This window comes from Neolamprologus multifasciatus, chromosome 2 (assembly GCF_963576455.1).
Source record: "Neolamprologus multifasciatus chromosome 2, fNeoMul1.2, whole genome shotgun sequence".
NCBI lineage: Eukaryota > Metazoa > Chordata > Actinopteri > Cichliformes > Cichlidae > Neolamprologus > Neolamprologus multifasciatus.
The window spans coordinates 2,019,123-2,091,211 of NC_140440.1; the positions used below are offsets into that span (position 1 = coordinate 2,019,123).

Genomic DNA, 72,089 nt, shown 5'->3' on the forward strand with positions numbered 1-72,089 from the left:
TCAGCAATAAATAAATATGTTAGTGATGAGGCTGAAGCTGAGGAGGAAGAAGATGAAGTTTTTCCAGATGCCAGCGTGTTATCTCTAACTTCATGTTTTCATTTCAGTGGCAAAGGAACCTGTTCTGCAATGATGAAACATACGTATGATCCCTCATATCTTAAGTCTGAAGGTCCAGACAATTAAAATTTGTCTCAGTGGCACACAAATGCCACTGTTTATTTGGTTTTGTTAGGCTTCCAATACTACAAACACGTCATTTACACTCTGAAAGATCTCAAAATGATTCTGTCTCTACTTTTATTATTTTTCCAAATTAAAAGGCCTTATATGTTCATTTTTGGCTTATTACTTACACATAAATGTCAATGAAGATTTGAAGATCATATGCCACTGAAACCATTTGACACCCTGTGAAGAGAATTAATATGGACTTTTTCATTCTTGTGGACTTGAACACAAGAATGAAAATTTGTCTCAGTGGCACACAAATGCCACTGAGACAAATTTTGGGATGTCATTGCAGAGACAATGACATCCCTGATAACCATGGACAAATCAACCTGAAGCGAAAGGTCATGTTGCTATTATAGAGAGTGTGGTTCTTCTTTTCTCTCTCTCTCTCTCTCTCTCACACACACACACACACACACACACACACACACACAGTGACACCACTGTCACTCCTCATATTAAACTGGTGTGAAACTTTCCCACGTCTGTCACCTTGTTATTTTCTTGCCTGCTCACTGTTTACTCAGCAATAAGGGAGGTTCACATACCCACACACATTTGTACATACATACATGCACATCTGGTTAAATGTAATCTTTAAATCGTTAAATGTAAACATTAGGCCAAGCCTCCCTGTGGCTCCCTGACCTTTACGTGCCGTCAGAGCGGGGAGACCAAAGCTGTAATTAAAAGCATGAAGTTTCTTTGTGGCCTTCAACTCGCTCTCAGGCCTTTCAGAATTGAACATCTCCATTCACTTCTCAACATTGTCTAATTCTTCCTCTAATCTGTTTTGATTCTATCTTACATCTTTCATTTATTTATCCATCTAGCATCAGTGGTGCAGAGGTAGAATGAAATAGTTTCTAGATATAAATAGTGTCTATATGACAGAATTACGACTTCTGTAGTTAAGTCATACAAACAAATGTTCAAATCCAGACTGTAACTGTGCACCATATAGGGACTGGCTGAGATGACATCTTGGACCTTACTGGAAGTATATGTTTGTGCACCAACAAAGAACCTTCATATGTAGCCCTAACATATATTCGCATTAAAACAAAGTATTTTTCCTCTCTCTGCCAGTCTAAACTTAAACTGCATCAGCAATCCATTTTCCATTGGCCAAGAAGATTAGTCTTTTGTCAAACTGCTTCTCTACATTTGAAGTCTTGTCCCTCGGCAACAAAATGTTTTCTCAGGTCACTCTGACCGTGACCTTTGACAACTCAAACTGAATCATTCTTGTGTACAAGAATTGTTTTTATGTTTTTGAGACACACAAATAGGAGGCCTTTACATTGTGTTCACACAGATGGATGGATGTAGTTGTCACCTACAAATAATGATAAAAAAAACCTGGTGACTACACTGGAATGTAATGGTGGCAGGCTTTTACTGTGAAAAATGAAGGAATGCATTTAAAACTTGATGCTCTGGTTATCAGAGTAATTTTTCAAAATGCCTTAATAGCATCATTGATCTTACTGTGTTGCAGTGATGCTTTTGATTGCTACTTTTCTTTCTTCCTAGAGAGGTTTTTATTTTTTGCTAATTCTTTACTACTTTGGTGATGCAACCTACCCTGTAGATGTGCTGGTTCTTTGTGTGACAGATAGTTTTTACCAAAAAGCACAGGCACGGATCAAACAAAGGCAGGAGTTTCACTCACAAGACTCAGGTTTACATCCCATGTGTTTGGTTTAAGAAAACATTGTGGGTTTTTGTTTGAAATATATCCTTTGATATCGTTACCTATTTGTCCAGGAGGACTAGTGGTACTGGCTCAGTCTTTGTCTGTGGGTGGCTTATCTTGGTGGCTGGCACCCCTGTGATCAATCTCCACTCACCTCCAGTTTAGAAGCACCACTTCATCCTCCTGCTCTTACAGAGATCATTCTGTCTACTGCTGCCACTGCTGTGGTAGTGGTGCTGAGGCTCCCTAGTTTTTTGAAGTACCTGTGTGTTTCCATGCACAAGACTGACACTGTTCCTCTCCTTCTCCGTCTCAGATTCCTTCCTTGAGTGCCAACCAGCATCTAAGAGCTCCCTAATGGCTTTTGAATTCCCTGTCTGCCCATTGTCACAGCCACACATGGATCCCAGTACTCTGACAAGAGGGCAGCAAGGATTCAGTGGAGGAAAAACTCCACTAAATCCTTGCTACCCTATTGTTACGTTATTTCCAGTTCTGTAATAAAATCCTAAAACATTGCCTCAATTTTAAAGCTCTGAATTTGGGTCCACTGGCTTAGGTAAAGTTAATTGGCTGATCTAATTAATTTCAGTGACTGAATTCAACACCAGTGCCTTTCATAAAAGGGTTGAGGATTTTATATGCACAGTGCTTTGACAAAAGTGTTTGCCCTCTTGCTTTTTTGTTTTTTGTATATTTGTCACACTTAAATGTTTCAGATCAAACTAGTTTTAATATTATACACAGATTACTAGAGTAAATATGCATCATCCAGGTCCTGATGCAGCAAAACAACCCCAGACCATCGCACTCCCACCACCATGTTTGGTTCTTTGTATAATGCTCTACGAATGAAATGCTGTTAGTTTTGCATCGGGTGTAAAATGACACAGAGCTTCCAAAAAGTTCACCTATCTCATCAGTCCACAAAATAGTTTCCCAGACAATAAGACAATATAGCTGGAGACTATGCCATGTGCCCATGTAATGGAAGCAATGCATCATTCGTTTTTGCTACACTAATTGGAAACTGTTCTCTATCCACCTGGCTATCATACTAGCCATTATTGGGGAAAGGTTTGGTACTCTATAGACTGCGTAAGACTTTAGTGCTGTCAGTATGTTGGCCTGCTGCCTTATGTCCGTTGGTCAATGTTGCAGAGAGATAGAAAGCAAATTGGCAGGGGGCTGAGATTGAAACTTTTTCCAGCTTACTCAGCACAACAGTAAAAAAAAAACTTGGTCAAAAATCAGTGTATCGGGAGCTAAAGAAACAACCTAACCTGTTTGAATGACTATCGCCCCATCACACTCACTTCAATTGTAATGAACTGTTTTTAGAGGATAGTCATATCCCATATCAAAGAAGCCATCCCGGACACATTAGACCTTCTACAATTTGCATATTGGAAGAATTGTTCTACCGAAGAGGCCAATACTGCAGCCATCCGCACAGCCCTCTCACACCTCGAAAATAAGGACACCTATGTTCGCTGGGTCCTGGACTTCTTCACAGGCAGACCTCAGGCAGTTAGAGTTTGGACCAGGACATCAGGTAAAAAGATAGTGAGCACAGGGACTCCCCAAGGCTGTGTGCTCAGTCCACTCCTATACACCCTCTTCACCCATGACTGTGTCCCCTCCCAGAGCAACACCTCAGCTCGTGTTCTTGTGCCTGGGAAATAATCTCTCCTTAAATGCTGAAAGACTAAGGAGATGATTATTGACCTGAGGATGAGGAGAGACAAACACACCCCACTATACATCAACGGGACACAGGTGGAGAGGGTGAAGACCTTCAAATTCCTCAGCAACCACATCAATGAGGATCTCACCTGGACCCATAAAACTTGGCACATCATCAAGAAGGCTCAACAACAACTTTTCTTCCTAAGGAAGCTGAGAAAATTTGGATTAACCTCCAAATATCTCAGCGACTTTTACAGATGCACAGTGGAGAGTATCCTGATAAACTCCATCATAATGTGGTACGGAAATACTCCAGTGTGTCATTAAAACAGCACAATTCATCTATGGAGTACCCTTCCTACCACTACAACACTCGGGTCAGGAAAAAGGCACACAACGTCATCAAGGACTGCACCCACAGCACGCACTGTTCACACTTTTCCCACTTCTGCCATCTGGCAGACGCCACAGGAGTGTGAAAGCAAGGACAACTTCTATCCACAGGCCATCAGGCTACTAATAAGTAACTGTCAAACTGTAATTATCTTTAACCTAACCTGTAAATTTGCAATTTTGTACATTTATATACAACATAACACAACTTCATACAATATAAACATTTTAATATTGCATACTCTGTATATATTAGCACTGTGACAGTGTTGCAACTACTTGCACTTTAGATTCTGGCTACACCCACACATAAGCTACAAGTGCTACAAAGGGAACCTGCAAAGTAAGAATTTCATTGCTCTGTGTAACCACTTGTGTTTTGCGGTGTATTTGACAATAAGCTTCTTTAATTTTCTTGAATCTTGAATCTAACAGTCACATGACCTTTAGTCTTTATGGTAGGTCAAGCTGCAAAATCTAGTCCACAAGAACTGTTCTAATCTATTCATTGATGCACAATGTACATTATTAAAGTTTTCTTACTTATCACATGAGTAGTATTTTTCCTAAACACAATCACTAGAAAACAATGGCTGCAAAATGACAATTTTATTTTTCTGAGTGTATCTCATTGCAAGCTCGATTCTTTTGGTTATCCAGTCAGCCCATTAACATTTGGATAGTTCTGACAAAGTTTTGGTAATTCTCTTGAAATGTGTGCAAGTGCGCAAGAAATCAACAGAAAATCACTTGCACAAAATGAAAGCCTTACGGTGTGTTCATACCGAACACAATAGACGCGAGCGAAAACGCCCCAGACGCCCCTAATTTGACGCGTGCACATTCGCACCTTGACGCGTGTCCAACAGAAATCAATCGCGCCTCAAAATTGCATATTTTGACGCGGGTGAACCGGAAATGTGGGAGGAATGTGGGAGGAAGTTGTGCCTGACGGTATCTTTGCAAGATGGCAGCTGTCGAGCTAGCGCTTGAAGAGAGAGTCTCCCTTCTATATTTACTGTGGAGAGCAGAGCAGCAGCGTAAAAGACGTCCCCGCCGTACCTGGGTCCATCAAGTCCTCCAGAGGGGTGAGCAGTTTGGTGAGTTTCACCACTTGCTCCAGGAGCTGCGCCTGGATGACAGCCGATTTCAGCGATACCACCGTCTTTCACTCGGCCAGTTTGAGGACCTGCTGTCCTGCGTCGGTCCCAGCATCACCTGCCTAGACACCAACTACAGGCGCTCAATCCCACCTGCGGAGCGCCTGTCCGTCTGCCTGAGGTTAGTAAAAGTATTTAATACGGTAGTCCTTTATTGATACCTGTGCTAATATATGCTAAACTATCCGTTTATACACTGCTAACATGGATGTGGTATGCTAACAGTGAATGCCGTCGTGTTTACTGATAGCAAACTGTGGTACGGAGACGACTGTGTATAATATTTCTAGTGATACTCGAAAGGTCTCATCAAGTCCCGATTTAATTCGATTTATGCTGTTATCAGTGTTTGCAATGACAGCATGGCTGTGGTGTAGGGTTGCCAACTCCCTGAGAAATAAATAAGGGACACCTCGTGGCCAGGGCCGGGCAACCCAGTTGTTTTCACCCTTCCCAGTGTGGTGAATTTTTTAGCTCTTTTTTTGTGTGTGAAATTATTTTTTTAACCATTTGACTTGAATTTGATTTAAGTAGATGCGTATTCTTTGTGATATCAAGACATGGGAAACAAAAATCATTTAGGCATTTATTTTTAGCTCAAAATGACAACATTAACACAATAAAACAGGTCTCTTTCTTAAACAGAAGCCTGTCATGCTTAACTTTTGAGAACAAAAGTAAATCTTTCTTTAAAAGAACTCTGTCCTGCTTAACTTAAAATTATATAAATTGATAGAAAACAATAGAAAGAAAAATATTCTTGTAACAGTGCACATTTAGTGCATTTAGTGCAATTGGCTTCAGTAGAGGCATTATTTCAGCTTTTGCTCCCGTTTGTAAACCCACTTGTTCCCATGATTACGCATCATAACTCATCATCATTATTCATATATGTATTACTTTTATGTATTACTCATCTATTTGTTGTAATCTATCCTTGCAGTTGTTTATTACACAAAATTAATTATATTATCACACTTCTGGCCACATAGCGCTGATATTCACTGCACATGCCCATTTTAACCTTAACCAGAGGGTTTAAAAACAAACAAACCAGTGTTTACCATATCTGCTTCTGCCGTGGCCTGGTGGACAAAAATTGGTTAAGGGTTCCCCGAGCTTTCACGCCCCTCATGTTCTTCATGTGCCCACCATTAGAAGCACGCCTATGGAAAAAGTGCGCCAGCACACAGTGCAGTGCGCTTTATAGGTGTTATCGTGCACTTTTCCAGCCAGGTGTTTTCCTTTTCCCATTCTTCCCTGTACTTTTGCAGCCTGTTTTTCTTTTTCTGAGAGGAACAAACATTGCTGGTCTAATGCTGGGCTTACACTCTGCGATTAACACCTCACGACCAGCTCCCGATCATCAATCGCTCGTGAGGGTGTCACTGCAGCCGCTCACACTGCTCACGCGCAAACACGTAAACGTCGGGGAAAAAGACGGAGCAGCACGGCTGTGCAGCGTGTGATCTGGACACAAGCGATGGAGGCACAACTTGTAGAACTTTGGAAAGCTCATCCGAGCCTTTTTGATGTGGCATCACCAAATTATCACGACCACAACAACCGTGAAAATTGTTGGATTTACATTGCTGCTCAATCACAGCTGATCATGTTTTTCATTAGCAATTTAGCAAAGTTGATGGTGGTGTGTGTCTGTGTGAGTGAAAGACAGAGAGGGAGAGCGAGCCGCAGATTTTCTGTTATAACCTTCATTTTATCGCATCAGAGCATCGGGCGGTATAGTGTGAGACCTGCATCGTGACCTACGAACTTATAACCCATGCGAGCCAATCGTGCAGTTTGAAAATCACACAGTCTTTGCCCAGCTTCAGGTGTACTGTCGTCTGAGACTTGCACCGCAGTGTCGGCGTTTGTTTCCCCGTTGGCCATGCTTTTTGTTGTGGTCATCTGTTGTCTTCCGGTATTTTCTCCGCAAGCAACCTTTCCTCAACCAATGAGATGAGCGGTAATCTGAATTGTCATACTCGAATTGTCATAAGTGTGCTGTCAGCTCATTGGTCACAAAGCAGGAGCGGGGCTGGGAATTATGTTTTCAAACAAAGCGTTAATTACATTAAAACTTATAGACTACTTTTGAATCTCACTGTGTTACGGGACAAAGTGCGTCCCTTTTCAGCTCAATACGGGACGTGTACTTTTGTTTCTAAATACGGGACGATTCCGTTTTTTAAGGGACGGTTGGCAACCCTACTGTGGTGTCATATCAATGTATGCTCTCGGTGTTTGCTGATATCAAACTGTGGTGGGACCACTGTGGGTTAATCTTTGTAGTGATACTCACTCCTTTTCTTAATTTAGACCTGGTTTAAATCTGGTATAGTTGAATATTTGTATATAATCCCCGCAGACTGTTTTATATTATATCTAATATATATTATGTAATTATCCTTATAATTACAAAATGTTTTATGTAAGATTTTGTAATTTAAATCTGACATCACAAAAGTGTTTTGGAATTGGAATGATGTATTTTGTAACTGCAGTACACATAATACTAATTTTAAACAATTTTGTACGGGTTCCTTGCCACTGGGGACTCCTTCAGGACCATCGCATTCAGTTTTAGAGGTGGTGTGTCCACGGAGAGCCAGATCATCCCCCAGGTAGCAACGGCCATCTGGGATTGTCTAGTGCAGGGGTTGGCAACCTGCGGCTCTTTTGTCCTTATACTGCGGCTCCGGGTGGTTTGGGAGTAGTATTTAGCTGAAGTGTATTTTATTTGTGTTTAGTTCTTTTTTTTTAACTTGTAGTTCTAAATTGGAAGATTAGTGTGATTTTGAAATATAAAAATAAAATTATATTATATTATTTTTTCACCGCTCAAAATACCCACCGAAACGCTGTGCATTTATCGAGACTTTCGACCCCAGATAGGCCAGTTATGGATCTTCGGATCCACATTATGTCAGCAGTTCCACCATGAACTATGTTAAAACAAACACCGCTCACGCCTCACAGATGACAGCTTACAGTCCTGCGTAAAGATGAAAGCCCTGATTTGCAGATGCTGTGCGCAGAGGTTCGGGACCATAAGTGTTATTGTAAACATATCAGGGCAGACCCGACGATGTTTGCATGAACACGCTTTTCAGCATCTCTTTATTGACCACTTTTCACACACGGTTGCTGTACGCATACAGCCGGCTGTAGCTTTTCAGCTCACAGCCCGACAACACAACAGGAGAGAGAGCACAGACTTTAAGGTGGCGAGGCGTGATTGCGGGTGCCGCTCAGGTGCGTCCGCCTCCCCTGCAGCGGCGCTGCAGACCACGCCCCGCCACACACATTAACCAGGTAAAATACATATTTAGGCAGAATTTTGCAAATATCTATTTTTCCTTTTTTAGCAGCATATTGCTTTTTTCCAATTACTTTTTAAAAGTCAGGTCAAGGCTCCAAAAGCCCAAAGGCGATATAAGGGTGGTTCACAACAGTTTTTGTTTGCTGGATCATTTTAGTTCAGCTTTCCTTTTGTTATATTTCTTTAAGAGTTCAAAATGTGTTAATTACATAAATAAAATGTAATTTTCTCTGTAGCACTTCATGGATTTCATAAGCAACACACCTTAGTTGCTCTGTGGATTCTTTTAAAAAGCTTTTCTGTTCAAACAAGGCTTTTGTTGATCTACATAAAAGTAAAAGTAAAAAACAATATATTCAGTGTTATCTTCATTTTAGATTTCAAAAAGTATTTGCGGCTCCCAGTGTTTTCTTTTGCGTGGAAACCGGGTCCAAGTGGCTCTTTGGGTGTTAAAGGTTGCAGACCCCTGGTCTAGTGGATGATTTCATGGCTGTGCCTTCAACTGCAGACTGGCGGTCCACTGCAGAGGGATTCCAGGAGCGCTGGAACTTCCCTCTCTGCTGTGGAGCTCTGGATGGGAAGCACTTCCAGATGAAGGCACCCCCCAACTCAGGATCCATGTTCCACAACCACAAGGGAACTTTTTCCATTGTTCTCCTTGCGCTTGTGGATGCAAGGTATCGCTTCCGCGTTATTGATGTTGGGGGGTACGGGAGGACCAGCGACGGTGGTATTCTGTGTGTGTCTCCTATATGATATGTTTAACTGACATTTTTTATTGTAACAACCAACGATTTATACAGGAAAATGACTTTTAACAAGGTTGCCCAAACTTTTGCAACCCACTGTATTAGTATATTTCGTCATTAGTATAATATGAAATAAATTCTCCATGTGTAAAGTTGGGTGCCAATATTTGCTGTGTAGTAGAACAGAGACATTAGTCATTACAAATGTTTATTGGAAAAAAATATATAAATTCACTAACAAAAACATTAAACATAAATGTATAAATTGTAACTATTTACAGAGAGAAAAGAATAAAAAGGACCCAGTTTGGAGTGGAAGAGGCTCAGAAAAATAACAACAACATTGTTTCCGCCCTGGAGAGCCTGCTGCATCAACAGAAAACTACTGATCATTAGGGTCTAATGTTTCCAAATTTAACACAGCTGTGCTGTTTTCAAAAACTAATTTATACATTTGAAATTTCACGAATTCTCGTGTCTGAGGTGGCATGCTCTCCAGAGCAGGAACAAGGCCGAGGAGGAAATGCTCCATTGGAGACTGGCGTGGCCTCTTCAGGGACTCCAGGATGGCCAGCTCCACCACCGATGGACCGTCCTGGGACCTGTCCCTCGACCGCCTTTGAGCTGTCCTCCTCTGTGGGCCTGTAAAACACAGCACAAAACAACACAAAGTAATGAGAAGGCTGCTACTAGATTTTCATTTTCAAAATTGAAAAAATAAATAAATAAACAGATTGGTTGTAAATATTTAGTAAAGGTAATCACAAGGGAATCCAAGCGAGTAAAAAGCTATCAGTGCTTGATGTTCATACCTGTGGGTGCAGCAGCAGGAGCGGAGGGACCAGGGACTGGGGAGCCAGGAGAAGGGAGTTCTCCACGGTCAGCACCATATTGCCGCTTGTCTCCCGCGGGGTGAGGAAAGGGTCCAGAAACCCCATGACCGCGAAGAACTTCCATCTCTTCCCCGATCCTGCTGCAGACCCACTCCTCTTCTCCTTCTCCATCCTCTTCTCCTTATTATATGTGTCCCTGAGGCTCTTCCACTTTCTCCTGCAGATGTCCTCTGAATAAACACATTATCTTGTTAGCGGAAAGGTATTTGTACATCAGTGGGAAAATAGCGGGACAGTAGGCGGGCTTGCTAGCTTTTGCGCGGCTTCATCGGGTCAGTCTGAAAATTCAAAAGAAGAATGAATGAACTTACCAGGTTGCCCGATCTCCTCACTTATGTGCCTCCAAGCTAGGTCCTTTTTATTCCTGTCTCGGTAGAAGTAGCAGCTAGCAATCATATAGCTCTGGATGATTAGCCACGACACTGATGAGCTTTTCCTCCATGTGACAAAGTTGCTAGAACAGAATTCATTTGCCATTTGTCACTTGCATATATTGTTATTTTGTGTTCTGTTATCCTATAGTCTATCATAATGCTTTAATGTAAACACAGTAGTGATGTGTTGGTCGTGAAAAAAACGGCTCTTAGAGCCGGATCTTCGACGTGAGCCGGCTCCTTATCGCGAGCCGTGTTTTTTTTTGTTTTTTTTTTCTCTCACCCTCTCTCTCGCACTTTTTTTTCGCTTCACTCCGCATGCGAGCCTTGTACTTTGCGCTGGGAAGAGGGGGGAGGGGCGGTAGTTACACTCGCAGTAGCACAGGAACAGAGCAGGAGGGAGAGACAGAGAATGAGAGCCAGGGACAACAACATTACCTTAGAAAGGTATAGTAATCACCCACAACTATTCTCAGTTGCGAATGATAAAGGATTCAGAAAGTTTATTCATGCAGGTCCATATGACAGAGAATGTGCATCTTCTTTTTGTTTTCATATTTTAATTTATATTTAATTGTGTTGTGGTTTGCAGTGTTTTGTGTTGTTTCACTTTAAATTTGTGTAAAAGGAAAAAGCTGAAAATTTAAATAGTTAAAAGTTGAACTGTGAATAGTTGGTTTTTGTATTATATGATTTATTTATTACATTTTATGTGGAGTGAATAAATGAAAGTATATATAAGTATATAAGCACGTACAAACTCCAAAACATGTAAAAACTCCATAGCACCTAAAAACTCAGAACCATGTACAAACTCCAAAACACATACAAAAGACAACAGAAGTGCTCCAGGATGCTAGGCACAGTGTTGAGCTTTTGTTACCTAGTGGCTACACAAGCCAGCAAGTACCAACGACCGGATTTGGTGTGTGGTAGTAACAGGTAAATAAACATTTTTGTTTAATTATTTGAATATATATGAGTGCTTGTGTATGAATACACAAACCATGCACATATGCTTTCAATGGTGTAATTTAAGTGATCTAGGTAGCTCTGTTTTGAAAGTTCAGTTAACGCTAGAAATGTGTTTTGTAGTTTATACGTGCTTTGTCTCTAGGGGCCACCGCATATATTTATATATAAACATATATAAATAAAAACACTTTTTTTACATTAGTAATTCCTTTTGTGTATAATTTTATATTATTGTTAATAATAAATTAATTAAAGCAACAAAACAACCTGAAGAGCTGGTTCGGTGCCGAAAGAGCTCTTTTTAGTGAGGCGAGCCGAAAGAGCCGGTTCTCTAAAAAGAGCCGGAAATCCCATCACTATAACACAGCACATGTAACCTTGGCTCTACATACTATCCCGGGTCTGTTTGTGGTAGCATTGGTTATATTCATTTCATCTGTGCAAATGTACTTAAACTAAATGTCACTTCATCATTAATTGATTTGGATCTTTCATTTTTTTATGTAGTTTGGTTATACTTACCTTTGTCTGTTCCTTTGAGCAGGTCCTATGTGTAAAACAGGTATGTGGGAAGGGCCGCCCCAGTACTTCCTGATTTTATAGGATATGATGTCACTGATCATGTCAATTGGGTGTAACCAAATGAAGGGGTATTTCTTTTGAGTAAAATTGTTTATTTCATTTAAAATAACCTCATGAGTCAGAGTAAGTGAATAGATTGACTTTTCAAACTGTTTAGTTGGGTGAAAGAGTTTGTTAAGTGGAAAAATGATTTTATTCCTGTTTCTTTGTCTAGACTGTGTTATTTAGTCTACCCTGTTTTCCCAATGGTAGAGGTTAATAAGATCCAGGTGTGAGTGGAATTCTATATAAAGCAGGTGAGATTTTGACTGACTGGTTCTTATGTTTTCGTGATACAAATTGTTGAAAGGCGACGCCAGAAAATAAAGAACACTGAAAAGAAACTTGAACAGTCTGCAGATGCTGTCTTCCTATCAATTTCCATGCTGCTCATGTTACGCTACTTCACACTCCATACTGAATGAAGAATAAAGGGCTTTGGCTGGATCTGCCCCTTTGACCTAGGTCAGAGCCACGTCACCAGGCTCCTGATTGGTTGTCGCGGCGCAAATTGACGCTGGAGTTCAGATTTTTCCAACTCGAGTGGTAGATGCGAAATGCGCGTTTGCACAAAATGCAACACAAAAACTGACGCGCGTGGTTTTATTCGTGAGTCAAACGCACCAGATGCACTGCTGTGACGTGCGTTTCTCACGTTTTCGCGATGCAAATCTGCTTCCGAATTTTTGCGGGTCATTGCGCTTCTACATTAACTTTACATGTAAACCTGACGCTCTGGTCGCGTCTATCTATCTGCTTCATTTGCTATGTTTGTTGTTGTTATTGCTTGTGTACAGTGTCCTTGAGTGTTTTGAAAGGCGCTTTCTTAAATAAAATTTATTATTATTATTTATTTCTACAACACAACTCCCAAACACAAGCTAAACAACATAGTGTAGGAGTATAGGAGAACCCAAACAGCCACTCCTGAAAGCTCACATGGCACAACAGAGAAGAACCACCTCAACAGGACTGCGCCTAAAGTTAAAAGGGCACTATTTCAAGGATGTCATCAAGGTCCACCGTGAACAACCGCTATTGAATAGAGGTGGAAGCTTACAACACCACCTACAATGCAGTCAGTAGGCCACCTAATGGATGGGGCTCTTAATCCCTGGTGATGGTAATGACATTTTTTTTGTTTGTTTTTTTGCATTTTGGCTCATGTGATGACTCACATGATCAATAGCTGGTCAATGGACAAAAGACTCTTGGATGAGAGGTGAGTTAATTTCACAAACTTCGAGAACTCTAGTTCCCTTTTTTTTCAAGCTCTCTACACTAAAAAGACCTGCATGACTGAGAACCTACACAGACACATTGCACACGGAATTAAAAAAATCAAATAAAACGCACTCTACTCTGAATAGCATGCATTAATTAGTATCACCATGTAAAGAGCAGGATGAATTGTATGAATGAACAAACAGAATAACTGATATTGTTTTTCCAAGAAAGCTGAAACTCTTGCAGTTAATGTCCATGCATAAAGTGACACACTACATTGAACATGTAATGTATACAGCTCAGAATTTGGTATTGATCTGCCAAGAACTTACAGTTTGCAATTAATTCTAATAATTCAATTCAGTTCATTTTTATTTATATAGCGCCAAATCACAACAAAGGTCGCCTCAAGGCGCTTCATAGATACAGAGAAAAACCCAACAATCATATGACCCCCTATGACCAAGCACTTTGGCGACAGTGGGAAGGAAAAACTCCCTTTTAACAGGAAGAAACCTCCAGCAGAACCAGGCTCAGGGAGGGGCGGGGCCATCTGCTGCGACCGGTTGGGGTGAGAGAAGGAAGACAGGATAAAGACATGCTGTGGAAGAGAGACAGAGGTTAATAACAGATATGATTCAATGCAGAGAAGTCTATTAATACATAGTGAGTGAGAAAGGTGACTGGAAAGGAAAAACTCAATGCATCATGGGAATCCCCCGGCAGCCTACGTCTATTGCAGCATAACTAAGGGAGGATTCAGGGTCACCTGGTCCAGCCCTAACTATATGTTTTAGCAAAAAGGAAAGTTTTAAGCCTAATCTTAAAAGTAGAGATAGTGTCTGTCTCCCGAATCCAAACTGGAAGCTGGTTCCACAGAAGAGGGGCCTGAAAACTGAAGGCTCTCCCTCCCATTCTACTTTTAAATACTCTAGGAACAACAAGTAGGCCTGCAGAGCGAGAGCGAAGTGCTCTAATAGGGTGATATGGTACTACAAGGTCATTAAGATAAGATGGGGCCTGATTATTTAAGACCTTGTATGTGAGGAGCAGGATTTTGAATTCAATTCTGGATTTAACAGGAAGCCAATGAAGGGAAGCCAAAACAGGAGAAATATGCTCTCTCTTTCTAGTCCCTGTCAGTACTCTTGCTGCAGCATTTTGGATTAGCTGAAGGCTTTTCAGTGAGTTTTTTGGACATCCTGATAATAATGAATTGCAGTAGTCCAGCCTGGAAGTAATAAATGCATGAAATAGTTTTTCAGCGTCACTCTGAGACAGGATATTTCTAATTTTAGAGATGTTGCGCAAATGGAAGAACGCAGTCTTACATATTTGTTTAATATGTGCGTTGAAGGACATATCCTGGTCAAAAATGACTCCAAGGTTCCTCACAGTGTTACTGGAGGCCAAGGTAATGCCATCCAGAGTAAGAATCTGGTTAGATACCATATTTCTAAGCTTTTCAGCGCCGAGTACAATAACCTCAGTTTTATCTGAATTAAGAAGCAGAAAGTTAGCAGCCATCCAGGTCTTTATGTCTTTAAGATATTCCTGCAGTTTAACTAATTGGTGTGTGTTATCTGGCTTCATGGACAGATAGAGCTGGGTGTCATCTGCATAGCAGTGAAAATTTATGCTATGGTTCTAATGATGCTGCCTATGGGAAGCATGTATAATGTAAACAGAATTGGTCCTAGCACCGAACCCTGTGGAACTCCATAATTAACCTCAGTGTATGAAGAGGACTCTCCATTTACATGCACAAACTGGAGTCTATTAGATAGATACAGTGTTGGGACTAACGCGTTATTAAGTAACGCGTTACAGTAACTACGTTATTATTGTGGTAACGAGAACGGTAACTAGTTATTATGCCAAAATCAGGAACGCGTTAGTCGTTACTGGGATTTAGATAGGGTCGTTACTCGTTACTTTGTGTGGTGGCTATCGCGGAGCTTCCACAGATTCTGTAACATTAGCAAGTGGTGGAGGCAGCAGGTGGAGGAGGGAAAGGGGACGCAGAAGGAAAAGAGACCTGAGGCGGCCGCCGGTCCAAGTGTGAACTGAACTTCAGGTAAGAAGTTATGACCTGCAGTCTATCTGGGTCAGATATAAACCAAGTTTAGGTGTAGTTTATTTTCGTTATTCTGACTTTTTCCGTACTGCGTACTAGCTAGCATGACGGAGTTTCTATACAGCTGGGTGGGTGCTATGAAGTTAATGATGTTGAACTTTATTTTGTTCATAAGTTATTAGAGTTGCCAACCGTCTGATATTCAGAGAAAATATTACGCGTTTCTTATTGAGGTGAAAAGGAACAGTTTGTCCCGTAATTCAGCTACAATGAAAAAGACACAAAGCTGGAGTTATTCTGTCTTTGCTGCACAGCTGCCTCTTCTTCTCTCATTCTCCCCCCCTCCCTCTCCCGTTTCTACTTCAATCATGAAAACTCATCAATGATCAGCTGATCGGCTTTTCTCTCTTGTTTGTTTATCGCCCACTTTGCGCCAGAAACAGGAAACCAGCCGATGTGCGTTAAACAACAGCAGCACGTTTAAGCTTGATCAGCTGTTGTTAGAATTTATTTAATAATATTTTCTAGTATCAGCTGATGTTTGCTGGAGCCACAGCTGCAAAAAAGCTGCTGGTCATGATATCGGTTTGGTTATCTGGTGAGAGGGAAACATGAAGATGAAACCAGGAGATGTCCTTACTGAATCATCAGAGCTGAACAGGTGATGGAGAAACAGGTTTACCTTTTAGGTGACATAAATGAGTTGAAGGGAAGTTATGAACTGTTTCTGAGAGACAGATAACCCCAGGATCCTTTTTTAGGTAGCTGACAGCTGGTAACTGTGCAGGTGCGGATCTAGCTAAGTTTTGCCAGGGGGGCCAGGTAGGGCATTAACAAGGAGACGGGGGCACAAAGAAATACTTTTCTTTCTTATTCTCATTTAAAATGTCTAGCTTTTAAAAAACAATTATCTGAATCTTACAACAAAGGATTGATAGATTGATGCATATATACCATCAGAACAGTGTACATCACTGTCACAACAGCGTTTGTTTTCATTCAAAGGCTTTATGATTTTTCCTATAATGGCCAGTCTCTAGCCAAAATGCCCGGGCCGATTTTTTGTCCCAGTCCAGCCCTGTATGCAGCTCATCTGCAGTCTGGTGTTACCTACATCTTCCTATTCAGAAGGCAGAATTTCTGAGTTCTGAGTACAATCAAAGCACCACGACTGCAGTTTTTGTGTTGGATGTAAAAGGCGCACATGACGCTGTGACATAGGCTAGAATCATGGCAGCAGTCAATGATGGTCCAGGCGTGGGATTTCACTCGTGGAAATATGCACATTATCTTTTCCTTTCTATTGGTAGGTGGCACAGTGCACTTGTGGCAAGTAAGCAAGCTAGAAGACTGGCAAAGTTATGGAAGCAACACATTAACAAGAGAATTCTGAGTAAAACCAAAGTTACTTTCCCTAGTAACTAGTTACTTTGAAAGTAACGAGTAACTTGAAGTAACTGAGTTACTTTTGATAGAAGTAACTAGTAATGTAACTAAGTTACTATTTTAAAGTAACTTACCCAACACTGGATAGATATGATACAAACCACTGCAGTGCAATACCTGTAATACCTACAGCATGTTCTAATCGCTCTAATAAGATATTATGGTCAACAGTATCGAATGCTGCACTAAGGTCAAGAAGGACAAGCACAGAGATGAGTCCACTGTCAGAGGCCATAAGAAGATCATTTGTAACCTTCACTAAAGCTGTTTCTGTGCTGTGATGAACTCTGAAACCTGACTGAAACTCTTCAAATAAACCATTCCTCTGCAGATGATCTGTTAGCTGTTTGACAACTACTCTTTCAAGGATTTTTGATATGAAAGGAAGGTTGGAGATTGGCCTATAATTAGCTAAGACTGCTGGGTCTAGAGATGGATTTTTGAGTAAAGGTTTAACTACAGCCAGCTTGAAGGCCTGTGGTACATAGCCGATTATTAGAGATAGGTTGATCATATTTAAGATCGAAGAATTAATTAATGGCAGGACTTCTTTGAGCAGTTTTGTAGGAATGGGGTCTAAAAGACACGTTGATGGTTTGGAGGAAGTAATTATTGAAGTTAACTCAGAAAGATCAATTGGAGAAAAAGAGTCTAACTTAACATCAATGGTACTAAGAGTAGCTGTAGATAATATTACATCTGTGGGATGATTATTGGTAATTTTTTCTCTAATGATAAAAATTTTATTTGTGAAGAAGTTCATGAAGTCATTACTAGTTAATGTTAAAGGGATGGTTGGCTCAAAAGAGCTCTGACTTTTTGTCAGCCTGGCTACACTGCTGAAGGGAAACCTGGGGTTGTTCTTATTTTCTTCAATCAGTGATGAATAGTAAGATGTTCTGGCTTTGCGGAGGGCTTTCTTATAAAGCAACAAACTATTTCTCCAGGCTAAATGATGATCCTCTAAATTTGTGACACGCCATTTCCTCTCCAGATTACGAGTCATCTGCTTTAGGGTACGTGTTTGAGAATTATACCACGGGGTCAGGTACTTCTGATTAGAGACCTTAGTTTTCACTGGAGCTACAGTATCCAGAGTCGTACGTAGTGAGGAGGTGACATTATTAACAAGATAATCGACCTCTGTTGGGTAGCATTCAGATAGCTGCTCTGCTCTGTGTTGGTTTAGGGCATTGACGATGATAACAGTGGGTGGATTATATTCTTAAACTTAGTTACAGCGCTTTCAGAAAGACATCTACTGTGATAAAGTCCACTCTCCACTGCTGTGTAATCAATTATTGTAAATGTAAATGTTATCAGGAAATGATCAGACAGGAGAGGGTTTTCAGGAAACACTGTTAAATGTTCAGTTTCTATGCCATATGTTAAAACAAGATCTAGAGTGTGATTAAAGTGGTGGGTGGGTTCTTTTACATTTTGAGAGAAACCAATTGAGTCTAACAACAGATTAAATGCCATGTTGAGGCTGTCATTTTTAGCATCTACATGGATGTTAAAATCACCCACAATAATTATTTTATCTGAGCTCAGAACTAAATCAGATATAAAGTCTGAGAAATCAGACAGAAACTCTGTGTAAGGCCCAGGTGGATGATAGATGATAACAAGTAAGACTGGTTTCTGAGTTTCACAGCTGGGGTGGACAATGTTAAGCATCAGGCTTTCAAATGAATTAAAAGTCTGTCTTGGTCTTTCATTAATTAATAGACTGGTGTGAAAAATTGCTGCCACACCGCCCCCTCGGCCTGTGCTTCGAGATTTCTGGTAGTTAGAATGACTTGGGGGTGTTGATTCATTTAAACTAACATAATCATCCAGCTGCAACCAGGTTTCTGTAAGGCAGAGTAAATCAATTTGTTGATCAATTATTAAGTCATGTACTAACAGAGACTTGGAGGAGAGAGACCTAATATTTAATAATCCACATTTCACTGTTTTACTCTTTGGTTCAGATGTGGATACTGTATTATTCTTTCTTTGTAATTGTTTATGTTTAAGTTGTTTGTTGCTGGTTTTTAGTTTGTTTTTTGTCTTTTTGGAAGATGGGTTTTTAGGGGGGTAGCAGGAGGAGAGAAGCTGCAGAGAGGCATGTAAGACTGCAACTCTGCTTCCTGGTCCCAACTCTGGATAGTCATATTTTGGGGAGTTTAAAAAATTTGTCGATATTTCTAGAAATGAGAGCTGCTCCATCCAAAGTGGGATGGATGCCATCTCTCCTAACAAGACCAGGTTTCCTCCAGAAGGTTTGCCAATTATCTATGAAGCCCACATCGTTTCTGGGACACCACTCAGACAGCCAGCAATTTAAGGAGAACATGCGGCTAAACATGTCACTCCTGGTCTGATTGGGGAGGGGACCAGAGAAAACTACAGAGTCCGACACTGTTTTGGCAAAGTTGCACACCGATTCAATATTGATTTTAGTGACCTCCGATTGGCGTAACCGGGTGTCATTACTGCCGATGTGAATTATGATTTTACTGAATTTACGTTTACCCTTAGCCAGCAGTTTTAAATTTCCTTCAATGTCGCCTGCTCTGGCCCCTGGAAGACAATTGACTATGGTTGCCGGTGTCTCTAGCTTCACATGTCTGAGAACAGAATCACCAATTACCAGAGTTTGACCCCCGGCGGGTGTGTCGCCGAGTGGGGAAAAACGGTTAGACACATGAACGGGTTGGTGGTGTACCTGGGGCTTCTGTTTAGGACTATGCTTCCTCCTCACGGTCACCCAGCCGCCCTCTTTCCCCAGCTGCTTGGGGTCTGCCGGGGAACAGCTGGCGGGGCCTATGCTATCTTCGGCTGCACCAGCTACAGGGGCCTGGCTAGCTAAGGGTGAATGAAGGGTGCAAAGCCGAGTCTCCAATTCAGTAATCCTGGCCTCCAGAGCTGCAAATATGCTACATTTGTTACAGATGTCATTACTGCTAAAGGAGGCCGAGGAGTAACTAAACATCTGACACAATGAGCAAGAAAGTGCAGGAGGGACAAGTGAAGTAGCCATAATAATAATAATGGATTGGATTTATATAGCGCTTTTCAAGGCACCCAAAGCGCTTTACAATTCCACTATTCATTCACTCTCACATTCACACACTGGTGGAGGCAAGCTACGGTTGTAGCCACAGCTGCCCTGGGGCAGACTGACAGAAGCGAGGCTGCCATATCGCGCCATCGGCCCCTCTGGCCAACACCAGTAGGCGGTAGGTGAAGTGTCTTGCCCAAGGACACAACGACCAGGACAGAGAGCCCGGGGATCGAACCGGCGACCTTCCGGTTACAGATATGCTTCCCAACCCCCTGAGCCACGGTCGCCCAACGAGTCGGCTACGAGCTAAGCTAAGCTGGCAAAACAGTACAGAGACAGTGAGTGAATACTTTGGCTATAAATTAGGTAGTAAGTACACAGAAAGTGTGCTTCGGATGAAGCACGTGAAGATTATACTCTGAAAAAAGAATGTATTTAAAAGTTGTTAATTAAATTGCTAAGCAAATAAGGTACTCAGAAACACCACTGTGTTTGAGCAGGAACAGGAAGTGATACTCTACTGCAGAGCGAGCGAACACCAAGTGTTCCCATAACAATCCCAACCTTCAGCACATGGGAAAAAGACAAAGATTATGGGCTCAAATTGTGGTCATAAATGTTTTGTACTTGTAAATCAGTTTTGTATGTGTAAAAATAATTTGTGTGTGCGTAAAAAAGATTTGGATGTGTAAGAAGAACTTGTATGTGCGTAAAAAATAATTTGTGTGTGTGTAAAAAAGATTTGTGTGTGGATTTAGCCAAAAAATACGTGTGAAACTCTGCACTCAAGTTTCAAGTTATAAGTACAAATTTTGACCCTATTTTTCTTCCTTTCATCTGATTGACCAATGTCATGTCAATCACAAATTTAACAATCCAATCAGAGGAAATGAAATGACACTAGTGGGGATAGTTACAATGCTTTCTTTGTTATGAATCAGCGATACATGTTTTTACCCCTCAAGGACCTGCAGTTCAAAAAAGCACCCCTCCAACAGCCAAACCCATCTGTTCTCTGATTGGATAGTTAAATTGACATGACATTGGCCAGTCAGATGAAAGGAAGAAAAATAGGGTCAAAATTCATACTTGTAACTTGAAACTTGAGTGCAGAGTTTCACACGTAAGTCCACACACAAATCTTTTTTACGCACACAAATTCTTTTTACTGATTTACAGTAAAAACTGATTTACAAGTACAAAATATTTATGACCACAATTTGAGCCCATAAATATGAGGACCCAAAAGCAAACTAATTGGACAGAGTTCATAAACAAAATGAAACAAGATAAAAAAAAAGAAAAGAAAAACGTCCAAGTAGCAAGCGATAAAGTCTATAGATCAAAAAGACAAAACGTGACAGCGAACAAACAGCACTATGAAACTGAGAACAAAGGCAAACAAACTGGTACACACAGAGACGTGAATTGGGGACCTAAACACGGAAAAGTGAATATGAATTAGAACTTTAATCTTAACAAAAAACAGACTGCAATAAAAAATAACACAGTTAAACGTAAAACTGGGAATAACCATAAAGGAATCAAGCAGGAAATAACTGCTATAATGCAAAAAAAATCTAAAAAAAAGCTCCAAACATCAAAAATAGAAGAACCCAACAATAAATTCAAAGTCTAAAACTTGGGCACAGAACCCAGTGTCCATGACATTTGATTCCAGTTAATTCCATGCAATATGGACATCTTGGATTATGTGCCAATATTTCTGACTGCAGAAAAGGACTAAATGATTGTTGCATGTGTATATAGTACATTATTGGAGGAAATACATATGTCTTTGGAGTTGTGTCAGAAAAGGCTGCCCAACATCAAAATTCTGCCAACCCAAACATGAGGCACTACCTGCTGTGGTGACCTCTTGTGAATAATTGAGCAGCTAAAAGTCATTTAAATGTAGTATATCTGCATTTAAGACTGTTGAATTCTAAGATTCCCTTCATCTAATTAGTATGTTAATGAATGTTATTGGGCCAAATCAGTGCACTCTCAGAAGTAGAGGTAAAAGTCTATTTCTTTCCCAATTACTGGACCTCATGGTCATTTTTAGCACATTTCACAAACAGTAAAAGGTCTGTATTTGCACAGATTCTTCAAGTTTTTAAGATGCAATATTAGAAGATATTTTCATTTTGTATTTGGATGGAAAAAAAGTAAAATGTGAATTTTCTTCTTACATTTTAAGATATGGTGTGGGCCTGAGATGTTCCGAGAGAGATGGAGTCTAAGGCTACGTCCACACGTACACGGGTATTTTTGAAAACGAAGATTTTCCGTTTTTGTTTAGAAAAAAAATCCCGTCCACACAAAAGCCAAAAACGAAGGAAAAATGCTGCTAGGAACATGCCAAAGCAGCAGGTGGCGCTATATTCCTATCTGTAGCAGAACTGAGTCGTATGTGTGGAGGGACAGTAACTGTGTGTGTATATGTAAGCATTTAAACACTGCAGAGAGTAAAATTAACAGTAATGTATTTTGTCTACGTCCACCATTGTAGAAATTCATTTCACCGAAACAATAACGTGGCGCACAGTGTGACATCAAAAAATGTGCACACCTTAGACGCTGCATTTTCTCCGTTTACCTCATCCACATGTAAACGCAAAAACTGAGTTTTTGAAAATATCCACCCTGGCAGGAGTTTTTAAAAATCTCAGTTTTCAGTGACCGAAAACGCCGTTTACGTGTGGACGAAAGGCGCAAACGCATAGAAAAATCTGCGTTTTCAAAAATACCCGGGTACATGTGGACATAGCCTAAGACCCGACCTGACACATAGACAAACAGGCACACACAGACACAAACGCTTATGCACACAGTCCAAACACGAGTGCTGAGTATAGAAATACTCAGCACTCGCCCAACATGGAGACAAACAGAAATGAACACTGTACACACACTTACAGGGCAATTGGCCCCAGACTAAGGAGATGGTTCCCTTTACTCTGGGGTGGAGATAAGCAGACTGGCCCCGGGTCTTTAACATTCCTGCAGTTTAAGTAATTGGTGTGTGTCATTTGGCTTTGAATAATATTGCCTACAGGAAACGGAATTTGTCCTAACACAGAATGCTGTGTTATAGTGATGGGATTTCCGGCTCTTTTTAGAGATCCGGCTCTTTCGGCTCGGCTCACTAAAAAGAGCCGGCTCTTTCGGCTCCGAACCGGCTCTTCAGGTTGTTTTGTTGCTTTAATTATTTAATCATTAACAATAATATAAAATTATGCAGAAAAGGAATTACTAATGTAAAAAAAGTGGTTTTATTTATATATGTTTATATATGGCCCCTAGAGACAAAGCACGTACAAACGCTAAAGCACGTACAAACTCCAAAACACATTTTTAGCGTTTACTGAACTTCCAAAACAGAGCTACCCAGATCACTTAAATTACACAATTGAAAACATGTGTGTATTGTTTGTGTATTTATAGACAAGCACTCATATTTATTCAAATAATTTAAAAAAAAAAGTTCATTTACCTGTTACTACCACACACCAAATCCGGTTGTTGATACTTCCTGGCTTGTGTAGCCACTAGGTAACAAAAGCTCAACACTGCGCCCTAGAAACCTGGAGCACTTCTGTTGTCTTTTGTACGTGTTTTGGAGTTTGTACGTGCTTCTGAGTTTTTACGTGTTTTGGAGTTTGTGCGTGCTTCTGAGTTTTTACGGTGTTTTGGAGTTTGTACGTGCTTCTGAGTTTTTACGTGTTTTGGAGTTTTTACGTGTTTTGGAGTTTGTACATGCTTAGGAGTTTGTATGTGTTTTGGAGTTTGTACGTGCTTTGTCTCTAAGGTCCACCATAAATATACTTTATTTATTCACTCCACATAAAATGTAATAAATAAATCATATAATACAAAAAACAACTATTTACATTTTAAACTTTTAACTATTTAAATTTTCAGCTTTTTCCTTTTAAACAAATTTAACGTGAAACAACACAAAACACTGAAAACCACAACACAATTAAATATAAATTAAAATATTAAAACAAAAAGAAGATGCACATTTTCTGTCATATGGGCCTGCATGATTTCTGAATCCTTTATCATCTGCAACTGAAAATAGTGGATGATTACTATACCTTTCTAATGTGATGTTGTTGTCCCTCCCTCTCTTTCTCTCTGGCTCTGTTCCTGTGCTACTGCTAGTGTAACTAACGCCCCTCCCCCCTCTGCCCAGCGCAAAGTACAGGCCGCGCATGCGGAGTTTAGCGGAAAAAAGGGCGAGAGAGAGGGTGAGAGAAAGAAAAAAAACAAAACAAAAAAAACCCTGGGAGCCGGCTCGCGTCGTTCACTTCAAAGAGTCGGCTCTAAGAGCCATTTCATTCGCGAACGACCCATCACTACTGTGGAACTCCACAATTAACTTTTGTGAACTGAGCAATAAATCAGATAAAAAAATCTGAGACACTAGATAAAAACTCTAAGAAAGGGCCAGATGGATTATAGATGACCACAAATACCAGGGACTTCTGTTTATGGCTACACTTCTCCCTCACCATCACCCAGCCTGCCTGTTTTTTTCCAAATGCTTGGGGCAACGTGTTGGGGGAAAGCTCACGGTAGCTCATGCTACCTTTGGCCGGACTGATTACAGGTCTCCATTTCACTAATCCTGGCCTCCAGAGCTGTAAACAGGCTACATCTACTACAAGTATCTTTAGTAGTAAAGGAGGCTGAGGCTGAACTAAACAATTGACGCGCTGAGCAGGAAAATGTGGGACAGACAGGTAAAAAAGCCATGGTGCTAGTGACTTGGCTATGAGCTAAGCTAAGCTAGCAATTCCCAAAAGACAAAAAGAATGAATATTATGAATGTAATTAGCAGGAAAATGTAAGTTCTTATCTAAAGGGTTTTAGTGAACAAAACACCACTGTGTCTCATTGGAAAAGAGAGTGGAATAGTGGCAAAAAACATACCTTTTCCTTTTAAAAGACATATTTTTCTAACTTTAAGGTGCAGAATTGTTGCCAAAGTTTTAAGATTGGTCTTGAGTTTAAAAACACAAAAAAACGAATATTCTTTGTCAAGCTTAGAATAGTGTTCTGACCCAGCAAGCCATTGTTCCTTTAAAGGTACAATAAGGTAACATATTTTCTGAGAGTGCAGTGTGTTTGGGATATAACTGAGGATTTATTATAATTCCCAGTATCGCCAGCACCTTTACCTTACTATTCAGTTTGGGATTCATTGGTATAAAACCTTCCATTCCTCAGATTCCCCAAATCATATTGAAGAGACGGCACACGTCATACCAATATGATATGTGCCATCAAATGTAATGGAATCTATTTATTTCCCCCCCACACAATAAAAAATGTCACACAGAGAGTTGCTTTTTCTTCCTGCCAAAAATACTCCCTGCCTATATTGGATAATTTCCGCAGGATGTCATGCCACTGAATTCCCAGACCAGCTTGCTATTATCGGGGGTTTGAGTGCTGGACGGATCGGAAGGAAACGCTTCATCAAATGTGACCCACTTAGCTCCTGGAGAGGCACCAAAGGACCACCATGGCAATTATTTAAACCTCTGCTTTATTATTCATAATTAGCAGACACTGTACAAAGTCTGAATGTGTGTGTGTATGTGTGAGAGTCTGTGTGTCTGATAAAGCCCTCTTGATAACATGCCACCTCTATGCAGGAAAAATAATAGAGCAGAACAATTTGTGTGCATAGCTGAGAGTAAAAAAAAAGAAGTGTGTGCACATTTTTAATGTTGGACACAAATGTGTAGACTTGTTGAGTTAAATGCATTAGGAGACGAGGTTTGGTTTTTATTCATAATAAAGTTTTGAAAAATATTAACCTGTTTATGTTACAGAGTGACATATCATGAGTGAATGTATTTATATCACTAATATTGTAATAACACTGTTTAAAACATAAAATATATAGTGTATAATAGAGTTGTAAAAAAACCTGCTACTTAGTTTTATTTACTTTATTTTATTATTTAGTGTAACTCCCCAAGTAGCCTTATATGACTAATTTCTCAAATCTGGTGGTATTTTTTAAAATTACTTTGTGTCACAACACATAAGTTGACTCAGTCAAACAGCCTAAAAAAAGATCATTTACAAGAAGAGTAAAATATGCTTTCTAAATTTCAGTTCATAATTTCTATGTGTCCCTTTTGTAAACATATACACTACCAGTGAAAAGTTTGGACACAACTTCTCATTTAATAGTTTTTCTTTAGTTTTACTACTTTCTACATTGTAGATACATACTGAACACTTTAAATACATGAACCAAGATATAATGAATTATGTACCAAATTGAAAATTGAACTCTGAATGTGTTTTATATTTTAGATTCCTGAAAGGAGCCACCCTTTGCTTTGTTGACAGTGCTACAAACCCTTGGCCTTCTCTTTATGAGCTTCATGATGTTGTCACCTGAAATGGTTTCACTTCACAGGTGGGCCTCATCAGGGTGGAATTTCTTGCCTTCTTCATGGGGTTGGGACTATCAGTTGTGTTGTGCAGAAGTCAGGTTGGTACACAGCTGACAGTCGTATTTGACCACTGTTAGAATTCATATTATGGCAAGAACCAATCAGGTAAGTAAAGAGAGACCTCAGTCCATCATTACTTTAAGACAGTGGCGTCGTTAGGCTTATTTTAGGGGTGCTGAAGCCTCCCTAAAATATTCTTAAGCCCTTTTTTTTTTTTTAACTTATTCGATTTATTTTATTTTTTTTACAGAACTTGCAGACGAATTCAATATAAAGATGCAGGAATATGAGTTTAAAGAAATAATAATATAAACCTTTCACTATTCACATAAATATGACCATAACTCGGTTGGTCCCCTTCACTTTACACTGTTAAGGTAGCGTCAGTGCTTCATTATCCAATCCGTTCCAGTTGTTCACAGGGGACATCCACATTACTGAAAATCCAGTCCTCGTTTTCACTGCTACTTTACACTCCGCTTGTATACACCTGCGGACACACTAGCGTACATACTAGCGTACATGCGGCAAACAGCAAGAAATCATGGATATACGCAAGTTTTTCAAGAAAGTAAGTCTTCATCACTGGCTGGTAGTAACAATTAGCTCCAGCTAACAGCAGAGAGTCCCATGTAATTAATGAACCAGGTGCTCCCAAATAAAAACCTGGCTAGCGCACTAAGTTAAATTGTTAGCATAATGTTAATTTCTGTCACTCGTTTTACCTCTGAAAAATTGAGCTGAGCTCATTCAGGTATGGTTATCATCAGTGGAAATACTAATAATCACTCCTCCATCCCCATTAACCTGTAGGAGTCAGGGCAGAGGAGCACAGAGAGTGAGAGGGGAGAGACCTCTACTGGAGAGTTGAGTCAAAGATTTCACAGGATGGGGTAATTTGTGATGCAGACAGTCTGATTAGAATTTTGTGGAACTCAATATGTATATGAAATATTTCACTCACGGTACAACACATAAGACCTGTTTAACTTGAGCTTTTATTTAGGAGAGTCAAGGTTAGAAAGTGGAGAGAGCAAAGATATATATATATATATATAAGACAAATTAGCCTCACTCACATATTTTTGAGGGTTCTATTTTAATATTACTTCAATTCAAGTAATTTAGTAATATTTTTCAGGGCTTTAAATTGCAACCATTTTAGTCACATGCGAGCTCAAAATGTAATGTTTGTAACTTCAAAATATTTGGGAGCAACAAATTATTGTGGCGTGTGAGCAGAAGTCATAATATTAGCAATTTACATTACAATTCTGTATGTTTTAATGTATCTTGAAGGATGAGGCAGAAGGAGAAAAAAAGGTCAACAGGCAAGTTCAAGTCAGAGAGAGCAAGGAGAGACATAGGAGCTGCAGAGGAAGATCAAGTTATTACAGAGAGAGGAGAGCAAACAGGCCAAGAGAGGGAAAATGATGAAGCAGCTGCAGCAACTCATTCTACTACAAGGTTTGATTTAGGTGACAAAGACACAGGGCCCAGACAGGTAAAGCTGAAGAGCTATCCACATGATACTTTTGGTACACAGAAGCGAGCATTTAACCACAGCTGGTTTGAAAAGCACAACTGGTTAGAATATTCAGTCAACCAGAATGCAGCTTTCTGCTTCCCATGTAGAGTGTTTGGCAAAAACATCAAACATGATTGTTTGGTCAGTAGCGGTTGCAAGAACTGGAAGAAAGCTTTAGTCATCTTTGGCAAGCATGATGGCACAAACACATGACAGTGTTGTTACATGGAAAAGCTACCAGGGAACTAGCAAACAGGGAAACGTTGCACAGATGATAGCAACTGCAAATGTGAGTGAGATAGTCAAAAGAAGGGAGTATCTCAGACAAATTGTTGCAGTAACCTCTATGTTAGGGAGACAGGGACTCTCTTTTCGTTGCCATGATGAAGGTGAAGACAGCCCAAACAGAGGGAATTTTCTTGCGTGCATAGAGCTTTTGAAGGAGTTTGATCCTTTTCTTCAAAAACATAATCCCCAAAAATGCACAGTATATCTCACCAACACCCAGAATGACATGATTGACTGTTGTGCCCAGGAGGTTACTACTGTCATTGTATCTGAAATGACAAAGTCTAAAGTCTATTCCATCATGGCAGATGAGGCAAGGGATGAAAAGGCAGAGCAGTTAGCTGTTTGTGTCAGGTACATGTCAGAGGGTGCAGTGAAGGAGCATTTCCTTGCACTTGCAGAGATAAAATCATTTGATGCCCAGTCCATTGAATTCAATTCAATTAAATTTATATAGCGCCAAATCACAACAAAAGTCGCCTCAAGGCGCTTCATAGATACAGAGAAAAGCCCAACAATCATATAACCCCCTATGAGCAAGCACTTTGGCGACAGTGGGAAGGAAAAACTCCCTTTTAACAGGAAGAAACCTCCGGCAGAACCAGGCTCAGGGAGGGGCGGCCATCTGCTGCGACCGGTTGGGGTGAGAGAAGGAAGACAGGATAAAAGACATGCTGTGGAAGAGAGACAGAGGTTAATAACAGGTATGATTCAATACAGAGAGGTCTATTAACACATAGTGAGTGAGAAAGGTGACTGGAAAGGAAAAACTCAATGCATCATGGGAATCCCCCGGCAGCCTACATCTATTGCAGCATAACTAAGGGAGGATTCAGGGTCACCTGGTCCAGCCCTAACTATATGCTTTAGCAAAAAGGAAAGTTTTAAGCCTAATCTTAAAAGTAGAGATAGTGTCTGTCTCCCGAATCCAAACTGGAAGCTGGTTCCACAGAAGAGGGGCCTGAAAACTGAAGGCTCTGCCTCCCATTCTACTTTTAAATACTCTAGGAACAACAAGTAGGCCTGCAGAGCGAGAGCGAAGTGCTCTAATAGGGTGATATGGTACTACAAGGTCATTAAGAAAAGATGGGGCCTGATTATTTAAGACCTTGTATGTGAGGAGCAGGATTTTGAATTCAATTCTGGATTTAACAGGAAGCCAATGAAGGGAAGCCAAAACAGGAGAAATATGCTCTCTCTTTCTAGTCCCTGTCAGTACTCTTGCTGCAGCATTTTGAATTAACTGAAGGCTTTTCAGTGAGTTTTTTGGACATCCTGATAATAATGAATTGCAGTAGTCCAGCCTGGAAGTAATAAATGCATGAACTAGTTTTTCAGCGTCACTCTGAGACAGGATATTTCTAATTTTAGAGATGGTTGCGCAAATGGAAGAACGCAGTCTTACATATTTGTTTAATATGTGCGTTGAAGGACATATCCTGGTCAAAAATGACTCCAAGGTTCCTCACAGTGTTACTGGAGGCCAAGGTAATGCCATCCAGAGTAAGAATCTGGTTAGATACCATATTTCTAAGCTTTTCAGTGCCGAGTACAATGACCTCAGTTTTATCTGAGTTAAGAAGCAGAAAGTTAGTGGCCATCCAAGTCTTTATGTCTTTAAAACATTCCTGCAGTTTAACTAATTGGTGTGTGTTATCTGGCTTCATGGACAGATAGAGCTGGGTGTCATCTGCATAGCAGTGAAAATGTATGCTATGTCTTCTAATGATGCTGCCTAGGGGAAGCATGTATAATGTAAACAGAATTGGTCCTAGCTAGGGATGGGTACCGGTATCCGGTGCCATCATGGCACCGGTTCTGACATAAACGGTAGTAACCAGACCGAAAAGCAGCGCGCATTTCGGTGCTTTATTTCGGTGCTTTTTTTTCCTGAGCTGTGATACACTTTCTTCTTCCTTACATTTCTATTGGTGGTTGGCAAACAACTGAAAGGTGCATTACCGCCACCAACTGGTATGGAATGATACACTTTAGATTCTAGCCAATCATTTTACGTTTCGAGGATAGTAGGCGGGTCCAGGTACGTACGTTCTTTTAGAGCAGAGCTACAGATTAAAAATGCCCAAGGCAAAGCGGTCAAAAGTCTGGCTGTACTTCACAGCAAAAGATGCAAACTCAGCAGCCTGCAACAAGTGCTTTAAGCTGATACTGTCAAAGGAGGTCACACTTTAAATCCGATGAACCTAGCCCTGCCAGTGTAGCAGAAATGATGATGGCAGCAGCAGCCGTTCTTCTCTGCGTGAGTAGCTTAATGTTGTTCGTGTGTAATTTACGTTGAGTAAGCTAACCGCGTTATTAAATTAATGCATGTAACGTGAACTAGCAAACACCATCATAGCTACATGCGGCTGTCTTCTTGTTTGATGTCAGATACCCCCTTCACCCTGGCCAAAAAGGCTAAAATGACCGAAGAAAAAGTGGAAAACAGTTAAACATGAGAGGTTTTTGGACAAAGTTTGTGTTTTTTCCATTGTTTAAGCACTGCTTCCAGCCCAGAGTGATACCATATATGCCCTATACCTGCAGAAAAGACTAACATTGTTATCTTTTTACAAAAAAACAGCTGAACATGAGAGGTTTTTGGACCAATTTTGTGTTTTCCATTCTTTAAGCACCGGTTTGGGCACCGTTTAAGCACCGGCACCGTTTCAAAAGTACCGGTTTGGCACCGGTATCGGATAAAACCTAAACGATACCCATCCCTAGTCCTAGCACTGAACCCTGTGGAACTCCATAATTAACCTTAGTGTGTGAAGAGGACTCTCCATTTACATGCACAAATTGGAGTCTATTAGATAGATATGATACAAACCACTGCAGTGCAATACCTGTAATACCTACAGCATGTTCTAATCGCTCTAATAGGATATTATGGTCAACAGTATCGAATGCTGCACTAAGGTCAAGAAGGACAAGCACAGAGATGAGTCCACTGTCAGAGGCCATAAGAAGATCATTTGTAACCTTCACTAAAGCTGTTTCTGTGCTGTGATGAACTCTGAAACCTGACTGAAACTCTTCAAATAAACCATTCCTCTGCAGATGATCTGTTAGCTGTTTGACAACTACTCTTTCAAGGATTTTTGATATGAAAGGAAGGTTGGAGATTGGCCTATAATTAGCTAAGACTGCTGGGTCTAGAGATGGCTTTTTGAGTAAAGGTTTAACTGCAGCCACCTTGAAGGCCTGTGGTACATAGCCGATTATTAGAGATAGGTTGAACATATATAAGATCGAAGAATTAATCAATGGCAGGACTTCTTTGAGCAGTTTTGTAGGAATGGGGTCTAAAAGACACGTTGATGGTTTGAAGGAAGTAATTATTGAAGTTAACTCAGAAAGATTGATTGGAGAAAAAGAGTCTAACTTAACATCAATGGTACTAAGAGTAGCTGTAGATAATATTACATCTGTGGGATGATTATTGGTAATTTTTTCTCTAATGATAAAAATTTTATTTGTGAAGAAGTTCATGAAGTCATCACTAGTTAACGTTAAAGGGATGGTTGGCTCAAAAGAGCTCTGACTTTTTGTCAGCCTGGCTACAGTGCTGAAGAGAAACCTGGGGTTGTTCTTATTTTCTTCAATCAGTGATGAATAGTAAGATGTTCTGGCTTTGCGGAGGGCTTTCTTATAAAGCAACAAACTATTTCTCCAGGCTAAATGATGATCCTCTAAATTTGTGACACGCCATTTCCTCTCCAGATTACGAGTCATCTGCTTTAGGGTACGTGTTTGAGAATTATACCACGGGGTCAGGTACTTCTGATTAGAGACCTTAGTTTTCACTGGAGCTACAGTATCCAGAGTCGTACGTAGTGAGGAGGTGAAATTATTAACAAGATAATCAACCTCTGTTGGGGTAGCGTTCAGATAGCTGCTCTGCTCTGTGTTGGTACAGGGCATTGACGATGATAACAGTGGCTGGATTATATTCTTAAACTTAGTTACAGCGCTTTCAGAAAGACATCTACTTTGATAAAGTCTACTCTCCACTGCTGCGTAATCAATTATTGTAAATGTAAATGTTATCAAGAAATGATCAGACAGGAGAGGGTTTTCAGGAAACACTGTTAAATGTTCAGTTTCTATGCCATATGTTAAAACAAGATCTAGAGTGTGATTAAAGTGGTGGGTGGGTTCTTTTACATTTTGAGAGAAACCAATTGAGTCTAACAACAGATTAAATGCCATGTTGAGGCTGTCATTTTTAGCATCAACATGGATGTTAAAATCACCCACAATAATTATTTTATCTGAGCTCAGAACTAAATCAGATATAAAGTCTGAGAAATCAGACAGAAACTCTGTGTAAGGCCCAGGTGGACGATAGATGATAACAAGTAAGACTGGTTTCTGAGTTTCACAGCTGGGGTGGACAATGTTAAGCATCAGGCTTTCAAATGAATTAAAAGTCTGTCTTGGTCTTTCATTAATTAATAGACTGGTGTGAAAAATTGCTGCCACACCGCCCCCTCGACCTGTGCTTCGAGATTTCTGGTAGTTAGAATGACTCGGGGGTGTTGATTCATTTAAACTAACATAATCATCCTGCTGCAACCAGGTTTCTGTAAGGCAGAGTAAATCAATTTGTTGATCAATTATTAAGTCATGTACTAACAGAGACTTGGAGGAGAGAGACCTAATATTTAATAATCCACATTTCACTGTTTTACTCTTTGGTTCAGATGTGGATACTGTATTATTCTTTCTTTGTAAATGTTTAAGTTGTTTGTTGCTGGTTTTTAGTTTGTTTTTTGTCTTTTTGGAAGCAGACACAGTCTCTATGGAGATGGGTTTTTGGGGGGGTAGCATTGCAAATGAGATTCAGCAGCAGATCCAAAACAATGGTCTTGCAGAGCTTAAGTGTGTAGCACAAACATATGATGGTGCAGCCGTTATGAGTGGCTCCACTGGAGGTGTACGAGCACATTTTAGAAGGTTCCATCCTGAGGCTATCTATGTGCATTGTTATGCTCATCAACTCAACCTGGTTTTGTGCAATACTTGCAAGGCTGTCCCAGAGGCTGTGGAGGTTTTCAGCTTTTTGGAGTGTGTGTATTCTTTCTTCAGCACCTCCCTAGTCAATCATCATAAGTTCATGGAGACTCAGGCAAAGCTTGGAGCTTTGAGCTTGTGCAACTTTCAAACACTCGCTGGGCATGTCAGTTGCGATCAGTCAGTACAGTTCTTGAGACATTGCAATGCATACAATTGGATCCCCCATAGCTGTTGGTCTCAGAGCAAAGTTCTACAAGTTCTCAGCAGTCTATGCACTACTGATGTTTCAGTCGATTCTGTCTAAAACCGAAGGACTCTACAAATTCCTGGAGAAAGAGACTTTAGACCTGGCAGAAGCTTTTATCTGCAAACAAGCTGTGTGTGACAAACCTAAGGGCAAACACTCAGATGCATTTGCTACAGAGTTGTATGAAAAAACCAAGGCCCTGTGTAACACCCACAGTATCCCTGAACCAGGTGCCAAGACAAGGCACAAACAGATGATGGAGGATTTTGTCCTGGAGGCAACTGTGGGTTCACGCACTGAATTGAACAACTCAGACACATTGAAAAGAGAGTTACTTTTCCCTTGTGTGGATCGGATGGTTGGCGAGCTTGATCAAAGATTTTGCAGTGTAGATGCAGGGCTGCTAAAAGGCATCCAGGCATGCAGTCCTAAATCTGAGAACTTCTTGAGTGAACCACACTTGAATGAACTTGCAAAGCACTACAGACTTGATCTGACAAAAGAGGAGGTTCTGGTGGCCAGAAACTTTCTTACCTGGAAAGGTAAGGCTGGATTTCCACCCGAAAATATGTTGTCTGTGTACAACCTCCTTGATTCAGACATGTTTCTCTCTCTGAAGGCAACCATCCAAGTTGCCCTAACAGTGCCTGTCAGCAGCTGCTCGTGCGAAAGGTCCTTTAGTGCACTGCGTCGGCTGCACTCCTGGCTGCGTCAAACAATGGGTCAGAAAAGACTTCACAGTCTTGCAGTCATGTCTATTGAAAAAGACACGCTTCAGCATCTGGGTCACAACAGAGTGATTGACCGATTTGCCACTCTTAAAAACAGACATCATTCTTTGATGCTTCCACCCACCAAGTAACTGGTGATTGCAGCCATAAAAATTATGTACTTTTTTATTTTCAGTTTTTTTCTTGTTATTGAGGCAGCAAACACATTTCCTCTGTTTGATTGTTGTACTGTATTTTAAAACAGACTGAAATAAAACAATAGATCTATTGGTGGCCTAGGATGTTTAATCTGTCCAAAAAAGTAGGAAAACAATTTCTCAGTTTTCTTTGTTTTCTGTTTGTGAAATTTTGTGCTCATTCACTACGTTCGTTCATATCGTGTGCATCTCTTGGGGCCTAAGCTCCCCCTGTCCTTAAAACCTAGTGACGCCCCTGCTTTAAGAACTGAAGGTCAGTCAGTCAGAAAATTGCCAAAACTTTGAATGTGTCCCCAAGTGCAGTTGCAAAAACCATCAAGAGCTACATTGAACTGGTTCACATGAGGACCACCCCAGGAAAGGAATACCAAGAGTCAGGATAAATTCATCAGAGTCACCAGCATCAGAAATGGCAAATTAATAGCAACTCAAATTAGAGCCCAAATAACAAAGAGACTCAACGAGTTCCAGTAGCAGACAAATCTCTACTTGACTGCAAGTCACGCCCCCCTCCCCCCCGCGCATGCACGCACGCACACACGCACACACACAAACACATCCTCCAACCACACACACCCATATTTTGCTCCATTGTGGTTTATTTCACACCTTAGTAAACAGTTAAGCAAATACAAGTAATCTGCAATAAATTAAAGGTAGTAATAAAATAAACTATCAACTCTTTTATGCTACGGCCACACCTACACGGGTATTTTTGAAAACGCAGCTGTTTCGTCCACATGTAAACGGCGTTTCGAATCACCGAAAACTGAGATTTTTTAAAACTCCTTTTTTGCTTTTACGTGTGGTCGAGGAATACAGAGTTCGTCACGCAACATCAAAGGTACACTGTTAAAAAAAAAAATTCCAAAAAACCAGTAATATTCTGGCAGCTGGGGCGCCAAAATAATACCGTAAATAACAGAAAATAACTTTCTCATAAAAATACAATTATTTTCAGTAATAAAAATAGAGTTTGTTGCGCTAATTTTACATGGGATTTTCCTTTTTCCAAGTGCTTTTAAACATTAAATTAAGAACATTTTAATGTGATTAAACAATGAAATTACCTATAAACAAGGTCAATGAATGTGGCAATATGAATAATAATGCTTAAATGTACAGAAATATACAGTTAACAGTTGGGTTAAATAACACTATTTGATGTAAAAAAGTTGTATATTCAATTATATTTGATGTAATACTACATTATACAGCACAAAATAATTTGATTTATCTTTCAAAACATGTCAAAAAAAACTAGAGGCTTTAAAATTACAATTTACTGTTAATTTTACATAATATCACATGTAAATTTAGATTTTAAGTGTTATTTAACACAAATTTCCTGAATATTTACTGGACTTTCAGTTTGAATTAAGTGAGCTCCCTGTAAGATTGTGGGTTTTATCTGTCACAAAACACCCAAAGAACCCTCATTAAACAAAACCCCTGATTATAATTACATCAAGATTATGTTAATTCATGTGTATGAGTAGTTTGTACATGTTTATTTTACTTATAAGACACGAGACATTGTTTCAATCATTAACATGGATTTTATTGACAAAAAGATAACCCTTCCTGGAACACTCCAAGAACAACTAACACTTATGCATAAACAAAGGCACGTAGAAAAAAGAATCTAATGCAAACGCACATTTCAGCACAAAAGAAGGGGACGATGCCACCTCGAACGTTCATCTGCCTCCCCACATCTGGAGCAACGAAAAGGAGTATAATTTGAGGCACATAACCTGCAGGTTCAAAGTAGCTCTAGCTTTCTGAAAGTCTCACATTCAGGGCTGCTGCTGGCCATTTGGGTTCCCTTGGAGAAATTTGCAAAGTAATCATATGCAAAGAACAACTCGAGTAAAACAAAAGCCTCATTGTTATGCTGATTATACTTAACTGATAAGTATTGATATGTTGTAAGTTGTCACTTTAACACAAACTTTTACCAAAATAACTGAACGAATGGGACTGTGTTTGCAGAGCAAGCACCACAAGTGTGAAAGTATAGCTTATTACAATGAACTGAGATGAAGATAATACTTAAGACAATGCTATGCCTAAAGCAGGACAGAGTGACAGAGAGCCTGTCAGCAGACAGTAACATACCAACTGGCTAGCACTAATGCTAGCTAAATGTGAATAGGATTTGCAGCCTATATTTCACTTTTCCCCTATCAAGCGGGCCACCCGTGCTGTTTACATCGACCATGAACCAGAGACCAGTGCTAGTGAACAACTGATAAGGTTAAAAATAAGAACTTTTTATGCTCTCCACTCATAGTCCGCAATTTTGGCAATCAAAAGTTATTTGCAGCCATTTACCCTTTTTTTAAATAACCATTTCAAACTATTTACACAACAATCAGGTGTTCTCCATTCAACAAGATGTCACACAAATTATTTGTGCCACTCCAAAAAATAATTTCTGTCCACTATGAAGGAGAACATCACAGCCTGATACCTGCAGGTGTATCACTCATCCTGTTTTTTACCTGGAGACAGCAGTCGCCTCATTGTTGTGACACACAACACAAAACTATCCACAACACTACACACTATCTACACAAGACAACACATTAACTACACACTCCAAACACACTAAACATCACAAATCTCTCACATCTCAAAACTCGCTCTCTCTCTTTTTCTGCTGTCTTTCTTTCTCTCTCTCTCTCTCTTTCGATTTCACGCCTAAAACTTCCCCCTCTTCCTAAACAACTAAATGTCATGTTGTCATATCATTTTTTTTTGATTGGTCGACGTGGTACAGTTTTCCACCAACACGAACGGGCTGTTTTTTTATTTTGTTTTTTTAATTTTTTGGTCATAAGCAGAGAGTGCTTGCTAGCGCTGTCCTTAGACAGCAAACGTGACGAAACTATTCAGGAAAAAACAAGCGTATATATTGTTTATCATGACTCTGGTTTTACGTGGCCTATTAACACAATTTAAAAACTGGTATATATCACCTTGTTGCTTTGTCATCTTAAAGTGGGCGTGTGATTGGCTTACCACGACTACTTTATTCTTCCTCAGTCAAGCAGTAGCACTCCAGGAGTCCACACAGAGACAGTTCAGGTGGGCGGCCACGTGGCCTGTGGCCGAGACAGTTCTGGTGGGCGGCCGCGAGGAAGAAGCGGCGGCGGCCGCTGAGCAGGTCCGGAGGGCGGCCGCGAGGAAGAAGCGGCGGCGGCCACTGAGCAGGTCCGGTGGGCGGCCACGCCGGCGATGACCTCCAGAACGTGGCTGGAGGCGACGGCGCAGCAGCCGCAGGACCAGGCGAAGCAGAAGCTGAGGCTGGCCCAGGCGAAGCAGAAGCTGAAGCTGAGTCTGAGGCTGGACCAGGCGACGGCACGGGAGCCGGGGGTGACGGAGCCACAGCTTTAGGGCCAGCGGGCGCGGAAGCCCCTGGCTGGAGAGCAGGAGGGCTCACAGCTGGCTCTGGGTGCTGTGGCTGCAGGTCCGGGAACTGAACAGGATGGTGGACGGGTGACTGGGCTACAGACTGGACAGGGGCAGACTGGACTGACTGGACTGACTGGACGGGAGGCGACTGGACTGACTGGACGGGAGGCGACTGGAGAACAGGACACTGAGCTACAGGGGACGACTGGACTGACTGGACGGGAGGCGACTGGACTGACTGGACGGGAGGCGACTGGACTGACTGGACGGGAGGCGAATGGAGAACAGGACACTGAGCTACGGGAGGCGACTGGAGAACAGGACACTGAGCTACGGGGGACGACTGGACTGACTGGACGGGAGGAGACTGGACTGGAGGAGACTGGACTGACTGGACAGGGGACTGGACTGGAGGAGACTGGACTGACTGGACAGGGGACTGGACTGGAGGAGACTGAACTACAGGGGACTGGACTGGAGCAGGCTGGACCGGAGGAGGCTGGACTACAGGCTGGACTGGAGCAGGAGTGTGAACTGATTGGACGGAGGAGGCTAATGGATAAACAGAGGTCGGTGAGGCTAATGGCTGAGCTGCGGTTGGTACGGCTAATGGCTGAGCTAAAGACTGAGCTAGTGAGGGGGATAAGGCTGCAGCTTGGGCTAGTAAGGCTGGTGCCTGAGCAGGGGACAGGTCAGCTAGCCTAACTAGAGATAGTGCTAGGGCATGGAAAGTTGAGTGAGGAGATGGACGGGCTGGCGAATTAGCAGGTGGACAGGTTAGCTCTTCCGTGCCTCCGGAGCGTGAGGGCGCTGGCTGGAGAGTCTCAGCCGAGCCTCTAGGGGGATCAGGTCGGATCCTGGCCGCCCTCAGCCTGGGCGCTGGGACGGGCGCGGGAGGTGGCTGGACACCAGTCACCCCCACCCGAGAAAAAGGAACGGGTGTAGAGGTAGGCTGGGTCGCAGCTGCCCTCCTCATGGGAGCTGGCACTGGTGTGGGTATAGGCTGACTGACAGGTGTGGAGATAATGACTGGGTGAGTGATACCGACAGGTTCGGGTGCATGAGTACTATTAACAGTGGCCGGAGCTGATGAAACCGGAACAGGCTGACAGGTGGACGAAGGAGCAGGCTCAGATAAAACAGTCCTAGAGTGAGCAGGCCTAGGGTTTGCATACACACGGAACGTAACAGATTTATCGGAGATTGCTCTGGCCTTTCTGCCATCACCATTTACAGTCTTTAGTTGAACAGTCTTCGGAGGTTTTGAAGTGCGGGGATTGTCTTTAATGAATCCCAGCTCAGAGGGAGCAGAGCAGAAAAAGTCTTCCCAGTCCACATCGTCCTCCAGGAGGGAAATTCCCCATGAATCAGAAGTGAGTGTACTGTGCGTTTTAAGGGAGTAATCAGATGAAGGGTGTGGAAAACAGTCACTGGAACTCACCGCCGGGAGTCGCTGAAAATGGTCCATATTATGGCGGTGTGTGCGCTGCTTTCTCCGGGAAGAGGAAGCGGCCGGGGTAAACAGCTGAGCCTCTGGTGCGGTAGCCTCCATTGAGCCGAGGTGGGAGGCGTAGCCGCTGTGCCGTGGCGAAGGTGGAGGTCCGGCATATGAGGCGGCGGTGTGTGAGCGAGGAGCGGAGCGGCGAGAGAGGGAGCGGCCAAAGCGCGGCATGAAACGCCCACTCTCCGCGGCGAATGCTCCGGGGCAGGTGAGGCAGCAGGTGGGGGAACGCGGCGTCTCCGAGGCCCGCCCAGAGCCAGGCGAGTCCCCTCGAAGACGTGCTCTCTCTCCGCGAAGAGCCGCTGTTTTCCCCTGAGCTCCTCTGCCCAACGGGAAAGCGCTGCCTCCTGCCGCTCATAGAGGTCCGAGTCCGCTGGGTTCCAATCGTGTCTTCGTGGCACGGGTCGTGTCATTCTGTCAGGTGTTGTGTGGAGGCGAGGAAGAAGGAACCCAAATGCAGGACTCGCAGGTAGGTGAAGACTGGTGAAGGTTTATTATAAGGAGTGGATGAACAGAGGGTGAACGGACACTGACTGGCTGGATCACTGAATGGCTGACTGAACCGAGAGAACACACGGAAAGGACAACATCACACGAACATCAATGACACGACCAAGAACTGGTGAAACCGAGGAACTTAAATACACAGGTTGAATGACGACAATGATTGGAAACAGGTGAGTACAGAGCTGAACATAATCTGACTAATGACCAGTGTTGCCAACTTAGCGACTTTGTCGCTATATTTAGCGAGTTTTCAGACCCCCTAGCGACTTTTTTTCTAAACAAAGTCGCTAAAAAAAGACGTGAAAGCCCATATCGCTTTTACTCTCAACAAGCAGCAGGTGCTGTAACGCAGTCAGTTCTTCTTTTACTCTTATGCTGTTTTGTGGATCAGGTTTAAAACTACTTATAAACACACACACACAAAGTAACTCCACCAGAGTGCCTATTTCGGGTCACTTTTGCCGGTCCAAGCCCGGGTAAAGGAGCAGGGTTGGAATTGTGACATTAAAAAAAACAATAATTGCTAAAAGAAATTTAATTTGTAGTTCTAAATAAATTCTAAATGCATTTAGGACGTTTTTTGCTCACTTTATCTCTCGTCCACGATGTTATTTCTCTCTCCAGCAGCGTAGGTTACAATTACATTAGCATGACCAATTATGCAAATTAGGCGATGACATCATTTAGCGACTTCTAGCGACTTTTAGGACAACCAATAGCGATTTTCCTTACTGAGGAGTTGGCAACACTGCTAATGACACGAGAGACAAGCTGACACGGGGGAAAAAACAGGAAGTGAAAACATTGATGTGGCAAAACTGAAAACACTGGGTCACCGACCCAGGAACCCTGACAGTTAGTAACGGTAACGGTGTTGTAACAATAGGAATAGTAATTAGTTAGATTACTCGTTACTGAAAAAAGTAGCGTCGTTACTTGTAATGCTGTTATTCCCATCACTGCTAGTAATACATGCTAATTTAAGGGAGCTTCGGTATAAGCGACCTCTGGCTAATACGTCGTGTTCGTGACGGGCTCATAGCCAAAAACTAGCTTTACTTTGTTGTCTGGGTCAACTTTGCTAGCGAGAGACAGAAAGAGGCGTTGAAAGGCTGCTCCAATGGAACTTATTGTTTCTGGGGAAAACAGTTGTAAGTCTTAATATCTTACAACTGTATCTTACAAATCTTATAACTGGGCTTGTCAGGCACTCTTTTTGGCTGCAGTGGTTATTATTATATTTACATGTTTCATACATGCTATGTCTGTAACACACTGCCTATTGCCTTCATATTAAATAATTTTTTGAACAATAATTTTTAAAAATATTTCTTCCGTCATTATGCGGGTAGAGGTGACTTGGGCCACGAGATTGAGACACAGGCATTAGAGCCTCTTAATTTGTGTGATGTTCAGGTTTACACCAGCGTGGAATTTTTCAAAAGAGCACATAGCCTAACATATGAAACAGGAAAGGACAGCCAATCAATTTATTTCAACAAAGTAACTGTATTCTGAATACCACCTTTTTTAACTGTAACGGAATACAGTTACTCATATTTTGTATTTTAAATATGTAACACCGGTACATGTATTCCGTTACTCCCCAACACTGGTTGGTAGTAACATCGGTATGTAGATACCAACCGTAACCAGTATGAAATGTCAAATCAAGTAACCTGTTTTCTATCTGAAAGCCATCAAATGTCTATAGTTTCAAAATATTTCCATTAGAACACAGCTTTCTGGCTTGACTTTTGTGAATACTTTCCTGCTGAGTTTATTGGCCCAGTCACTCATTCGGGGTTGTTTTTAATAAAATGTCTATTTTGCAAGTCTTGTTCATAATGGAGATTTGGCTGAGGTACCAAAGGTTGCCAAGATGGCAATGGAAAAAATCCTCATGTTGAGCTTTTAAAATGGGACTTCAGAGACCAGCCAACCATGTCCATGCTGTATGTGGTATCAACTTTACGAAAGGAGTAACTTTATGTTTAGAAAAATATGTCAGTTCAACATTATTTAAATGAGGCAGGAACAGACACTTTACCATGTGAACATTAGACCATTTTGCCCTTTAATTTTCAGACTCCTAATATATGGGATATAGGAGGAGGAGTGTGCATATTTTAAAGGTGGCATACAGTGTATGTAAATGATTGAATTTGTGTAAGCTCCCAAGCTTTTGTATTTATGTCTGTGCGCTCATCAGCTGCCACTTGGTGTAGAACACAGCAGTCTCAGAGTCTCCGAAGAGTTCACGTCCACATTTCCTCATATTATTGTTTCCTCTGTTGTCTCTCAGGCCTCGGTAATTAGCGGCTGCTTTAATGAAACTAATATCACAACTCCAACCCACTTTACACCACTCTAAATGATGAGAGGCTGATAAGTGTGTGTGGTTTGTGTGTGTGTGTGTTGCGTGGTATGTGATGATTAAGTAGTGCCAGTGTGTACGTGTGATGGAGAGCGAGTGTCGAGGCGATGAGAGGGTGTTATATGTGAAGCCTTGATGATCAAGTGCTGCGTAATTGAGTGTACTGTGTGTGAGCGAGTGTGAAGGAGAGAACGGGAGGAAGTGGGAGTGTGTGAAAGAAAGAGGCCGTGCCGCAGTGATTTTAAAGGAAATGGCCACATACGCTCATACACATCGTCATACAGTGTGTATGAGCGTAACCTGCTGGTGCTGAACCTCACAGCACCACCACGTTACAGTCATGAACAAAGTTAGTCTAGTTTGACACTGCCAACAGGCATGTTTCCAGTCACCTCTATTTATGTTCATTTTGAACAAAAATATCATTCTGAATGTCTTAATTATCTGTAATTCATGTGTGATGCTCACTGAAGATTCTATATACCTGGCTTCGATCTCCTCTTCTACTCGCTTGTCTTTGAGGAAGTTTGCATTTCCCTGTTGCTCAGTGGCTATATATAATATATACCAGCAGTGTGGTTCTGTTCTGGGACATACTCACCCTTTAATGTGAGGCAGACAGAGGACAACAGACATGACAAAAAAATTGGAAAAATTGAGTTTGATCCAAAACACGCCTCTACACGCCCGGTGTATAAAGGCATTTAGAGTTAAGGTCATCAGTGTACAGAGAGTTGGATCAGGCTTTGTCTCACAGGATTGCGTAGTAGGACATCAAGAGTTTTTATTATTACTTCATGTACTGTATGTATTATTCGTCTCTCAGTAGTGATCAACTATTTCATAGTCAAGTGAAAAAATAATTGGACATAAGGCCATTATAACAGTAAGCTGCTGCTGCAGCATCCTTTCATAAAAACCATACTTGAGAAAGATGAACAAAACAGAACACAAACCCCCCAAAACTAATACAAACACAGATGTGACATATAGAACGACAGAGAAAAATTCTGTGAAGAAGGCCTGTAGTATAGCACGTTTCTCCATGCTGTACGGTGGTTTTAGATTGGCTCTTCAAAGCGTAACACACAACTTGAAAAGGCCCAAATCACTCACAGTGCTTGAGTGTGCTTTAGTATTTCTGAAATAATAAAATGTGACTGCCAGATGTGTTCTAGTTAAAAAAGTCAGTCTGCACATGTCGGCGATGCCTCATCAACGCCCTGCTGGGAGAAGGTCAGCGCCCTGCTGTTCCTGATTGCTGCAGTCGTATCTGGAGGGAGATGTGTTCTCATCAAACGTGCTCAATATTTGCAACGTAATTGCTCTGTGCCTGCCTGCTGAGAGTAACTAAATGAAATAAGGAACAAATACAGTTATAGCCTGAATTCTATTTTGTTCTCACCTTGCTCTTTTTCTGTTTCTCTGCTTCTTTGTTATTACACATTTTAGAGAAAATATATAGAAAGAGAGCGATGAATCACTGTGAAATGTACTGGCAAAACAAGAAATTGCAGCCAGATCAATTTGATATTATAGTTTATTATATATTATATTATAGGTTTTGTAGTACAGCTTGTGAGATTTGTTCAATTCAACATAAAAGATGACGAAAACATTTAAAACGATTTTAACATAAAATTCTTCTTTTTGTATTTTTGTGAAATGTAGCAATATACCTTTCAGTCATTGTCACCGATTGTGTGTTCCAATGTGAATTGGAGATTTTACTCACTTTAATGGTAAGAAAGGTCAGTGAAAATTTCAGGCTGATGGACCATTTTTAAAATACATACTGCATATAAAATAAGTGTTTGATATATGAAGCTAAGATTTCACATCACTCATTTTATATGTTTAAACTTTTATGCAAATCAAAGACTGTCAAGCAGAAAAAGTTCTACAAGTGTGTTGACTTGAGGCGGAATGAGCCATATATAAGCTCAGTGCAGAAGTGTGTTGCATAGATTTAAACTTGGAATCCTCACTGAGTCATTTCTAAAAGCACACACTTTTATAATGACACTGAGATATGGAGCATCCTTTTGGCTACAGATAGATTCAGTTTGTTCTTAAAAGTTAGACATGGACACTTGCTGTGTTATATTCACGTATATATAAAGTTTACTTGTGCATGATTTTTATGATTTCTTTTTCCACAGCGTAAGAATGCAGAAAAGAAAGTGTTTGAAGCTTAAAAAATTCCCGGGGCAGGATTCCCAGACCACCAGTTTAACATGTCCCTCTAAATCATAGGTGTCAAACTCTGGCCCGTGGGCCAAATTTGAAGCCATACCAAATTACTATTAGAACTGGCCTACTGGTATTATACAGCTAATATATATATTGTTTAGTATTAAGCTTTGCTTGTTCCATATTCAGTTTTTCAGCAAAACATGTTTGAGTTCATAAGAAAAGATTCATTCTTATATCTGGAGGAATAAATATATTTCAATAGATATTAACGTTAGCCCACGACTTTGTTCCAGTTTTGAATTTTGACCCACTGTGTATTTGAGTTTGACACCCCTGCTCTAAATGCTCAAATGAAACCTACTCTCATGACAGTAAATAAATAAAACAAGGCTTCAAAGACATGATCTCAGTTCATGGAGTGCCTCAAAAACTAGCGCTTCAACAGTAATCTGGCAGTAAAAATAAAGCATGCAAATATTAACACAAAGATAGAAAAATTAAAAGTATGCAAATTGCTCTAATCAGGGTCAATCTTGTGTTATTAGCAGGACAAGCTTGTTTAGTTTTTCTTCCAGGCCCTAGTTTATGACTTGGGCATTTTTAACATAAAAACCTTGCCTTGTGCAACTTTTAAAGCATAATGTCTCTGCCAGTTTTCCTCACCCTCTTTTCTTCTCTTCCCTCCATCTCTCTCAGCACCACTGGGCTCCACTGGCTGCTCTCAAAACAAATGCCCGCTCTAACTCTCCTAAAGTTCCACAGAACAAATTGGAAAAATACTTTTTGACACGTTGACTAATGCATCAAATTGTATTCTCTTTCCCCCAGCAGCCCGGCTATTTTATTTCATCTGCAAGCCTTTTCCAGACAAATGGATTGCTTCCATAATGCTCTCTTTATCAGGCTGACTGAGTAAGTGCTGTTCCCTGTAAGCAGGGGAAGACCAACATGCATACTAGCACAACAAATGTGCAGGCTTCAGCCCCCTTTCAAACCAAAACGTCAGACATAAATCTTTCTGTTTGTAGACAATGACATGTTTCTGTTACCAGCACCACCAATGTATGGATCTAGTGTATTTCACAAAGTATCTGTACCACATATGTTCTGGATGGTTTTAAATGTCTGGAAACCAAGAAAACAAAGGTTGGAAAACAGCATTATGTGTAGTTACAGTGCGTGAAATCACACCTCTGTAGATTGCAAGCAACTAAATTGGGTTTTTCTTACCCCTCTCAGTTCAGGTATAGCTTCTCTTGCCTAACACTGCCAAAGTAATTTCTGTTTTCTACATCATTTGTGTCATTTTGGTGCTTAAACCCTAAATCTAAGAGAGTAACTTGTTCTTTAACTTTTACCAAGTAGTTGATTTATTTAGAGATATATTTGCTAAATATAAAAATGATTTGTCTTGTGCTTATATTAAGGACCTTATATTAAGTGTAAATAATGAGTTTCATGTAGAATAGCATTCCTTATTCTTTTAACAAAAGTCTGTAAACATGTGGGAGCTGAGAAGACTAATTCCTGGACTTCCAGGAACGGAATATTGTCCATTCTTGTCTAATACAGGGATCTACCTCCTCAACAGTCCTGGGTCCTCTTTGTCATATTTCTTTAACTTCATGATGGGCTAAATGTTTTCAATTGGTGAACGGTCTAGACTGCATGCGGCTACTTTAGCATTGTGTTGGTGAAATACGCAAAGCCTTTCCTAAAAAAGATGGTATACAAATATAAGATATCATTACTTTTATTAGTGTGGATAGGAGGTTATGTTGCTCCAAACCTGCATATACCTTTCAGCACTTTCCAGATGTGCAGTCTACCAATTCCATGGGTAATGTTACGCCCCCATACCATCAGGCGCTCATCACATCATTCAATATTGATTTTTTTTTTTTTTGGCCTTGTTGTTTGTGCACAGAGATCTTTCCACATTTTGGAATCTTTAGGTCATATTATGTGTTGTAGATGATGAAATACTTACAGTCTCCACAATTTTACATCAAGGAACATCATTCTGATGTGTACTGGTGACCCTAAGTACATCTTATCTTCTGAAAAACATTCATTTTATACCCAGTTATGATCCCTACCTGTTGCCAGTTAATCTAATTAGATGCTGTTTCCTTTCGTTGGTTCCATACATTTTTTTTTAGATGTGTTGCTGCCATGAAATTTTTTATTTTTTATAAAGATGAGACTTTCTTTGTCACACATAAAATGTTAGGTTTGTTTTAAATGTTGTATTCTGAATGAAGTATTGGTTTGTAAGTTTATGAGATTTGCTGTCTGTTTTTATTTACATTTCATACATTGCCCAAACTTTTTCCGGATTGGTATTTCATAAATAAAACATTGTGACTATCTCAGTTGTAAATACAGCACACACTTCCAAGCACGCGAAGTGTGTGTGTTCCAGGAGATTGCACCTGTGTGTACATGTCCAACCAACTTCCAGTGTTTCAAATCACTATATTCCGTTGACACACACAGTGCCAGCTCAGTGGCTCAGAAGTCCACTGAGACTGAGCCAGCGGTCTGCTCCGAAGTCACAAACACACACACAGACACACATATGCACATGCACACATGCATACACACGCCTGACACACAAGATTTACTAAGTCTAAGCTTCAAAGTCGGCACCAAAGCATGCTCACGCTGACTCAGACAGCGACAACATGCCGATTCTCTCTCACATACGCCCCATGCGCTGTCATTCACGCACACTCACACTTCCTACATGTACACACCGTCTCTCCACTGTCAGGCACCCTATGAACATTTAAATAGACTTAAAGGCTTTGTGTGTCATGTTATCCTCCAGCCCTGTGATCTAACAGCTGAGCCTGCTCACCAAGGACATATGCAGGGAGCAAAGATGTAGTTTGTGCTTGCAGTGTGTTGGTGTGTGTGTTAAAAGCACGGCATGAGACAGCCTCCTGACCAAGGACATGTAAGACAAATACTGTAATATGTAATGTTTGTCATTGGATGGGTATGAGTCCCTCTCTCTGTCTCACAAAGCTGGAGCTAAAAATAACTACTCCATCTGAACGGTTCAGACGTCCTCCCTATATCATTGTAACTAGAATAATTTATTTACAACCATCATTAGAGTTACTTTTAGTACTGCACTAATGTCTTCTATTCTCTTTCAGGATCCATATGTTATGTCATTCAAAAGACATTTTTGTCCTTTGCTTCTGTAAAAGCAAACTGGGAATGTAATTTAGAGTGCAAGAAAGCGATGTTGCCAAAGGGCCTTGACTTGAATTTTTTTAAACTGTATTTTCCGCATTCTCAATGAAACACCCTGTGCTTCAGCGTGTTAACATTACTGGACATTTCCTCTCCTCCTTTCTTAGCCAGCATTCCTTATGCTCCATTGTTGTTCTGGGTTGTTATTTCCACAAAAATGTCTTGTTAATATTGACTTTCAGCTGAGAAATTGCTGCTATTGCTAATCTCATTCATTCTTAAGTCCATTTGTCTCATATTATTTAATGTTACCACTGTAGGGTAACCCTGATTTCTTCTTAACTGTACGCTTTCTTTCTTGTTGGTGTAACAGCTCAGTTCCTTTCCTGAGTAGTATAATGAACTCATGTAATGTAAACAAAAGCTTTAAACAAAGACTATGGTCTTAAGAGCCCCGGCTTCTCTGGAGAGACAGAGCTTTATGCTTCTATTTCAGCAAATTAAATGCATAATCAATTGGGTTGAGCTCAGGGGATTGACTTAGCCACTGCAGAATATTTCTGCTTCTTCACCTTGAAAAACCCTGGTTTGCACTTATTGTTCATCTGTACTATAAAGTACTGGCAGTCAGCTTCTAAGCTATCTCCTTAGCCTTATCTTCCTATCAAACTAGTACAGGTTAATCTTAGTTTCATTTTTCAAAAAAATGTTGTTCCAGAACCACTTTGATGGTTTTAGGTCATTTTTGGTCTAATCTGGTGTTTCTGCATGTCAAGCTGATCACTGATTGTGGCGAATCCTCTTTCATTAAGTCTTTTCTTTGTGGTAGACTTGGATGATAATATGCTGACGAGAGTGTTTTTTACTTTGCTTGCTAGACTGTTGTGAAGGGATATCTATTTACTATGCAAAAAAAGATCCTACAATCATCCATCACCTCTGTCTTCTATGGATGTCAAGACAGTTTTGTTTGTTGGACAACGACACAGTTTTTGAGGTCTTTCCCTCTAAACACCATTGCTGTTTGATTTTAAATCAAACAATCAAGATGTGATTGAAATTCAGACTTTCACTTAATGAAAAATGTTTATAATATCCCTTGAATTTACTTTTTAAGACTGCATGAAGGTGTAGCAGAGCATCTCAAGCCTCTGAAACAGGGAACTATACAAATGGCTGTAACTTCAAAACAGTCCTAAGTCTATATTATGTAGGAAATCCTTGCGAACAGAAGTAAGATCATTCAGTTCCACTTGTGCAGCTAATCAAATATTTTTTAACAGATTTCATTGGGAAATGACCTTTTTTTAACTGTACTTAGTGCCTAAAACAGTTTATTTCCAAGAAACTATTTCCCACATATGATTTCTGGGGACTAACAACCCTACCTTCATAGACACACACACACACGCACACACACAATGTACGCAAAATAGTATGTGTACTTCAGAAATATTGCCCTGCATTTTTATGATTATGCAGTTCCCATTTATTTTCTCCGCTATTACAGCATGACATTTCCTGAGGTTTTTTTAGACCCCTGTTGATTTCTTAATTTCATTCTTGGATTCAAAGTGTCTGACATACTCAGTTTGCATCGTATTAAATTAATCAGCAAAAGCTCTCCTGAACAAAATGATTAGAAATGGAAATTGAAGTAAAAGGGGGTACAGAACCCATTTATTTTTCAGGCATAAATCCAAAAGTGAATTGTCTCTCTGACATCACAACCTGGGAATTATTCTGCTTATAATGTGACTATAGAGGATTATGATTACATAACCTACATGTGTATGGCAAGGTTTCCCATAAGTTCTGTGATAAAGGAACATGTTCACATCATACAAATCAGTTCTTTTTTTTAGTGATTCTCCTAAATGTCAAGTTTTAAGAGGCAGAAAAGCCCTCTGTGAGCTTTCAGCAATTTTCTGAAAAATGTCTTCCCTTTTTGCCCAGACTGAAAAAATTGTGATCTAAAACACGTTATTCAATATGCTACACCTTCCCAGTGGGCCTATTACGCTACTGTAAGCTTTATTATGGGTCCCCATAGACATTTTTGTTTTTAAATAAGCAGGTATTTGTTTCACCATAAGCATCTTCAGGTTGATTTAAGTATTTACAGGTTTTTCAATACTCCTATGCACACTATAGCTGAAGAACGAATATAACATAGCTATACACTTTCAGTTACAAGATATGTGTACCACAAAGCATGGGCTCAACCACTGCATTTTAGGACATTTCAGCATTGGATTGGCAGCAGTTCAAATGCAGTGATTAATGATGTTAGTCAAGCTAACATTTGCCAAAGAAATATATGCTTTATGGTTTGTGCAAGGAGTTCCTCAGATTTTTTATGTTGTTGTTGATCCTTTTGCAGAAAAATGGACAAAACTCTAAAGAAATGTTTACAAAGTTTTTATACCTTTACAGGTACAACTTCTTGTCAGTGGGTCATTAGAATATAAGGTGGGGTGCTATGCTCTGGTACCCTTGAAGGGGGTATCAATTTGTACACATGTGGTTTGTACCTTGAACAAATATACCCTGAACCTCTGTTGACAATTTCCAAAAAGGTGTAAAAGTGTACATTCCAATTTATTCAGATACTTTTTAATTTGAATTTGACTTCTACTTATATATTATGTTATGTCTTACTGATGATTCTCACATCTACATTCACCAATTTCCCTAACATGCAAGGCAAAATAGGAATTTGAACCTCTGCACCTACATGCCTGGATACACAGGAGAAATAGGGATAGGGTTAGGTTTACATTTATGCTTTTATATAAACGTTCACCTCTTTAATTTGCCCAAATGCAATATTTTATAACAGCAGAACTCTGAGAACAAGATGCCAGTGAGACATGTTTTAGTTTCTGAAACTAAACTGTTTACCTTACATACCACTCGGCATTTAATCATTAGTTATTTTTAATCTCTGGCTCTCTTCCACAGTGTGTCTTTTGTCTTGTCTTACTCCCCTCACCCCTAACTGGTCATGGCAGACGGCCACTCCTTCTTCAGACTGGTTCTGCTAGAGGTTTCTTCCTGTTAAAAATATGTTTATCCTTGCCACTGTCGCCAAGTGCTTACTCAAAGGGGGTTATTTGACTGAGGTTTTCTCTCTATCATTGTGTGGTCTTTACCATTATACCAGAATAAAAGGCCTTGAGGCAACTATTGTTATCATTCGGTGCTATATATATATATATATATATATATATATATATATATATATATATGAAAGTGAAATGAACTGATTTGAATAGCATGTGGCTAAAGCACAAGCTAACCCTAACGATCATTTTTCAATCTGGGGGTGAGGATAAGCAAAGGGTTTTCTTTGCACAAATCTAATAACCAGGAAGTAGTTCTTATATTGTGGTGTCAGGTGTTTTGCCCATTAGTAAATTTAATCCAGGTAATAATTATGGTTTCTTAAAAATGCAAAACAAATGAGGAGTATATACATTTATTTAGAAGACAATGGGTTCTGAACACGTTCAGGTGCTTATGGGTTTCCAGTTTTCTCACACCCTTTAATCTCTGAAGCAGCATGTGAGTGCGTTTTGCGTGTCAGAGACTAATAAAGTCCCTCCAAAGCTCTCTCCATTCATTTGAGCAACACACAACAAGCTAAATGCCAGGCACATTCATCTCCTAATAAGTCGACACTAACACAGGGATTTTCATGAGGGGAAAATAATTGCCTGTTCAAGTGCTTTTTCATAACTTCCACGTCTAATTTGGCAACTCATGAAGTGTGTCATGAAGAGAGAGAAATAGGATCACAGCTTTCGCCTCCAGTCGACTCCTCACCCAAAAAAAAAGCCTTCTCCTTCTGCGTTTCTTGCTTTTTTTCTGCTATGCTTTGTCTTTTCCACCCTGACTGTTGTGTTTCAAATCTCACCTTCAATCAGATGTTTTTACCTCAGAGGCCTTTTCCCCTCGTCTTGCACCCACACCCTTATTTCTTCCACTGACTTACCTTTCAACAGTACCTCAAGTCTTTGTTCTTTGACTTTCAAGTGCACTGACACGATGTTAGCGCCTCTGTTTTTTTTCTTTTTATTTCTTTGCTTAGTCAACAGTGTAACAAGCCATGTATAGAGATAAAGTGCCAGCAGTGAGCATCAGTGGAACTGTACTGGATTAAATATTACACAGCCACAGCAGGTGTGTGTGTGTGTGCGTATAATGAACAGCCCTCCAATTCCCCCCCCCCCCCCCCCCCCCCCCCCCACACACACACACACTGTGGTGGCAGCAGACATAGATGCTGGGAAATTTTAAGAGGTCAGGACATCTAAAAGGCAAAGAAAAGAGATGTGTTTGAGGGATGACGGAGAGGAAATGAAACCACGAGGGAGAGGGGGAGAGGGAACGGGAATATGAAAGAGACGAGCAGTGCTGAAAAGATAACGTCAGGAGAAAATTGATGCAGAGACTAACAATCCAGTTTAGCTGTTCTTTGTCCCCTGTGATAGACACCGAGAAAGCAGCGATCTGAAATCACCATGAAGGCGAACACTGCATAAACAGAGCAGCAGGGGGTAGAATACATTACTAGTGGGGGAAGTGTCATGTACATGATAAATAGAAATGCTTGGAGAAGCCTTTTGACAGCTGACTGTGGCACATGTGAACTTGTCATTAGGACTGACTGCACCACTTTATCAGACATATGCTATAGGTCTTGTAATGGCACAGTTTTATGTGTTAACGTGGGAAGACAACACTCCTATATGGATTAACACTGATCCACGTAAGGCTGGTGTATTTAAGCTAAAGAAGAAATGTCACGCAGAGGGATGAAGTAGGTGAATCAGACATGCAGGGATGTTTACAGAAGCTTTATTGCAGGATTTCATTTTCCTTTGGTTTCTGTGTTTGTATGTGTTTGTGTGTATGTGACAATAACAAATTTGACAACATTTTGCACGTCTTTATTGGCTGTGCAGCTTCCCAGCTGCCCTGCTTCTGTAGCACACACCACACACATGCTTCACCTCAGGTCCAGCAAAAACATCTTTTAGAGGGGAGACATGATTAGATGATGAGATCAGGTGTGTGAGTCAGCCTCCCCCGACACCACAAACCACACCCCGCCACAGTGTACTCTGTGTATTACCACTACTACTACTATTTTTAGAGATATCCTGTAATCGGAGTACTCGGTGCAATGACCCCCAAGCTGGGCGAGTGGCTCCAGCAGATCAACAGCATCCAAAATCTGTCCAGAAGAGCGCAGTCCTCGGAACAGCAAAGATACCCTCAGAATTTATATCAACTAGCATTTCTGTACATTTCACACATTCACTTAAAAAATGCTGCAACACTTTTCAAGTGTTTTCCATTGGCGCTCACTGGGCTGATCTCATGTAGCCTGTGTCATTAGGTGTTCGACAAAGGCATTATGACCACCATTTATTACATCAATTCTCCATCAGCTCAAACCTTTGCTGCCTCAAATGAGCATTGAAACTGCTTTGTGATATCGAGCAAAATGCATTGACTTTCACTTTGTCCATTTCTCTTTAACTTCCACCATTCACAGTTTGAATAAACACTTGAATATGAGACCTATTATGGAGAGAAAGAGAAAAAGTGTGTGGGCGGGGTGTAACAGAGGTGGCAGAATACTGGGTAATACTACTTTCTCACAAACATGTTTGCAAGCACACACACATTGTAGATGACAGAGCTATCTATTTGGACCAGAACAAGGTCATGTACTGACTGCTGGCCCTGTTCGTTCTAACTTATTTTTCCAGTCGATGTTTCACTGATGTTTCTTAAAGAAATACACCAAGCTCTTGGCAAAGACACTGTTTGAGCTACTGCTGTGTGACAGAATGCCAGTTTGGCACAGACATCCATGGTAGTGTCATGGTGTTTGGTTTTTGCCTCCAGTCATTTGTTTGTAACTACAAAGTAGTAGCTGTATTCTTTCAATAAATATGGGTGGCAAGTAATGCATGGTTCACGTGTGATTTTCTCTTTTTCCTGAATATTTCTCATTGATGCAGCACTGAGGCTGCAGTGCAGTTAGCTGTGTGATGTGATTATGTAAAGGTACGCACAAATCAGGCTCAGTTTCTCAAAGACTGAGCATTTCCTTTTCCTCTACTAAGGCGAGGGCTGAGGCCATTTTCTCTTTTGGTGTGGAGGTCATGCACATTTGTAAAATGCAAAAAGCATGTTTTCATTTTTATCTCCGGTACACTGAAGATGGATAGCTCTTAAATTGATTTTCTTCTCAGATATGCGATGGTTTCTAGGACTCATATAAAGGTACTGCTGGTGATAAATGATATGTAAAATTGTATGTATTCAGAGTCCTTTAACTTTTTATAAATGTTTAAGGTTCATTTATAAATGGGTGTTATTTCCTCTCTGTACATTTCATAACAAAGGGAAAATGTGATTTCAGAATCCATTCAACCATTTTTAACTGCTTATTTAACTTAGGGTTATGGTGGGTGGGTGGCAGGGACCATCAAAGCTTTTATACATCCTGGACAGGTCACAGGTAAAAAAATAGACACACCTCTGTTTAACCACAGCCGTGTGTCAAATAGAGGAACTGCACAAGAATTGCTTTGGTCAGAGAGGTGACAAAGAACTCAACAGTCAATCTGAAAGAACTTCAGAAGTTAGGGGGTGGGGTATCCGGCCTCAAGTTTTTGACAAATGAAATATACAAATAATCAGGAATGACATTTCGTACTGAATCGGTATGGGATTGGTCAGGGCTCGTGTCAATAACAATCGCCAGTTGTTGTCCAACAGGGTGCCCATGGAAAATTTGGTCATGTTGCCTGAAGACAAAGAAAATGAAAAGGGGAAGGGAAGCCAAGAGGCAGAGAGAGAGAGAAGGAAGCGTAGGAGTTTAAATTTAGAGACACAGACTACTAAAGAAAGAGAGCATTGTGAAGCATTATGGAGATGAAGAGAGTGTCAGACAGAATCATGAGATTGAAGGCATAAATTAAAGGGGTGGTGTTTAATGTTGTCAGTGCATAAAGGTTTGATATCAGAAGAACAATTCTGGAGTAAATCGGATGAAGTAATAGATAGTAAAGTAATAGAGAGTGTTCCCAGGGGCAGAGGCTGGTGATTGAAGCAGACTTCAGTGGACATGTAGCTGAAAGGTACAGAGGTGATGAGGAAGCTTTGGTAGGTATGTCATTAAGGAGAGAAAGGTTTAAGGACAGCTAGAGATAGTGATTTTACAAAAAGGATAGAAATGGCTGCACTGAAAATGTATTTCAAGATAAGGGAGGAACATAGGGTGGTGTATAAGAGTGACGGAGAGTGGAAACTGAGACAGAGAGAGGAAAGGTAGTGGGTCCCAATGACATCCCTGTGAAGGAATTGAAATATCTAGGACAGAGGGCAGAGGACCTTTCAACCAGATTGTGTAACATTGTCTTGGACAGTGATGGGATGCCTTAGTAATGGGGAAGTGTATTTGTAGTCTTACATCAAAGATCTGCTCTGAACCTCTTCTTGTTTGTGATGTTGATGGTGAGGTTGACTAATGAGGTCAGGGATGAGTCTCATTGGACTATGATATTTGCAGATGACTTTATTGATCTATAGTGAGAATAGGGAGCAGGCTGAAGAGAGCCTGGAGAGGTGGAGGTTTGCTTAAGAGTGGGAAAAACTGGATGAAGGTCTTTAGATCCGAGACATAATACATGTTTAAATGGACGAGGGAGACAAGAGGGAGATGAGTAACAGTGAGGGTGCATCTTGTGGTAGTGCATTTCATTACCACAAGGTGGTATGAAACCTGCTACAATGTGGCACTGACAGAAAGACAGGCGGCCGAGCTAAGGGTGGAAGAGATGAAGATGTTAAGGTTTTTGTTGGGTGTGACCAGATTAGTAGAAAAGATTAAAAAATGTGTTTGAAAACAAAGTTGGGGCTGGTGGGTAGTGGATATGTGGATAGGGTGTTGTAGGTGGAGCTGAAAATGGAGCTGCCAGCCAGAAGAAGATAAAGATTACAGAGAAGAATCATGTTTATAATGAAAGAGGACATGCACAAGGTTGGTGTGACAGCTGTGGCAAAGGTAGTAAAAACACTTGAAGTCAAAGATTAAGATATATAAGCCAGTACATTTGTCCATATCGTGTGTTTGTTTTATTTATTTATCCATTTTATTTCAGTAGCATTTTGACATTACAGCTGCAACCATCTTTCCATACAGCCATGAGTCCATCTCTCTGTGCACTGCGGTAATGTTGACTGTCCTCAGTAAACCTTATGTTTGCAGTTTCATATAAGGAGTGTTTGCACACACTATTATGGTTACACTGTTTACCTTTGCTCCTCTGCCTCTTTTTATACCCACTTTGATTTTTTTTCTATGCCATTTTTTTGTCGACGCTCCCCAGCTCCAGCTGGTTCTTCCTGTGGGATACTTGGCTTTAATCCAGTGTATATTAGCTCCACTATATACTCTGACCTTGCCACTCATTCCATGGCAAATTATTCCTTCTGCCATTGGTGTAACAAAAGCAATGCCAATCCCTAATGCTATGCTCTTTATGCTCAGTCATCCCTAATACTAACCCTAATATTACTAGCCCCTCCATTGCCCTGTTTTTCAGGTTTCTTTTTTTGTTTTTAACTTGTTGTTACATCAGTTTTTGTGGAAAACGTTTACTTCTGGTGTCTGTATTTATCATATGCATTTAGGTTTGCCCAGGTTCTTGGCTGAATAAAAAAGCTAGATTGAACAAATTTATAAGCCAACACAAGCATGCTACAGAGCATTAGAGAGTGAGAGTACTTTAACAGTGTTGGTTTACATATTGTTTGTCTATCCAAATGTCATATTATTGTATTACATTATTGTAGGGTCTTTAAATTAGAATATAAAGTGCTTTAATGCGACTGCTGTTCTGGCACTGTATAAATTAAATTGAATTAAACTGAATTGAAACTTCGGAGGCAAACCGAGATGCTATCAGGCCGTCTCCCATGGAACTATATCCACAGATGCCTCTCGACTTTTATATTTGGCATCAAACTTTCCCTTTTGATAAATCTGGATCACGTCACACTGATCCATCCATGCCATGATACAATGACTACCAGAAGTGACTACCTGATCACAGTTCTTTCTTCAACATCGAAGGGTCTTCAAATTAAAATATAAAGCACCTTGATATGATGAATGTATAAATGCTATACATGTAAATTCAATTGAATTTACAAATAAAGTTTTTTGCTCATTCACCCGATGCGATTGTTTAGATTTTCACTTTTAATACATTTGCTGTTGATTCTGGTAAAAGGTTTTTAAAGGTATAATTCATTAAATGTTAAAATTTGCAACACTACAAATATGTGAAAACTCTGAATATACAAATAAATATTCAGTATATATAAAGTTATATACAATTATTTCAAACTGTTTATGATCTTATATGTTTCAGTGGGTAAAGCAGCAGCAGACAGCCATAGATCTTCAGAGCTGCTGTAAAGAGTTTAAACTAGGCTAAAAAGTTAGAACCAACACCTGCGGACAGTTTTTACAGCACACCATGCACAGACTGTGTGTCTCTGGCTGGAGAGCCACAATATGTTGTGAAGCTGAATTCTGTTGAGTCCTCTCAGAATGCTAAAATCAACAGCTGTCTTTCTGACTTCTCCGTCATATTTCATCTTTTTCAAATAAAACTAATTTCATCTTTCCAGACCAACGGTCCCCAATCTATCCTTACTCAGTGCCTTTTCTGTCTTTCTCCTCTCACTTTTTCTTTGTCATCCTCCTCAGGTAAACCATCAGCTTTCAGACACACCTTTCACGTTTTACCCATGGAATGCACCAACCCTTTGAACCTTTCCTTCCTGCATTTTATCTCCTTCATACTCAGTCTCTTCATTCTCTGTCACTTTTTTTTCTCTGACCTTGTTCATTTGGAACCTGCTGGAAGCCGTGATGTTCTTCATGCTATCAAAGGATTGCACATGCACAAACACACACACACCAACACACATACCTTTGAAAAAAAAGAGAGAACAACAACACAGACATATTCAATTCAGTCAACAATAGTCATTTCAAGGAACTTCATACTGTAAGGTAAAGACAGTATTCCAATAATCACCCCCCCATAAGCAAACACTTTGTGATGGTGGGGAGAAACACTCCCTTTTAACGGGAAGTAAGTAAATTCATTTTTCACAGACTGCTTCTGATTTTTTTTTTAAATAAATATTGACATGGTGTAATTTCTCACTACACCAAAAAATAAACTCATTTGTAAAATAAACGAGTTTCTTTTTTACAAAAACAAAGTAAATGAATATTTACCTTTATGTTATCTTTCCTCCATTTGCACAACATCTCTAAAATTAGAAATATCCTGTCTCAGAGTGACGCTGAAAAACTAGTTCATGCATTTATTACTTCCAGGCTGGACTACTGCAATTCATTATTATCAGGATGTCCAAAAAACTCACTGAAAAGTCTTCAGCTAATCCAAAATGCTGCAGCAAGAGTACTGACAGGGACTAGAAAGAGAGAGCATATTTCTCCTGTTTTGGCTTCCCTTCATTGGCTTCCTGTTAAATCCAGAATTGAATTCAAAATCCTGCTCCTCACATGCAAGGTCTTAAATAATCAGGCCCCATCTTAACTTAATGACCTTATAAGTACCGTGTCACCCCATTAGAGCACTTCGCTCTCAGACTGCAGGCTTACTTGTTGTTCCTAGAGTATAGAACACTATCGCTAAAAATAGTAACACCATCACTAACGCCGGGTGATTTTTACCCAATATGATATACCTAACAAAAAGTACTTGTCATCAAAATATAGAAAATATATGACAACACATGACAAATTAGAGTGCTTTTCTTTTATTTTCAGCTGTGCCATATCTAACAAAATGGAAAAAAAGTTTCATGGGGGGACCTTAAAAAATGCTCCACAATTTCTGGAAAATTAGCAGTTGGAGAACAAAACAAATCCTAAACAAAAATATAATGATGCTGGAAACTTGGTCTTTGGTCCACCCATTCCTGGGATATTTGAGTCTTCCCTGGTGAAGGCACAGTCTCCTTGACACGCGAACAGCTGCAGTAGAGAGAAACAAAAAATTGCATTTTTTGAGTGGGTAAAAATGACCAGTTGACTAAAATATTTTTTTTACCATATGAATTCACTTGGAAATCACCACTTGTTGATATTTATTCATAACCACTGCACTAAATAAGGATAACATGCAAATTCCAGGACCACTCTTACTTACCTATTCCTTACATGCAGTCAGTACACACAGGGTAGTAATGGCGTGGACACACCGGTCGACGGCAGACATGGCACCTGTATCGCGTCTTCCTGTCCAAGCCTGTGGGGCAGTCAGCACACCTCACTAAGGGACCACTGCTTTCTGCTGCCACTGGTCCTGCCTCACCTTCAAGAGTGCCAGGGGTAGGGATGTCGAGCACGCTACAGATCAGGACTCTGAGTTGACGTGACAGATTTGAAGAGGGGAGCCTCTGCTCTGCCCATGGTTTGATGAGTGCCAATGCCAAAGCCTGCATATAAGGCCTCCTCTGCATTTGGTTTTCACCTCTCTTCATTGCATTCTCATTGTGAATGATCCATGAGTTTATCACACCAGCATTGATCATGCCATAGAACACGCAAAGGGGCCTTCTCTTGGTTTTTCTTCCACAACCATAGTGAGCGCACATCTGGTCAAAAGTATCGACACCTCCCTTTGTTTTGTTGTAAAATTCAATCACTTCGGGCTTACGAGTGGGTCCTATGCTTGGTTGTGTATGCATGGATGACAGGAGCAGTACAACCTTCTTTTTTGAAGCTTTGTCAAGGAGGAAGGACACCAAGGTTAGTTCTTTGGTAAAGAGAAATGCACTGGAGCCTGGTGTGTGATTTTCTTTAACTTTCATCACTTGTGGGATCTCCCTTTTGTTTGCTTTTATTGTTCCCACTAAGGTCATGCCACAGCTAGCTACATAACATAGCTTTTAGATAAAAAAAAAATAAAAGAAAAAGAAATCGAATCAGCTAACAATTGCCAAGTTAAACAAACCTTACCTATGTGTTACTCACTAGCTGGGATGCCAAAGACACTAAACCTGCAACAGGGTGACAGCTGTAGTTGAAGAGGGACAGTAAATATGGTGAGCCTGAATGTTGTCACCCTTGAAATGCGGCAAGATCGCCTGATTTTATACACTAACACTATCACCGGGTGAAATCCACCCAAAACCTACTTTACCCTCTATCACAATTGCCGGGAGAAATTCACCCGAACACATGCCTGTAGGAAAAAGCGGGACTTGGGGTAGGGAAACACCCACGCCTTCAAAGACGTCAAAGACAATGCTGAAGCTACCCAGGGACCCACCACACTCAGACAAACGCAACATATTGAAAATTATGTAAATATATTTGCTCGGGTGAAAATCACCCGGCGATAGTGTTCTAGGGTTAAAAGTAGAATGGGAGGCAGAGCCTTCAGTTTTCAGGCCCCTCTTCTGTGGAACCAGCTTCCAGTTTGGATTCAGGAGACAGACACTATCTCTACTTTTAAGATTAGATTTAAAACTTCCCTTTTTGCTAAAGCATATAGTTAGGGCTGGACCAGGTGACCCTGAATCCTCCCTTAGCTATCCTGCAATAGGTGTAGACTGCTGGGGGACTCCCATGATGCACTGGGTATTTCTTCTCCAGTCAACTTTTTCACTCACTGTGTGTTAACAGACCTCTCTGCACTGAATCATATTTGTTATTAATCTCTGGCTCTCTTCAACAGCATGTCTTTATCCTGTCTTCCTTCTCTCTCCCCAAACCGGCCACAGCAGATGGCCCCGCCCCTCCCTGAGCCTTGTTCTGCTGAAGGTTTCTTCCTGTTAAAAAGGAGTTTTTCCTTCCCACTGTCACCAAAGTGCTTGCTCATAGGAGATCATATGATTGTTGGGTCTTTCTCTGTATGTATTATTGTAGGGTCTACCTTACAATATAAAGGCAACTAAATAAAACTGAATTGAATTGAATTGAACAGAGACAACAGTAATTGCAAAACCAGCTTAATGCTTAGCAGTGATTTCTATAGCTAAGCATTAAACAGGTGCTTATCTGACATAGATTTGAAGCCTCCTTTAACTTGTTTAATTCTCAAAGTTTCATTTCTTCATTTTGAACACCCCATTTAACAAATAATCCTGGATGACTCCAATAATCAGCATTAATTAAATTTCCGTCCAAGGAACTGTGTCTGTGTTAAAAGAGAGTCAATTATGTATGCACAAACAATTTATTATGGGTTACGAAGGGTTAATTGAGTTTTTAGCATAACACTTGAATGGCAAATGTGTGACATCAATATGTGTGAGAAGGAGGCCTTCTACATTGTCCTTCTTCAGACATAGTGTTCCAGTAAAAATTAGGGCCAACTGAAATAAATATTTAGTCTAGTGAGAATAAAAACATGAAGTAACCTATTGCTTTACTTGAGTATAAAGGAATGGTTGTGTATTTGTGTGCTCATGTACTCCTTAAACCCTGAAAGTGTCATGTCCCTGAGTCTGGTGACCCATTCTTTGTGTTTTTGATTTAATACTCTTTGGTTATTGTTATTCATGGTTTTAGTTATCTTAGGTTCATAATTATCTTAGTTCTCTGTCCTCGTGTTTACTCTGTGCCTTCCCTGTATTCCACATTTCATGTCTTGTCTCCCTTGTCTTCATGTTCATGTGTTTCCTGTGTCTGCCTTCTGTCCTTCCTTTCTATCTTCCCCAGTCGCCTATATTCTCATGTCTGCTTCTTTTTCCGGTCACAGTACCAAGTCCATGTCTTAGCGTGTGTCTCACATTTCCTGTTTCACTTTGACAATCCTGTGTCCCATGTCAGTGTATTCAGTTTGCTCCCTCCCCGTCTCATTTGTCTGATTGTCTCCACCTGTGTTTCCCTCCTGTTTCCCATCCTCTCATTATCCTTTGTGAATTTATGCTTGTCTTTCTTTGCCTGTTGCCAGATTGTCTGCAACTTGGTATTCAGGTTAGAATAAGTTACGGAGGTTCTGAACTGTTAGCTCCTAAATATAACTAAATAAGATCAATACTCCAGTATTAGGATCTATACATGGAATAGTGGCATTATGTCGGGACAAGCAAGACAAGCAGCACTGGCTCTATCATGCTCTGTGAAAACAGAGCTACCATTAGCAAATAAAGCAGCTTCAGTAATTTATTATTGTAAGAGTTTTTCCTTACTGGTGACCTTGGCCAGCACGTATGATTAGATTAGATGAAATGCAGTAAGAAAAAGTTTTTAATAACTCCTTTAGCATGTTAGTAAGGAAAATCTTGGTGTATAGAGGACACGTCAAATCCAGTTTAATAAAAGAGGTAAGGTAAACAAGTGCAGGCTCAAGTTTATAATTCAGATCGTGAGCGTGTTTACAGTATACTGGCAGTCTCATTGGCTGACTGGCTGTCAGGAGCTCTGTTGCTAGATGGACGCAGTGTCAAAAGTATGCAGGACAACCAGTCTTTTGACAACTTTTGCTTGTGCTATTATTGGTTAATTGAGCTCATTTCTCACTCAATCAGCAGCTGGCAGCACATCCCTGCTTAATGAAAATGAATACAAAGACAGACACCATAAATTATGCTAGTGTCTGTGAGAAGAACTCAACCCAGTTGTACTAAGTTTAACCAGCTGTTTCACACACAGCAACCTTCCTTGTTCGTTAATATTTTCAATGCCCTTGTAGATATTGACAGTTAACCCTGCCACATGTTTTTCAACTCTTTTAATTTAGCAGTGATATTTTGTTATTAATATATTTGAATACATGTTCTCTGCTTGCCTTTCTGTAAAGATTATGTTGTTCTGTATTTATGTCATCAACAGCTAGCTGTGAACTGTTTTTTAGCAGAGCACTAACATAGCATAGAAGAAGCTAATTGTACAGGGTCCACAGTTTGGAGGTATTTTATCTTAGCTATGCAAGTTTTCACTTTACCTAAGTGAAAACTGTAAACAAGGGAGTCAACAAGTATGAAAATATATGATGACTACATTGCTTTACTGTTGCCTTCTCTGTCTCACACACACTCTAACTGGCTCATACACACACTCAGTGTGTTGTTGTGTTTGCTGTAACACCTTTCATTAATATTTTATTGCACTTCTGCTACAAGGTCAAGTCAAGTCAATGTTACTCAGATATTCCAAATCTGAGTAAGACTTCAGAACCATAAAATTTTAAAGACAGGAGAACTGATATAAAATAAAACATCCTAAAAAGCTTGTAAAACATAAATCATATGAGAAAAGGATAGAGAGACAAATCTAGACATGGAGAAAGACAAGAGACATGGGAGTAATAGAAGGACATTTCACAGCGAGCGTTGCATTAATCCAACAATAATTAACCCTACTAGAATACATGCATTAACAAAATACTGAGAATCATGAAATTGTCACATAAAAAAGGATGGCTTGGAAATTAAATCAGTGTGGGGTTTGCAAGTCAAGACAAGGTCTAAGACTTTTCAGTTGTGGTTTTATCCCTTCAGTTCATGTGTCTAATGAAAGAACAAGCAGGTTGCTATTGTTATTACGTCAAAAAAAAAAAGATATTTGGTTTTTGTCAAGTTAAAAACAAAGGATCTGCTCATTCATTTGGTAACAGTGACATAACAATTCACTGTGTATTATTTGCATAACCATAGAAATGAATCTTATGCCAAATGGTAGCACAGATAATGAGAAAAGTAATGGACTAAGACAGCTGACCTGTGCAAAGCCACTGGAAATGTCATAAGTGGTTGTTTTCAACCTGATAATTATTATTTCACTTCTGTCTTTTGTCACTGTGACTCCACCTGCAGTCCTGATGTTGAATCCCAGTTGGCCATGTCCAACCTTTAGGCACACACCACCTGCACAGCCGATTCAGCTGCTGGCAGAGATGGCGGCAACCCAGAGCGATCAGCTGGACAAGCTGTGGGACCAGGTGGAGCGGCAGGTGCAGGTGCTGGAGCGGCTCGTGTGGCAGAGTGGGCACTGTCCCTGCTGTTGGGGTAGGCCCAGACGGTGGCTCTGAGGCTACCGCTAGCCTTGCGAGGGGTGGTCGGGGATGTCTCACAGGCAATACTAAATGCTCTTCCTGGAAAATCATCGCCGGCGGTTCAAGGCCAGTAGGATGACAGGGGGAGGACTAGCCGATGGCCCGGGCTGCAGCCACCTTGCAGCTGTATCCTGGAGCTTCCAGGCCCATGCGAACGGAGGATGAGGCCCGCCTGCTGGCAAAGGTGGTCCTTGAACAGTTTGTGGAGGGGCTGCCCGGGGAAACGCCACGATGGGTTCACTGCCATCAGCCAGGGAGCCTGGAAACTGTGGTCACCCTGGCTGAGGATCAGCTGGCCGCCAGGGTGGAGGAAGTGGAGGGGTTGGCCAACTGACCAGCAGGCAGCCTCCCATGCCAGCGCCGAGGAGGAAGCTCCCTGGCCCCGCCTCAGCTGCAATCAACTAACCTGTTCCTGCTCATTCTGCCTCCCCAGGTTCCGGGAGTGTACACGAACCACAGAGGGCAGCACAGACGCCGGGGCAGGAATGCTGGAAGTACAGGCAGCTGGGGCACCTGAGGCAGGAGTATCGGCTGATGGAGGTGGGACAGGTGTTCAGTTTTGCTGGGGCTCCAGCACCCTCCCCACCCTCAAAGTAAGGTGCCAAGGGGGTATATGCCAAGCTTTGGTGGACAAGGGCTGCACACAGACCCTGGTTCACCAAACCTTGGTTTGGGCATTATTGGATTAAATGTGTGCATGGGGTCATTCTTCTTATAAAGTTTAAAGGCAAAACACTGCCTGGCATGTCAGCTGCTTAACCTGCTTACTATTCCAAAAACGCCTTTGCACCCACTGCCATTAATAGAGGTCCCGTTTGAGCACTTAGGCGTGGACCTCATCGGCCATTTCACTGAAGTACATGCTGATATCGCTTTGTATTAGTTCTGGTGGATTATGCAACTTGATACCTAGAAGCTGCTATAGCAGGAAACAACCTGCTGCTTAACACTGAGAAGACCAAGGAGCTCATCGTGGACTACAGGAGGAGTGCTGACACACATCCACCCATTCACATTAAGGGGACGGCTGTGGAGCGTGTGAGCAGCTTTAGGTTCCTGGGAGTCCACATCTCCGAGGATCTCATCTGGACGACCAACTGCTGCAAGATGGTCAAGAAGGCTCACCAGCGCCTCTTCTTCTTGAGGACTCTGAGGAAGAACCACCTGTCCTCAGACATCCTGGTGAACTTCTATCGCTGTACCATCGAGAGCATCCTGACCAACTGTATAACAGTCTGGTATGGGAACTGCTCTGCCTCGGACCGGAAGGAGGTGCAGAGGGTCGTGAAAACTGCCCAGCGCATCGCCGGAGTACCACTTCCTGCCATAAAGGACATCTACAGGAAGCGGTGTCTGAAAAGGGCTGGGGAAATCATCAAAGACCCCAGTCACCCATCACATAGACTCTTCACCCTCCTGCTCTCTGGGAGGCGCTACAGGAGCCTCCGGACTAAGACCACCAGGTACCGGAACAGCTTCTTCCCCACAGCTGTCAGACTCCTGAACTCTGCCTCCTGACATCTGACCCACATTAAACTCATGGACTGGACATACACACACCCACAACCACCTACACACACACACAATGGACAACCGTAACCGTACCCTCAAACACACAATAATAACATGGACTGAACCACCACTCACAACTACTAGCACTTTATATACCTTTGTAGAAATTATCCACATATCTCACTTATCTTAACTGCACTACTGTATAGCTCTGTGTAAATAATCATTCTGTACATACGATAATTTTTAATCCTACAACTGTTTATAACTTGCATAGTTCACATTTCTGTATAACTGTATATCTCAGATTTCTGTATAGTTTTTTATTTCATATTTATATCCTGTTCATAGCCTGTACATACTTATAGTTATAGAATATTCATAACATACTTCATACCGTGTACATTATAACATACCATAATAGACCCATTTCTGTAATATAGTTACATATCAATATTATTGCTAATATATATTGTAATATATCTATATCACTAAAGCACTTCTGGATGGTTGCAAACTGCATTTCGTTGCCCTGTACCTGTGCATGTGCAATGACAATAAAGTTGAATTCTATTCTATTCTATTCAAAGAGTGTGGCACTGTTCCAGGTCATCTCTCAAGTCAGCATCTCGCACACTAAAAGAGCTGTACGAATTATTGGGCGTTAAATCTGTTCAGACCATCATCTACCACCCTCAGACTGACCTGCTGGTGGAGCGGCTGAATCAGACTTTAAAATCCATGATTCATAGGTTCATTCACGAGGACGTACGTAACTGGGAACGCTGGCTTGACCCTCTGTTGTTTGCAGTGCAGTAAGTGCCACAGGACTCCACTGGATTTTCTCTGGTGGTATCTGTTTTTGCAGCCCTTCAAGTTCAAGGTGGTCCACAGGGATGCAGGTGGTTGTGGCCGATTTCCTCTTCCACACGCGGTTCAGCCAGATGTGGTCCCGGCCTCAGTCGGGCGGTAGGGGTATGTAGCAGGGCTGTGGTCTCTGGCTCTGCTGCAGTGAAAGAGTGGTGGAGCAGGCTCAAGGGGCAGTGCCAGGGTGCCTGGCAAAGCAGTTGACATTACTTAGTAATCATGAGCTCCCCTTTTTCAGTGACACAGGGACCTGAGAGGAGAGGAGGTGTGGAGAGGGGAAGCAGCTGGAGAGCTGACTGACCTGACATCGAAATTTAAGAAAAAAACGTTGTCATATAAATAAAAGCACTGCAAACTGTCACCTGAACACTGTGTGGGGTCCTGATCCTTTCACAGTCACCTTCTCTTCACATGTGTGAGTATGTTTGTAAAGAAATTCAGCTGCTGTATGTGTTATGTCTATATGGGGCCTAGTACTTCTGCCCATATGAAGTACAAATGTCCTCTCCATTCTCTATACATATTCAATATTATATGAATGTTAATTTTGATTTTCTGTGTGTTTCTCCCTTCTTCTATATCTAGCATAATTCATATTATCAAATATGACATCAAATACATTTTAAAACATTTTCACTCAAGGGGTATTCACAACAATAAATGCAGTCACACATATTTTGAAGAAATTTAAAAATTTACATTTATAACACTATGAGTCAGTTGTACTAACAAGTGAAGTGTGTTGAGAAGATGTAAGGAGTACTTTGTACTTCCTGCTTCTCTGAGTTCATTCATGACATCATCAGAGGATTAGTAAGGAGGGAGTGAAGGCAGCTAAGAATGAAGAGCAAAAAAGCAGCTGGTCCACATGATGAACATGTGGAAGTATGGAAACTCCTAGAAAAGTGGGCGATGGCGTTTTTAACCACATTATTTAACACAGTCCTAGAAAGTGAGAGTATGTGTAAGAATGTAGAAAGGAATGTAGTGGTACTGATTTTCAAGAACAAGGATGAAGTAAAGCTGGAATAAGGGGATAACATCGGTCTATACCATGAATCTATGGCAAAGCGCTGTCGAAAATATAAATTAAAAAGACGAGATGATCAGTGTGATGATCAGGAGTGACTTGACATGCCAAGAAATATCACTACTGTCACGAACCGTAGTTCAGCACACAAGCTGGACCCAGAAGTAGAGACAACTTTATTTTTAACTTAGGGTGTCCCAGAAGGGTCAAAGGAAAACATGCCAATTAACTGGAAAACCAAGGGACCGGGAGGTAAACAACTCAGGAACGCAGTAGTCGGGACTGTGGTAAGCTGCAACAGAAAGAGGAAGAGAGTTACTGGGGAACGGGGAAATAACAGCATAAGCAGGGTAGAGTTGTTAATCTTACGATCAAGGCTGGGCCGTGGGAACAGGAGGGAGGGGTGAGGGTCCGCAGGAGAGCTCCATGGGAAACAGAGGAGATGAAGACCGGCGGTGATCCGAACTCCAGGTGGGCAGGAGGACAGGCAGGTGAGGGCTCAAAACACGCCGAACGGTTACCTGAGCGCACAAGGAAAGAATTAGCGTTGTTTAAAGCAAGTCAGAATTTCACAACCACCTTCACGTGGGGCCACGTTACCGCTGAAAGGTCACTAACGGACTGACGTGGAGTAGCTTGCTGAGCTGGGTTAAATAGTCCACTTGATTAACGCCTGGGATGGGATGCAGGTGTGGAGTCGACAGCCACACCCGTGGGCGTGGGCATCCCATCAGCTCCTTGGACACCGGGCCGCGGACCATGACAACTACAATACAAGGTTTGACTTTGGGATGTTGAAGAAGAAGTATAGAGAAGGTCAGAAGGAGTTTCACTGTGTCTTTGTGAATCTAAAGAAAACATATGATAGAGTACTAAAAGAGGAAATGTGGTACTGCATGAGGAACCTGGCAGTTTTAAACAAAAATGTGTTGCTGGTGCAGGACATGTATGAGGACAGATGCCTGATGTAGTCCCATCCCCACATAAACCCTACTGCACACCTCACCATTTTCTCACTGAGTCCCTTGTTTTTTGCAGTAGTGATGGACAGGCTGACAGATGAGGTCAGCAGGAGTCTCCATGAGCTATAATGTTTGCTGATATGTGATCAGCAAATATGAGCTGCAATGAGCTAAATACAATATGATAATGAGATCTGCTATGATGAGTAGGTTGAGGATGCTGGCACTGACAAAAGGACAGGTGGCAGAGCTGAAGAAACATTTAAAGATACAAAGTTAAGATGGTTTCAAATTTTCAAATTCAAATTCAAATCAAATTTTAAATTTTAAATTTTATTTGTCACATACACAGTCATACACAGTACGATATGCAGTGAAATGCTTGGACAACTGCTCGTGACCTAAAGAAAAAAAGAGAAGGCTATGAATAAGATAGGAAATAAATATGAAAATAAAAAAGGGTAAATTTAACCAGGAAGGAATAAAATAAAATAAAATATAAAAATTAAGTTAAGAATGAGATAACTGTACAACACAAATTAGAATGAAGGGTAAAGGGTAAATTTAACTGGGAAGAATAAGATAAAATATATAAATTAAAGTTGAAAATAAAATAACTGTACAGCAAAATACACAGTATAGAAATATATAATAATGTATGAAGAAATATAAATATAAATATATATATACACACAATAACAGCAGCTGTACAAATATTAACTGGAAATGAGGAATATAATGTCCAGTGTTGTGCAATCCACATTATATAGTGTCTTGTGCAGTGCAAATATGCTTAAAGTGGTTTAAGTGATGAAGTGAAAACAATGTCCAGAATGTCCAGTGTGTGTGTAAGAACTATATGTGTGGGTCAGTACTGTGTGGTGGTGTGATTGAGAGACCGTATCGCCTGCGGGAAGAAGCTCCTCCTCAGTCTCTCTGTGTTGGTCTTCAGGGAGCGGAATCGCTTTCCTGACCTCAACAGAGAGAACAGTTGAGGTGGCTGAGGTCCTTCACGATCTTCCTGGCCTTGGTCCAGCACCGCCTGCTGTAGATTGAGTGCAGGTCAGGGAGCTCTGAGCGGATGGTGCGCTCAGCTGAACGCACAACCCTCTGTAGAGCTCGTCTGTCCTGCATGGTGCTCTTCCCGAACCAGGTTAAGATGTTTCCCGTCAGGATGCTCTCTATGGTGCAGGAGTAAAAGTTTCTGAGCACCTTGGGGGGCAGTCGGAAGTCTCTCAAGCGTCTGAGGTGGTAGAGACGCTGACAGGCCTTTTTCACCACGGTGTTGATGTGACAGGACCATGACAGGTCCTGCGTGATGTGAACTCCGAGGTATTTGAAGCTGTCCACTCTCTCCACTGGGCACTCGTTGATGACGGGGGTCTGGTAGTTCCTCTCCTGCTTAGTGCTGAAGTCCACTATCAACTCCTTTGTCTTACTGACGTTTAGAAGGAGGTTGTTCCTCTGGCACCAGTTCTCCAGATTCCTAATCTCCTTCAGGTAGGGCGTCTCGTTGTTGTCAGAGATCAGGCCCACTACGACGGTGTCGTCAGCAAACTTGATGATGGTGGTGGAGCTGGTAGTGGCCACACAGTCATATGTGTACAGGGAGTACAGCAGGGGGCTCAGAACACACCCCTGGGGGGCTCCAGTGCTGAGAGTGGTGGAGGCTGAGACATGTCCATCCTTACTGCCTGTGGTCTGCCAGTTAGGAAGTTGGAGATCCACTGACACATAGATGAGCTGAGTCCCAGATGCTCCAGCTTGGTGGTGAGTGTGGAGGGAATTATGGTATTAAATGCAGAGCTGTAGTCTATGAAGAGCATTTTAACATAATTCCCCCTTCTAGTGTCCAAGTGAGTAAGTGATGTGTGGAGGAGATGAGAGATGGCATCGTCTGTGGAACGATTTGGACGGTAAGCGAACTGTAGTGGGTCCAATGTGTCTGGTAGTGAAGAAATGATGAAGTCTCTGACCAGGCGTTCAAAGCACTTCATCACTACTGAGGTGAGGGCTACAGGGCGATAGTCATTGAGAGAAGCAGGGTGGGGTTTCTTTGGGACAGGAACAATGATGGACTCTTTGAAGCATGTGGGGATCACCGACTGAGATAAAGAGATGTTGAATATCTCAGTGAACACAGGAGCTAGCTGGTATGCGCAGTCTCTGAGGATATGACCTGGGATGCCATCTGGTCCTGCTGCTTTCCTGGTGTTCACTCTCTTGAAGGCTCTCCTTACTTCATGCTCGGAGATGACGAGCACGTTTCCGGTGCTGGCAGTATCTTCCTGTCTGCAGCCGTTAGCGCCGCTAGCACTAGCATCGTTGGAGTCCTCAGCTGCAGCCTCGAAGCGAGCATAGAAAGTGTTCAGCTCATCTGCCAGAGTCACGGCCGTGTTCGTCATACCGGTTGTTGGTGCTTTATAATCCGTTATTGTCCTTAGTCCCCGCCACAGGCTCCTAGAGTCACTCTGTTGGAGTTGTGACTCTAGTTTCCTCCCGTAGCGCTGCTTCGCCTCTTTCTCCGCCTTCCGCACGTTATATGACGCGGCTTTGTACGGGTCCATGTCCCCCGTCGTGAGTCCCATGTTGTAGGCAGCGGTGCGGGATCTCAGAGCGTCGCGGATGGTTTTATCCACCCACGGCTTCTGGTTGGGAAACGTTGTGATAGTCTTTGTCTCCACGGTATCATCCGCTAGTTTCCCGATGAATCCCACAACCGCTTCCGTAAACACGTTGACATCATCGTCGGAGCTGTTTCTGAACGTGTCCCAGTCTGCGTCGTCGAGTGCGTCCTGTAACGCGGCCACCGATTGATCCGTCCAGCGCGCGACCTTCCTCTGAACCGGAACTTCTTGTTTCAGCCTTTGTTTGTATTTTGGCATGAGGAAGATGGCGGCATGATCGGATTTGCCAAACGGAGGGCGGGATTGTGCCTTGTAGCCGTCCTTGACCGTAGTGTAGCAGTGGTCCAGTGTCCTTTCACCTCTGGTGGGGCAGGTGATATGTTGATAAAAGTTTGGCGCTGCGCGTTTGAGGTTGGCACTATTAAAGTCCCCCGTTACAATAAGCGCAGCGTCCCGGTGTTGTGTCTGGTGCTGTGTGAGTGCCTCATGCAGCTCGCATAAGGCGGTGACCGTGTCCGCTTGTGGTGGAATATAAACGGCACTTATAATGACCGATGTAAACTCTCAAGGTAGATAAAAAGGACGACACATGATGGACAGTAGTTTCAGATTTGGTGTGCAGGAGCGTGTGAGAGGAACAACGTTCGCACTGTTGCACCAATTGTTGTTCACCATTAAACACACGCCGCCTCCCCTTGACTTCCCCGAGTCCCGTGTCCTGTCCATGCGGTGAACCGAGAAGAACTCGGCCGGCTGGATGGCGTGGTCCGGCACCGCTGGGTTCAGCCATGTCTCGGTGAAGCAGAGGAGATTGCAGTCCCGAATGTCTCTCTGGAACTTTATCCTGGCCCTGAGGTCATCAAGCTTGTTCTCCAGTGACTGGACGTTGGCGAGCAGGATGCTAGGCAGAGGTGTGCGGTGTGCACGAGCTCTCAGCCTGTTCCTGACGCCGGCTCGTTTCCCTCGAGGCCGCCGCTTCGCGTCCTTTGTTCCCCCTCAAGATCTCACTCGGCCAGCTGGGATCCGGAGTTAAAAACTTCGAATTGTGAGTACATTGTATACCAATAGAAACAAGAGTGTCACTGTCATACCTAATGTACCCAATGGTGATGATTTTGCCGATTTAGAAACGCTGAAAACTAACTTAAAAAGCAAAAACAAAGAAAAGGTGGTCGGAGCAGTCGTGACGGCAGCCGACCTCACCGGCGCCATCTTTTTTTTTTTTGGTTTGGACAGAGGAGGGATAGCAGATATACTGGACAAAAGATATTCAAGATGTTCTTCCAAGCAGGAGGAAAAGAGGAAGACTGCAGGAAAGATTCATGGATG

At 41.4% G+C, this 72,089-nt stretch overlaps 2 protein-coding genes across 2 annotated transcripts; both read left to right on the forward strand.

Moving 5' to 3' along the window:
- Positions 1–27,368: 27,368 nt before the first annotated feature.
- Positions 27,369–29,591, forward strand: LOC146523812 (zinc finger MYM-type protein 1-like). Its single transcript, XM_085134265.1, has one exon. The coding sequence runs from the start codon at positions 28,124–28,126 to the stop codon at positions 28,673–28,675; it is 552 nt and encodes a 183-aa protein (XP_084990391.1). The 5' UTR covers positions 27,369–28,123; the 3' UTR covers positions 28,676–29,591.
- A 3,661-nt stretch (positions 29,592–33,252) lies between these two features.
- Positions 33,253–34,467, forward strand: LOC146523813 (zinc finger MYM-type protein 1-like). The gene has a single exon (XM_085134255.1). The coding sequence runs from the start codon at positions 33,444–33,446 to the stop codon at positions 34,347–34,349; it is 906 nt and encodes a 301-aa protein (XP_084990381.1). The 5' UTR covers positions 33,253–33,443; the 3' UTR covers positions 34,350–34,467.
- The last annotated feature ends 37,622 nt before the right edge of the window (positions 34,468–72,089 follow it).

Coding starts and splice junctions, on each gene's coding strand:
- LOC146523812 (XM_085134265.1), top strand. CDS start 28,124: ATGATGGCACAAACACATGACAGTGTTGTTACATGGAAAAGCTACCAG.
- LOC146523813 (XM_085134255.1), top strand. CDS start 33,444: ATGCATACAATTGGATCCCCCATAGCTGTTGGTCTCAGAGCAAAGTTC.